This window comes from Trichosurus vulpecula, chromosome 4 (assembly GCF_011100635.1).
Source record: "Trichosurus vulpecula isolate mTriVul1 chromosome 4, mTriVul1.pri, whole genome shotgun sequence".
Taxonomy (NCBI): Eukaryota; Metazoa; Chordata; class Mammalia; order Diprotodontia; family Phalangeridae; genus Trichosurus; species Trichosurus vulpecula.
In genome coordinates, this window is record NC_050576.1 from 64,581,069 (window position 1) to 64,633,443 (window position 52,375).

Here is a 52,375-nt window from a genome sequence, read left to right on the forward strand (position 1 = left end):
GCTGCTTGGAACATAAAGAAAAAAGTAAATAGTCTCTGACTCTAGGAGCCAACATTTTCCTGGAGTCATACAACATGGAAATCAATAAAAATAATGAATGTATGATCATTGGAAAAAAAAGACCAACTGGGGAAGTGAACAGAGGTACATATTGTGCTTTTTGAAGACTATAACGGCATTTCTTTAACAACATACTATAGTGCAATGCTTACCTATGTCAAGCTAGTTGCTTCAATCCATCCTATTTGCTAGTGAGATCAAGACAATGCTCTCAGAATTCAATTCAACAAACATTTATTAAGCACCTATTATGTATTGCACTGTCAAGCACTAGAGATACAAACAAGAAAAAGACTTCCCCTGACTTTTAGAAGCTTACAATGTCAGGGGGTAGGGAGAGACAATACAAAAAAGGAAGCTGGAAAGGGCAATTGGACCAAGAGGAGGTAGCTGGCTAGAACCATGGTGTGACATGTTGTAATACCCAACAGAGCTGCTAATGGAAAAGAGTTGCCTCAAAGTTCAGAGACCTCTACAAAGGAAAGCTTTGGGAGGAGTTTAATACTCCACCTTCCAGCCCTTCAATCAGAGTGAAAAGGCAACTGAGGGAGGTTTCAGGAATAAAAAACTGAGTCAATTAGCATCATAAAATTCCAGTTTATCCTGAGCGAGGCTAGAAAGCAGAGAGCTACCTGGGTAATTACATATGATGGTGAGTGTTTGAAATTATGTCAAAAGGTATATAAGATAAGGGTCTTTATAACAGTTTTTTACAGGGGCTATGAAACTTAGAGAACAATGGTTATTTTCTCATTCATCTATTTTTGTAGCTCCCAGGATACTCTGAATATGAGTTCCAAATCCTAAAGCATAAAGTTACCATAAGACTTTTTTTTGGCATGAGCTGATTCATTGGATCACTAAGTAAAAAGAGATTTTTATTCTCTTTAAGAACAGTTCCTATTTTCGATTATTGCCTCTACAGGAAAGATTGTGCAAGCCCCTCCCTTTTACATAAATCCTCATGCCCTTTGGGGAACATTCAGAGACTCAGGAGACATGAAGAATAAGAGAAGTTAGCAAAGAGGAAAAAAGGTAGACACTTGAGGGACGGAAATGGAAGAGAGGATGGGGGTGGGGTAATAATAAAAATGCTGGTCAAATTCCTACTCATAATATTCTTGGAACTAAATGTAGTATGCTATAAGGATAGATCCAATTAACAAATTCTAATCAATCTGTTTTTTCTGGAAATTATTCCACAATTTGGGCTCAAAATTATTTTTAAAAATAGTGTGAATAAGTAATACTTCTCAAACTGAGGCTTGTTATATTTACAAGGGGAAATTTGGTGTCCTTTCCTCATCTCTGAAATGAGCAAATTGAACTAAACTATCTTTGAGGAGGTTCCTCCCTGTTCTAACATTCTATATGGTTTTGTATCTATATTACCAGACGCATGACATGGAGGTAAAATGCATGTCTCTGAGAGGGAGGTGAAAGTAAAGGCAAGACATAGGGAAGAAGTATTTCTGAGGTCAAGAAATCTAATAATTACATTTGGCTGGGACCTTCTTTTAATCATTAAACTAAAGTGAAATATACAAAACATAAATAACTATTAAAAAATGAAATATAAGACTATTTCCTTTCCTCATCTTTTAATTTCTCTTGATCACTCCATTAAAGGAGTTAGTAAGGAGTGAAAGTCCAAAGACCAGCAAAAAATGAAGAAGGGAAAAGATTATTAGTTTATAGATTTGGTTATTGATCTCTGAAAAATTGAGAATTAGTTATAATGTAAAAGTGAGGAAAATAAAGAAATATATCCCATGGGATTTAGAAGTAGAATATTTAATATAAGAACTGGAAGAGAACATGTAAACATAGTCAAATGACCAAAAGGACTCTTTGGAATTGGAGCGCATATGGCAAAGCAAATCTATGATTTCGTAGGTTACAGATGGTCCCAGTGTAGAACATTGATGAAGATCAGCGTCTCCTCTGGAACTTTTATCTTTAAAGAATACAAGGGACTTTGGAGACTAAGTGACTTGTCTATGATCGAAGAATTCATATGTGTAAGGAGTCAAATCTGAGTTGTCCTGATTCTAAATTCATCTCTCAATCCACAATGCCAAGTTGACTCCTGGGGACTCCTAAGCAGAAAGGGGGGGAGGGTAATGGGGACAAAAACCAATGTTTCTCATTAAATCAAACATAAATAATGTAAAATTTTGAGTTAAGTGATAAAACTATCTGAAGAAGCTTTGCTTGAGCATCTCTTCTTACAGGAGACCATGGGGAAGAAAGTGGCAATCATTGGAGCTGGAGTGAGTGGTCTGGCCTCCATCAGGGCCTGCTTGGAAGAAGGGCTTGAGCCTACCTGCTTTGAGAGGAGTGATGATGTTGGGGGCCTGTGGAAATTCTCGGTCAGTGAGCTTTTGTTATGCTACAAAGAAAGAAAATTGCTTCATGTGGTAGAACAGATTTTTTTGGCTTTGCTTAGACTTCAAAAATGCTCGGAGAGGTAGTGAACTATATATGCTGAAAGAGGCGTATATTGTCAGACATGGTGAAATTGTTTGCTCTATTTGAGTAGTTTATTGTTACAAGGGAGGGTTTCGATAATGGGAGAGAAAAACTGGAAAATGACAGGAACATAAAAAAAACATCAATAAGACATGTTTATTTATTTAATTATTTCCTCCACCTTCCACAACCTACTTCCAAGTCAGAAGCAAGTGTAGCAATGTGAAATTTCAGAGTTCCCTGAGATTGTCTTCTGATGTCAGCCTTGCTCAGTTGTTGTCCAGTTGTTTCAGTCATGTCTGATTCTTTGTAACCCCGTTTGGGGTTTTCTTGGCAGAGATACTAAAGATGTCTTTCTGACTTCAAGCCTGGCATTCTGTCCTTTGTACCACCTAGCTTGGGATTAATCATTAGCAAATGAGAAAACTTAATGTCCAAAGATCGTGTAACAGTTTGTATTTGGTCACTCACATTTTATTTATTTCAAGAGGAATGATTTAATATGGTCAAGAAAGATCATTGTTGTTGAGTAGTATTCTGGTGGTAAGACTTTATGAGTTTACTTATTTTATTCCTATAACAATTGACAATAAATTATTCACAATATTTGTATTCCACTTACATAGAACAGCCCAGAATTTGTACTCCTTTGTCATAGCCTTAGAGAATTCAGGGTCTCTTGTACACCCCACTGAGGCACTGGCATAGGACTTTAGTAAAGGGCTTCCATTTCCCTTTCCCTCCCTCCACTATGGTCCCATTTGCAGCTTGAATAAAGCCTCCATTCTTCATAGACTATTTGGAGGCAACATGGTTCTGTGGAAGGAGCACTAACTATTGAGTCAGAGGAGCTGGGTTAAAATCCCACCTTGGGCAACTTGCTTAATCTCCTTCCATGGGTGTGAGTTTCCTTATGTGTAAAATGAGGAGGGTGGACTACCTGGCTTCTGAGGCCACTTGATTCTCTAGCCCTATGATTCCTTGAATCATTCACAAAAATCTCATAGTCCAATTAGTGATTCTAGGAAGATATGACATACTTTCTAGTCTCTATTTATTATATTATAGCTTTAAAAAGAAAGGAATAATTTTTAAAGAATTATGGGAGTAAACTATATGTTGCATTGGAATTATTTTGGTTTGTTTGTATTTCCTTGGTTGGAGGGGGAGGAGAATTTTTAAAATTAATTAATTTTTAATATTTTTTAAAATATTGAGTTCCAAATTCCTTCCTCCCACTGCTCCTCCACTCATTGAGAAGGCTAGCAACATGATATCAATTAGACATGTAAAGTCATGCAAAACATATTTCTATATTAGTCATGTTTCAAGAAAAAGCAAGAAACATAAACAAAAATTTAAAAGTATGCTTTGATCTGCACTTGGTGTTCATCAAATCTCTCTCTGGAGGTGGATAATGTTTTTCATCATAGGTCCTTTGAATTATCTTGGATTGTATTGATCAGAATAGATAAGTCTTTCACATTTGATCCTTTTTACAATGTTGTTATCACTGTGTACAGTGTTACCATTCTGTTTACTTCACTTTGCATCAGTTCATATAAGTCTTCCCAGATTTTTCTGAAAACTTCCCCTCACCATTTCTAAGTACAATAGTACTCCATCACAATCATATGCAACAACTCATTTAGCCATTCTCCATTTCATTGGCATCCCCTCAATTTCCAATTCTTCGCCACTATAAAAAGAGCTGCTATAAATATTTTTGTACATATAGGTCCTTTTTCCTTTTCTTTGATCTCTTTGGGGTACAGACCTAGTAGTGGTATTGCCGGGTCAAAGTGTTTTATTTTTCTTTGGGGATATATTATTATCCAATTATTCTCCATAATGGCTGGACCAATTCAAAATTTCACCAACAATGCATTAGTGTACCTATTTTTCCACATCCCCTCCAGAATTTATCAGTTTCCTTTTCTGTCATGTTAGCCAATCCAATAAGTGTTAGGTGGTACCTCAGAGTTGTTTTAATTTGCATTTCTCTGATCAATAGTGATTTAGAGCATTTTTATGTGACTATTGATAGCTTTGATTTCTTCTTCTGAAAACTGCCTGTTCATATCTTTTGACCATTTATCAGTTGGGGAATGACTTTTATTTTTATAAATTTGGCTCACTTCCCTATATAGTTGAGAGGAAAAAAAGACCTTTATCAAAAGAGAAACTTGTTATAAAAAAAATTCCCCAGTTACTAGCTTAGAGAGAGGAGATTTAATTAACCAGTGACTAGATAGGAAGGTGGGTGAGATACCCAAAAGCCTACTAGCAAGCAATAAGTTTCTTAGTGTCGTTACAACACCTGTGTCTATCTTCTTAAGTCCTGAGCTACTTTCTCTATCTTCAAATTACCTCATTTTTACTTACTTTTATGTAACTAGGTGTAATTATGACACTAGGTGTCACTGTTTCACAAATAATAATAAGAAAAAACATGTTTACTATGTGTTAGACATTGTACTAAGAGCTTTGCAATTACTTTATCATTCGATAAGTATATATGCACAAATGTGTGGAAATAGTATTTTTGTAAGGCAGAGTTGAAATCACACAATCATATTTTGCCTTTGCAATCATAACTAAGTGAGAATATATCCCAATCAATCCATCCATACTTCATAAACCTTAGACTGTGTGAGAAGTTGTTTAAAGTGGAGTGATATGTGAAAATTGTGTTCAGATGAGCCAAAGAAACTTGGCCACGCCCCAAATGAGTAAGACATGCTAGCTTAAGTCCCTGAAGAAGAGCCATCTGGGAGGGGGAGCAAAGGAAACGGAGCCTGGGTTTCAGCCTTCAGCCTAGGTCTCCTCCTCCCACTTAGCCTTTGACTGTCAGAGGACCTGGGAGACTCTGAAGGGTCTGGACAATGCTGGACTTCTCATTCACCCATCATTGTCCTAGTTTCATCTCTGTAGCAGCAGATAGAAGTGCTTGTATTGGAAGCCAAAAAAAAAAAAAAAACCCAGACTAGACATAGATTCACAGCTTCATAAGGAACTCAGGGGAAAAAAAAACAGAAAACAAACCTACATCATGCCTAAGGGGAGCCCCTTGAGCACCTCATGAATGGCAGAGAAAGGACTCCCAACAATTAGGAGCTGTCAGCACATGAGTCGCATGTGCCCTTTAAACTTAAGTCCACTTCCCACAGGATTATGTATGTACTTATAATAGAGTGCGTCAGAGATTGGGGAACCCACTCTGGAGTCAGAAGGACTCGAGTTCAAATCTAACCTCATACACTAGGTGTGTGACCCTGGGCAAGTCACTTCACCCTGTTTGCCTCAGTTTTCTTATCTGTAAAACAAGCTGAAGAAGGAAATAATGGCAAACAACTCAAGTATCTTTGCCAAGAAAACCCTAAATGGGGTCCCAAAGAGTCAGACATGACAAATAGACTAAACAACAACAAAAACCACTTAACTGGCCAACTAAATGTATTCTCAACCGATAAACTTAGAGGGAGGCACACCAGTGGGAATTCATTCCAACAGCATTAGAGAAACACTTCCCACCCTTACCCACTCCCCCATCCCTGCAGAACCCTACCATTGCTCTTCACATATACTCCTAGAATCCTGAGAAGAAAGATGCAGCTTTGCCCCAGGACCCCGGGCTATGAGAGTGGAACTCGAGATAAAGATCATCGGGTCTTGGGTATGCTACATGTATCTATGATGTATGTATGTATGCAAACCTATGGAGAGGAGAGAGAGAGATCCCAAGGTCAGACTGATGGCGAAAAACTGGAAAGTAAGAAAGACCTCTTCTATACCTGTCTCGCTTTTTCCTCCTCTTTCTCCCCAGATGCCCTGAAGTCTGAACTATCCCAAATTCATGTGATATTTCTTTTCCTTTGGAAGATCAGGACATTCTACCATGCAGAAGGGGCAGTACCATTGTACATGTTTGAACTTCCCATAGAATATAAATTTCTTGAGGAAAGGGACTTTGCCTTCTTCCTAGTGAGTGCTCAATAAACTTAGAATCAATTGATTTGAAATTCCACAAGCATGCTTTGGTTTCATATATTTTCTGAATCTCACATTCTTGGTTCAACCAAAGCTTTTCAATAATGACTCCTATGAGTCATAGTCAAAGTCTTGTTTTAATCCATCAGTTCATCAGCGTTCATCAAGCACTTAGTATGTGCCAGACATTATGCTAGGTACTGAGGATACAAATACAAAAGTGAGACAGTCCCTGCCCTCAAGAAGCTTATGTTACCCTGGGAGGGCATTAGGGAGAGAGGGAATTTATGTTCATTGATAAGTAAATGCATCTTAAAGACAAAAGAAATAGGTAGATAGTGACATATTTTCTTTATGACCCTTCTAATCAGCTAAATGCCAAGAGATTCCAGTGTTTAATTGCAGCATTGTCACATTAACCTATAAGAAAGAGGTTGCCTCAAAATAGGAAAATGATAAATGTTGGAGAAGATGTGGGAAAGTTGGAACACTGTGAGCTGATCCAACCATTCTGGAGAGCAATTTGGAACTATGCCCAAAGAGCTATAAAAATGTGCATACCCTTTGACCCAGCAATTCCATTTCTAGGGCTGTATCCCAAAAAGATCATAAAAATGGGGAAAGGACCCACATGTATAAAAATATTTATAGCAGCAATTTTTGTGATGGCCAAGAACTGGAATTCAAGGGGATACCTGTCAATTGGGGAATGGCTAAACAAGTTGTGGCATATGAATATAATGGAATACTATTGTGCTCTAAGAAATGATGAACAGGCAGATTTCAGAAAAAACCTGAAAAGACTTATATGAACTGATGCTGAGTGAAGTGAGCAAAACCAGGAGAACATTGTACACAGTAACAGCCACAGTGTGCAAGGACTGATTTTGATAGACTTAGCCCTTCTCAGCAATACAATGACCTAAAACTTTTCCAAAGAACTCATGATGGAAAATGCCATCCACATCCAGAGAAAGAACTATGGGGTCTAAATGCAGTTCAAAGCAGACTCTTTTCTTTCTTGTTTTGTTTTGTTTTCCTTCTCATGGTTTCTCCTATTCATTATAATTCTTCTATGCCACATGACTAATGTGAAAATGTGTTTGATAGGAACATATATGTAGAGCCCACATCATATTGCATGCTGTCTTGGGGAAGGAGGTGGGAGAGAGGGGGAGAAAATTTAAAACTTATGGAAGTGAATACTGAAAACTGAAAATAAATAAATTAAATAATAAAAAAATAAAAAGGAGGTTACCTTAGATGTAGGGGTGGGGAACCTGCAGCCTTGAGGCCACATGTGGCACTCTATATCCTCAAGTGAGGCCCTTTGACTGAATCCAAACTTCTGAGGTTCCCACCCCTGCTAGAGGATAGAGAGGCAGCTATTATGATAAAGACCTGGGTTCAAATCCTACATGATGGTCCTGGTCCCCAATTGAAAGAGGTCATTTTTGTAAAGCACTTACCACAGTGCCTGGCACATAATAGGCACTATATAAATGCTTATTTATTCCCTTCCCCCCACTTGGACTCTCAGTAGCCTCCCACATTTCTCTAAGACTAAAAATTGTATTCTGTTTTATAACTCTCTAATGTATTTAACATACATAGGGAGAGGGATTGGCCCTGAGATTCACTGGGGTAGAGAATTCCTAGATGAGCAAACTTTCCCTACCAACACAGAATGGCACCTTCTTTACAACTTGTAGTCTTGAGATTTGCCTTAGAACAATAACACTTGTCTAGAGTCACAGATAATATATAATTCAATATCTATTAAGTATATTTTGGTTATCTGTACATGTGCCTTCTGACATTTTTAGATCATAAGTTCTATGAGATAGGGGGAAGTAGGGGAGGTATGTGCTATCTAAAATTTGTATCTTCCCCCAGTCTCTAGAGTAGTGTTCTGTGCACATGGGGTATCTAGAAATGTTTGTTAAATTAAATTGAATTCAAAAGGGTAAATCATTCCATTGCTGAAAAGTTTTAATTATTAGAAAATGTTCCTTTATATGGAACTCTGCCTCCCTTAAATTTCTACCTACTGCTTCTAGTTCTTCCCTCTGAAGCAAAAGTGAAGTCTGTTCCCATTTCTTCATGATAACATTGAATGTACTTGAAGACAGCTATCATGTTGGTCCTGTTGTCTCTCTATTCACTTGGATTATTTTAGTACAGTCTTAACCGGTCTCCCTTCTCTCAATCTCTCAATCTCTACACATTCTTTCTCACAGTTTTTTGAATTGACTTGAAGGCAAAGGTGCCCTTTATACTGGTGAATTAAATTTGAAATTTTTCTCAAGTTTCACAGGCTTGCTCAGTTATAGACACCCTGCATTGTTTTTTAATATCTATGCTTTGGGGTGGAGCCAAGATGGCGGCTGGAAAGCAGGGATGTGCCTAAAGCTCTCCCCCAGGACAAACTAAACACCTATAAAAAATGTCTCTGAACAAATTCTAGAACTACAGAACCCACGAAAAAGCAGAAGGAAGCAGGGCTCCAGCCCAGTACTGCCTGGGTGGTCGCTGGGTAAGGTCTATCCCAACGTAATTGGAGTGGAGCGGAGCAGAGCCCAGAATATGCTGTGTCTAGACCAGCCAGACCAGGAGCCAGGCGGAAAAGGCCCTAGAGCCCTGAATCAGTGAGCTGTGGCAGTCACCAGGCTTCTCAACCCACAAACACCAAAGACAACAGAGATGGCTAGTGGGAAAAAACTGCAGGGACAGAGTGAAAGGAGTGTGTGGTTGGCCACCACCCCAGGGGCACCAGAGGTGGTGCAGCTACAGTTGTTTCCAGCCCCAGGCCCACCTGGTGGGAGGAATTAAGTGGTGGATCTGAGTGGGAGTGCAGAGCCTGCTTAGATCTGAGTCATGGTCAGGGTTGGTGGTTCTTGGGGGAGGAGGAGCACTGGTATGGCAGAGCTTGCTGTGAAGAAAAAAGCTCTGAAAAAAAACAGCACAGCCCCTCAGGCTTGAGGCAAAGTACTCTATACCCTACAAGCAGCCATACCGTGAGGAAAAACTCAAGGGTCAAGTAGTTGACTGGGAACACGGCCAGGCAGTGAAAACAGACTCAGATTCAGACTCAGACTTTGGAATCTTTCTTTGGTGACAAAGAAGATCAAAACATACAGCCAGAAGAAGGAACAAAGTCAAAGGGCCTACACCAAAAGCCTCTAAGAAAACATGAAGTGGTCTCAGGCCATGGAAGAGCTCAAAAAGGATTTGGAAAAGCAAGTTGGAAAAGTAAAGGAAAAATTGGGAAGAGAAATGAGTGTGATGTGGGAAAACCATGAAAAACAAGTCAATGAATTGCTAAAGGAGACCTCAAAAATACTGAAGAAAATAACACCTTAAAATAGGCTAACTCAAATGGCAAATGAGCTCCAAAAAGCCAATGAGGAGAAGAATGCCTTGAAAGGCAGAATTAGCCAAATGGAAAAGGAGGTCCAAAAGACCACTGAAGAAAATACTACCTTATAAATTAGATTGGAGAAAGGGGAAGCTAGTGACTTTATGAGAAACCAAGATATTATAAAACAGAACCAAAGGAATGAAAAAATGGAAGGCAATGTGAAATATCTCATTGGAAAAACCACTGACCTGGAAAATAGATCCAGGAGGGATAATTTAAAAATTATTGGACTACCTAAAAGCCATGATCAAAACAAAGAGCCTAGATATCATCTTTCAAGAAATTATCAAGGAGAAGTACCCTGATATTCTAGAGCCAGAGGGTAAAATAGAAATTGAGAGAATTCATCAATCGCCTTCTGAAAAAGATCCCAAAAAGAAAACTCCTAGGAATATTGTCACCAAATTCCAGAGCTCCCAGATCAAGGAGAAAATACTGCAAGCAGCCAGAAAGAAACAATTTGAATATTGTGGAAACACAGTCAGGACAACACAAGATCTAGCAGCTTCTACAACAAGGGATTGAAGGGCTTGGAATATTATATTCCAGAGGTCAATGGAGCTAGGATTAAAACCAAGAATCTCCCACCCAGCAAAACTGAATATGGATTTTCAATAAAATAGAGGACTTTCAAGCTTTCTCAGTGAAAAGACCAGAGCTGAATAGAAAATTTGAGTTTCAAATACAAGAATCAAGAGAAGCATGAAAAGGTAAAGAAAAAAGAGAAATCAGAAGGGACTTACTAAAGTTGAACTGTTTTGTTTACATTCCTACATGGAAAGATGATGTGTATAATTCATGAGACCTCAGTATTAGGGTAGCTGAAGGGAGCATACATACATACATAATACACAGGGTGGGTTGAATATGAAGGGATGATATCTAAACAAACGAAATCAAATTAAAGGATAAGAGAGGAATATATTGAGAGAGGGAGAAAGGGAGAGATAGAATGGGGTAAATTATCGCACATAAAAGTGTCAAGAAAAAGCAGTTCTGTAGGAAGGGAAGAGGGGGCAGGTGAGGGGGAATGAGTGAATTTTGCTCTCATTGGATTTGACCTGAGGAGGCAATACCATACACACTGAACTGGGTATCTTACCCCACAGGAAAGAAGGAGGAAGGAGATAAAAAAGGGGGGACATAGAAGGGAGGGCAGATAGGGGGAGGAGGTAACAAAAGTAAACATTTTTGAAAAGGGACAGGGTCAAGGGAGAAAATTGAACAAAGAGGGATAGGATAGGAAGGAGCAAAATATAATTAGTCTTTCACAACATGAGTATTGTGGAAGGGTTTTTCATAATGATATACATGTGGCCTATATTGAATTGTTTGCCTTCTTAGGGAGGGTGGGTGGGGAGGGAAGAGGGGAGAGAATTTGGAACTCAAAGTTTTAAAAGCAGATGTTCAAAAAAAAGTTTTTGCATGCAACTAGGAAATAAGATATACAGGCAACGGGGCGTAGAAATCTACCTTGTCCTACAAGAAAGTAAGGGAAAAGGGAATGGGGGGGAGTGGGGTGACAGAGCGGAAGGTTGTCTGGTGAAGGGGGCAATCAGAATATATGCCATCTTGGAGTGGGGGGAGGGTAGAAATGGGGAGAAAATTTGTAATTCAAACTCTTGTGAAAATCAATGCTGAAAACTAAAAATATTATATAAATAAATTTTTAAAAATCAAAAAAAATCTATACTTTTTTCAGGACCATGCAGAAGAAGGCAGGGGGAGCATTTACCAATCTGTATTTACCAACTCTTCAAAAGAAATGATGTGTTTCCCAGATTTCCCTTACCCAGATAACTACCCCATTTTCATGCATAGGAGCAAGCTCCAGGAGTATATCACCACATTTGCCAAAGAGAAGAATCTCTTAAGATACATAAGGTTTAAGGTAAGCTATTACAAACAGAACTGGTCCTACACAGTGTCTTTGAAGGATCTCCCTTCTGGCCTCCTCCTACATCTTCACTTTCAGCACTATTCACTCACTTAATGGCAACTCCCAACATGGGAACCTCTCACACTAGAATGTCCCAACGAAGCCTTCCTAGAGGAGTTCAATGATCTACTTTTCTACTTCCCCCTATCAAAATGTATCTATCTATACTCTAAGGATATTAGCACTGGAAGGGAGCCTAGCAATTAAACACCACTAGTTTGCTATTGAGAAAACTGAGTCTCAGAGAGGTTACAAAACAAGTCAGTGGATAGGAGCAATGGTATGCTGGAAACAGCTCACACCAGTTCTCAGACAATTGTTAAATTTTCAGTGTGAATATTTTACACCTTAAAAATCAGCAAATTCTACAAATTAAGGCTTGATTTACTGTTTTATTTATTGTCAGGACTTAATAAAGTGATGGAGAAAATGTTACCAATGCAGGTTAAACTTAAAAGTACATTGTACATACAATTTGTCTCCAGAGGAACAGTCATTAGACATTTACCAACAAACCCCTGGATATGAGGACATATGACTGAAAGGCCAGGGCTCTTTAGGTTATAGATTTCCAACTGAGAGAGACCTTGGGGATCATTGCTTAGTCTGCCCCTCCTCCTCCTTTTACAGATGAGGTAAAGTGACTTGCCCAAAGTCACTAAAGTCATATAGGTGGTAAGGGGCAGAGCCAAGATTGAAAAACATGTCCTTTGACTCCATAACTAGAATTCTTTCCATTGTACCATTCTGGTTCTCCAAGGCTACTTCTCCTTCTTTCCACTACACTACAATGTATACGTAGGTCCCATCTGACCCTTCAGTTCAGTTGCAGAACTCTGAGAAATAATTAGCCAGTCATTGCTTAATGTTCCAAGTTATTCAAGAAGCCTGTCCTGTTTCCCCAATTGCTAACGTCCCCTTACGTCTCCATCTCAATCTATATCTAAATTTTGCGTGCATTTAGATGTGTTTACATATATATACATATGTGTGTGTGTGTGTGTGTATGTGTGTATATAATCTGTGTACCTATATATTGGCATGTGTATGGGTGTTGCATATACCACATCTACATGTGTTCCTGCATGTATAACTCTAGCTCTATTTCCTGTTTTTATTTATTTGGGGACATGTTGTAATTCTCTAATAGAATACAAGTTCCTACAGGGCAGGAACTATCTCACTTTTGACTTTGTATCCCCAGATCACAGTATGGCACCTGACCCTTAGTAGCAGGTACTGAATAAATGCTTACTGTTTCTTGATTTGATTGCAAAGTTAATGTGTTATATCTCCCCAAGGCACTTAAAAACTCTTGAATCTAAAGGCTGAACTTCCATTTATGAAATTTCATTTACCATGGTAGGATATAAGAGGACTGGATAGATGAGAGAAAGAGGAAAAGAAGGTCTTACTCATGTTCATTAAATCATATCTATGTGTAAGATCTGTTCTGTGTAGAAATGGGGTGAATTCTATCCATAAGAGTCACTCTAAGACCAGATTTTAATTCTCTAAGAGAGGTCACTATGATTCTGAAAATAATTCAATCAAGGCATAAATTACCACACCATAAATTGAAACCCTATTCACGAAAGAATTTCACAATAGCATCATATGTAATTGAAAATAAAACAGCTGGAAATAGCCTGTGTCCAAGAATAGGGTAATGATTAAATAAAATGTGCTTCATTATTGAAATGGAATACCCAAAGCCATTAAGACTAGTAAGTACGAGGAATACAAATAAGGAAAACCTGAAATAAGATAAGCAGAACCAAAAAATAGAGTGTGTGCACATTTACTATAGCCACATAAGAAGAAAAATGAATAGGATCATAGATTCAGAGCTGGAAGGTAAAAATAAGTGAGTGGATGAATAAAAATAAATTGTTTACTATATGTGAAGTTTTGTGCTAAGAGCTGAGCATACATATAGAAAAGCATGACAGTTCCTGCTCTCACGGAGATCACATTTTAATAGTGAGAGATGATGCATATAGAAGATTTCAGATGGAAATCAGAGGACCAGTGGTCCTTAGGATACGGAGGCATGGGAGATAGAATTGCATTTTCTTTAATGTAATTTTTAATCAATAAAACAAAATCATTTTCTGAAGTTGAACTGTGTGGAAAACAAAAAATTCTGATAGAGACTTAGAGACAGTAATTGATAAATTACTGATGCTTCATATAATGTGGTACAGTGAGGGGGTGGGGATGGGGGAGCCCTAAGAACTGGGTTCAAATCCCAGTTCTACTGTTCATTACCTGTGTGGTCAAGAGCAAATAGCTTTGTCCCTCTGGGAGTCAGTTTCCTGATCCATAAAATGAGGAGATTAGATAAGGTTTCTTTCAGCTCTAAATAAAGTCTATGATCCTATTATCTTAAAACTCACATGATTTAGGATGTACCGTGTGAACCGGGGCAATCTCATAACCTTTCTGGGGCTCAGATGAAAACTGAAATTGTAACTTGCTCAGGATCACACAGTTAGTAAAAGTCTGAAGCAGAGTAGAATTCAGATCTTTCTGACTCCAAGTCCAACACTCTACCCTCCCTACGTGTTGAAGACTAGATGATCTCTAACATCTCTTCCTACTCAAACTGATAGTCCTATGGGTTGAAATTAATTTAAATGTAAATAATTACTAAACAAGCTTAGTTCAATTTATTTTCAGTGTTCTATTTTAATAAAACACTTAATTACTTTTTAAGAAAGAGATCCTCTTTAGGAGAAGATTTTAGTTTTAGAGAATGTTGGGTCATTAAAGTTCTCAACATGTAATTAATGGTCACCTAGATATGACCACTAAAATCCCACATTCTGGAAGAAACCTTTTCCAAACCCTCTTAATATGAGTGCCTCCATTCTGTTGACTATTTTTTATTTATCCTGTATATGGCTTGTTTGTACATAGTTGTTTGCATATTGTCTCCCCAATTAGATGGTGAGGTATTTGGAATCAGAAAGTGTTTTTTGCCTTTCTTTGGATCCCCAGTCTTTAGCATAGCTCCTGGCACACAGTTGGTGCTTAATACATGCTTATTGACTGATTGATCCTTCTTCCTATTAAGCACATTACATCCTCTCTGCCTCCAGGTTGAGGTAAATTCCATGTCTTTACTTGTCTGCCCTGTTCACGCATGAATGCATACTACTACTGAGCAGAATGCTTTTGGTTTGTTTTCCCTAAGACATTGGTCTCCGAGGTAAAGAAGCGCCCTGATTTCTCTGTTACTGGCCAGTGGGACGTTGTGACTGAACAGGATGGGAAGCAGGAATCGGCTGTGTTTGATGGTGTTATGATATGTTCAGGACATCACGTGTACCCCAATCTGCCAAAAAGTGACTTTCCAGGTGAGTTAAATAGGCATACAGTGAAGCAGAGGCAAAAGTTTAATTGCTTGATGTTTTATCATGGTTATTATTTTACTGTTTTTCTAAATCACAGAATGTTAAAACACCTTCTCCCACCCTATTTTGAACTAAACCTATGAGTTCATCAACTCCTTGTGTGGAAACTCCCTCCACTAATGCAGATTGATAACTTGGCTTTACTCTTAGAGAGTCACCAGGGAGGTGCTGAGAGACTAATTTACCCATGGTCACAAGCCAGCGTATATCAGAGTCAGGACTTGAACACTGGCCCTTCTGATTCTAAAGTCAGCCTTCCATCCACTGCCCCTTAGTGCCTCTCTTTCTGAGTAGCTCTTTTATAAAGTTGTCCATGGGCTTGACAGTAAAAAAAAATGAGGTGCTTCTCTGAGGGCATGGAACCTACAAAATCATTTCTGCAGTTTATCATAACAAATAGAGATAAAAAACAAGTCCAGACTTAAAGGAAAAATCTTTCCTGATTTTCTTGAACAAACTCATTTATTCTCCACTTTCCCCCTCAGGGCTGAAAGAGTTTAAAGGCAAGTCCTACCACAGTCGGGAGTACAAGGGACCAGAAGGATTCAAAGGGAAGAGAGTGCTTGTGGTTGGTCTGGGGAATTCAGGGTGTGATATTGCTACGGAGCTGAGTTACACAGCAGCACAGGTATGATTTCCCAGGATGCCTTGTGATTTATCCTTGCCCTAAGTATTATTCCTATATTAGAAAAGTACTATAACAAGGAGCTTGTGATGGCATAGTTGACTTGGCACTCAAGTATTTAGGGACAGGTCAGCCTCCCTCTAGAAGTATTGGCATCCATTGATTGGTGAAGTAAGAATATGTCTAAGGAAGTACCATTAGAGGAAATGTTTCAAGACATCAGTGTCTTCCTTTCTAAACGTTCTTAACCTGCCTTGGTTTTAGGATGTTCTGGATTTTAGGTAAAATCTATCAAAAATTCCTTAGGTATGCCCCAATGAAAATGGCACAAATAATGTGGAGGTTGTCTCTAGAAGTCAGGTCTAATGCTCCTGGACTGAGAGTCTCCCAGCATGCTTCTAATCACAGAATCACCAAGCCTCATAGCTGGCATACCTGGGTCAATCTTGCATCTGAACAGAATCCTCTCTCCAAAATTCTCAGTAAATCAGAAGTGAAGTTAACCCAACACTATTAAGAATTCATAGTCTAAACCCACTGTCAGGTGATGGGAACAAGAGAGTTTAAGTCATAGAATCAAAGAAATTTGGTGGCTATCTAGTCTAATCCGTACCCTAAAAAATTCACTGAGGATCGTAGCTGGAAGGGAGCCAGAAACCTTCTAACTCGAACCGCCTCATTTTGTATACAAGGAAAACCTGGTTCAGGGAAGGCACATGACTCTCCCAAAGTCATATAGGCAGAGTAAGAAGTGGGAATTGACCCCAGGTCTTCTGTGGCAGGAGCTAGTGGTCTTTCCATTTTACCCTTGAGAATTATGGGACACTTACTACCTGCGAGGCAGCCCATTCCACTTTGAAAAGGTCTAATTGTTAGGAAATGTTTTCCTTGTATTAAACCACAGTAACTCACAAAAAACATTTTTCAAAGCACAGAGGTGGTGTGACCCACATTTATCAAGCCATGCTTCTTTTCATCTATTGACAATGTAAGAAAGCAGGTGGCCATACCAGACCAATTAACATTAATAAGTGAATATTTATAAAAACTTACTACAACCAAGGCACCATGAGGGAGTCAAAGAGATACAACCAAGCATTCTCCCTGTCAAGAAAGTTGAAAACTAGCTGAAGAGACAGCAGATAGGTATTTGAAAATCAAAATAACAACCCAAAGATTTAAGAAGGCAACAAATTATTAAGCACCCAAAAGGAAGGGTTTAGTATTATGAATTAAAAGGAGTATAGAAATCAGTGAGAGCCGAAAGAGTAAATTCTCACAGAAGAGGAGGGTCTGGAGCCCTTGAAAAAAATGGAAAGAAATTACATAGGTAAAGAGCATTTAGGAAGGAAGGGCATTCCAGGCAGGAAGTAAAGACATGGAGGCAGGAGGGTGCTTTGTATATCTGGGAAACTGACTGGTTTGATTGGGTCAAAATATTTGTTATCAGAGAGCAGTCAGAGATGAACTTGGAAATGTAGATTGTGTCTAGATTAGGGAAAGCCTTAAATATCTATATTTGCCTAAAAGTGTGAACTTTACTCTCTAAGTAATGAGGAGTCACTGACAAATGTTGATCAGGGGAATGACAGCAATCCAGGAAGTTAAGAAGATTATTCTGCAAGATGGACCAGAGAGAGAAGATAGATTTGGGTAAATAGGTCAATCGATGTTTTTATGAACCTAGGGAACTATTTTGGGAAATATTTTAAGTCAGTTTACCCAGTAACATTTTAGAGAAATATTTATATTATAGTTGACAAGCAAAAAAAAGAGTAGGATTCCTTTGTGTATATAAATGCTGAAATTTACTTACTACTTTCCTTCTATATTCAGAATTTGATTAATATGAAAGTATGCTTAGAAATATGATGATAGCATTTATATAGCACTTTAAGGTTTGCAAAGCACTTTACAAATATTATCTCATTTGAGCCTCACAATAGCCCTAGGAGGTAGGTGCTATTAATATGCCCATTTTACAGGTGACAAAATCGAGGCAGAGCTACGTGACTTGCATCTAGTAAGGTGTCCAAGGAAGAATTGGTACCCAGGTTTTCCTGACTCCAGGTCCAGCACCACTGTGCCCCCTAGCAGTCTGATTTTGCTCATTATCACCAAATAGGAATTCAATCTACCTTCTTGGTACTTTTTTTCCAGGTTGTCATTAGTTCTAGAAGTGGTTCCTGGGTAATGAGTCGCGTCTGGGATGATGGCTACCCTTGGGACATGGTATACATAAATCGCTTTGATTGCTTCCTCAGAACAAGCCTCCCTACATTCATCACTGATTGGTGGTATATGAAGAAGATGAATATGAAATTTAAGCATGAGAACTATGGACTGATGCCTTTAGATGGGTACATTATATTAAAATTCTTATACAGCTGAATATTTTCGTATTAGTGCAAGCATTTCATAGGATGGTTCTTATTTGATCTTCCCCCACCCCTCCATACACAAACAATAAGCAAAAAATATTTGGGCTAAAAGCAAGAAGACCAGGGGAAAGAAGGAAGTAAGCAAGAAAGTAAAAATTTCTGGGTTATTGCAGTGTGGCCCATGATTAACTTTGAGGCCAGCAGAAATGCCAAAGTCCAGATGGGTCTAATGAAAACAAGGTTGATTGTGGTTACCAAGTATCAGTCAGTAAATAAACACTTAAGTGTTTACTATGTTCTAGGCACTGTGCCAAGCCCTGAGGATACAAAAACAAAGCAAAAGACAGTCACAGTCCCTGCCCAGCTAAGCCATGCTGCTTAAGTGGTTCAGTGTTAGAATATCTTCTTGCCAGGCAAGAGTCCTGGATCTAAGTCCCAGCCCATCCATGCTCATTCCACAGGACTTCCCAAGTCCCTTCATGATATTTTGATGCACTTACCTCTGAGAGGCAGTTATGTGGCTTAGTGGATAAAGCACTGGACTTAAGAATCAGGAATGTCTAAGTTGAAAACCCTACCTCAGATGCCTACAGGTAATTAGATCCTGGGGATATTAATCAATCTCTCTGCACCCCCATCTGTAAAATGATGGGGTTGAAAATGATGACCTTTAAGGTCTCTGTTCTAAATCCATGATCCTGGGCTGTGATAATAAGCTGTTTCATTTGCTACTGGTGCAATGCTAAATAAGCTGAACCTGAGTTTCCTCATCAGTAACATGAGAGGTTCATCCTGAATGACCTCTAAAATCCTTTCCTATCCTTCCAGGGCATGAGGAACAGTTGCAAGAATAAGGAAGAATTTCCTTTTCAGTGTTTTTCCTTTTGCCAAAACAATAACAATAAATCAGAAATAGGTCCCTAGTAAAGAAAAGAGATTTTTTTATGTTTGAAATGACCAGCCTCTCTTCTGGAGGTCCCCAGCCCCACTGCTACCACTCAAGCTTTAAAACAGCACACAGGCTCAGGACCATGGTCCTTACCCCTTTTGCCTCATCTATATACCTTCCTCAATATATACCTTGTAACTTGGAATCAGCCAGGTAATGAGAGTATGAGGATACTGTTTTAATGAAATAAGAATTTTATGACAAAAATTAGGCAGGTTATTTACAAGTATACTGTGAAGCTAGAGAGGCCAGTCTCTTCCTCATGAGGGTCTTTCTCTTTAGATCCCTACAAAGTCTGGTTTTTCCTCTTAGCTTCATCTTCCTTCTACTCCTAGATCAAACTGGAGCTCTCCCTCATGAATATTATAGGTACAAGGTCTTTTGGGTTGGCTTTTCTAGTTTTGACTGCTCGGTTCACAGCGAGTTTCATTCCACTGACATCACCCCTGCACTCCTCAAAACACACACACACACACACACACACACACACACACATTAATAAACTCCTGGAACATGACTTAAGCCTTGCAGCTTAAATCTTCAGCTCCCCTGCTTCCTAGAATATCTATCTCAGTTCCTGATTTCTCTCCCTCTTTCTAAACAATATGTTCATTTCTATTTTTTTCTAATGCTTTTCCCATCCCCAGTAGTGGAATTCAATCTTTCTCTCACCATTTTTTCAAAGATTCAGAGAATATTAGAACTGGAAACTTAGAGGTTTCCACCCTCATGGAGCTTGATATTGAATAAGCCACAAATCCAAATAATTATGATGTACAATATTGCTGTATTAGGAGAAGATCATTAATGAGCTGAGTTGGGGACAGAAAGCTTCTTGAAAAAGTTATCAGGGGCAGCTAGGTAGCACAGTGGATAAAGCACTGGCCCTGGAGTCAGGAGGACCTGAGTTCAACTTCATCCTCAGACACTTGACACTTATTAGCTGTGTGATCCCTGGGCAGGTCAAGTAACTGAACTTCCTTACCAAAAAAAAAGGTTAGCATTTAAACTGGACTCTGAAGGCTAATTAAGAATGTAATAGGCAGAGAGGAGGCTGGTGCTCAAGGTAATATACAGACATGTATTCACTCCCAAGTTAAAGAGTTGGTAATGATCATTTCCTGAAATAAGGTTTAAATATGTGTGTTAGGTGTGGGGGTGGTGGGTAAGGAGCTGGTTAGGTCACTGGGTTACCTAAACTGGGGAAGATGTGGTAATTTCTCTAGAAGAAGTAAAGGAATACAAACACGCAAGCTGTGTGAGAGGATTGGGGTAAAGACATACACTCATCACCTGCTGTACGATCTGCCCAGGATTACTGTGCATTGTAAACCAAGAAAAGCATAGTGGCATTTCCTACACATTTACCATACTTTGGGCACAAATTATATTATATTATTTATTATATATTATTTCCTTTTGTTTTATGTAATGTCTGATAAAAAAAACAAATCAAAACGTCATGTACTGAGCTATTGGCTTTTTCTTCTGTTCAGAACACTGAGAAAAGAACCTGTGTTCAATGATGAGCTTCCAGCCCGCATCATCTGTGGCACAGTAACCATCAAGCCAAATGTAAAGGAATTTACAGAGACATCTGCAGTGTTTCAGGATGGGACAGTGTTTGAAGCCATTGACACTGTCATTTTTGCAACTGGTTACGGTTATGCCTACCCTTTCCTTGATGACTCAGTCATCAAAAGCAGAAACAATGAAGTGACCCTTTTTAAAGGCGTCTTCCCTCCTCCCCTTGAGAAACCGACAATGGCTGTGATTGGCCTCATCCAGTCCCTTGGTGCTGCCATACCTACTGTTGACCTGCAGGCCCGATGGGCTGTAAGAGTAATAAAGGGTAGGTAGAGGGAGAGATAATTGATAAAGATGGGACCTATCCTCAAAAGATCCAAAGTGAATCAAAGATCTAGGTATCTATACAAGCATGAATATGGCAGACAAACAAACGGAGCCCTAATAGCAGAGTTCAGTTCAAGAAAGTCAATATCAGAGGGGTCCAGATATAGATATTTGGAACCAAATCTCAGGAAGATAAGTTCAGAGACAGATAAAATAGGATAAATGGGATACTAGGCAAGAACTAGAGACTGTCATGGGAGCCAGGAAACAAGACAGGATTCCAATTGTTTGATAACTATGATACAAAGTGTAGACTTAATCATATGGAAGGAGAGGTACAAAGCAGGGACCCAGTTCCTAAGGAACCAAAATACCAAAGTCAGAATATAACTAACTAACTAAACCAGTTATCTATTGGCAGTTTGTTATTTATGTTACACCAACTTCAGACAAATTTGATCTCAGGGTCTGAAGCTAGATTGAACTTTGGGTGAAATGCCCCAAATGTCAAAGGCTTTAAGATCAGGGATCCAAACAGGGGTTGAAATGGTGGATTTGGTCAATGTGTAGTTATGTGGTTTTTCTAGACCATTTTCCAGATCTGAAAGACTTCAAGGAGTCCCAAACTATCCTTCACTCATTCTAAGGCAGTTCTGAACCATTAAAGCAATCAACACTTAAATTTGTCTTCTCCAGAATCCTCCACATCGGAAATGAGAATTGGGATGATCCTCTACTTAACCTATCCCAAGAATTAAGTGACATCTGAAAGAAGAATTGGGTCTCCTCAAATAGAATTTCTGTTCTGTTCCCAATTCCTTAACAAGCTAGGATAACTTCTCATGAAACTATCTTCAAATGTTTGTCCAATCTCTCTCTTTAAGTCTTGAACAAAGGATGTCTGCCCTACCTTTGAAGTAGATAAATCACAAAGAATCACAGAAATTAAAAGAAAAAAATTATAGATAGCATTTATATAATACTTTAAGGTCTGCAAAGAGATTACTTTTTATCTCATTTGATCTTCACAACAATCCTTTAAGATAAGAACTATTATTTTTCTCACTTTGCAAATGAGGGAACTTAGGCTGAGAGAAGGTATATGACAAGTGCCCAGGGTCACGAGGCTATTAAGTGTCCAAGGCAAAATTTGAGCTCAGATCTTTCTGACTCTAAATCCAGTCATATCAGCTACATTAACCCAGTCTCTTCTTGATTACAGGTTAGAAAGGACTTTAGTACCATCTTACGAAAGTGATACTATTCCTAAAAATGGGAAACTCATACCTAAAATTCCTAAATCAGTAACAGACAAGTTATGGATCTGCATTGGTAGGGGAAGTTTCCATATTAGGCATTCCTTTTATTGATGTAATTGCAAATGAAAACCAAAATGAATACAAATAACAGCAGCAGCAGTCGCATTTCCATAATGCTTTAAGGTTGGCAAAGTGCTTTACAAATATCATCTCATTTCATTGTCACAGCAATCTTGGAAGGTTTTTTACATGTTACAGATGAAGAAATGAGGTTCAGTGACTTGCCCAGGGTCAGGTAGCTAGTAAATGTCAGAGATCAGATGTGACCTTGGGTCTTCCTGGTTCCAGATTCAGCACTCTATCCACTGTGCTACCTAGCTAACTTGATTATCACCTTCATTTTGTAATTATTTTAATCGCTGTGGCTAGTATACTATTTTAGAAGGATGAACAAAATCTTTTGGGTAGATCAAAATAATTACTTTTTTGTTACTTCCTAGTATTATTTGAGATAGTATTTTATTAGTTATTCAAAGCTAAAGTTGTCACTGGACTTCATAAGGACATGCCACTTTGGGTTCAAACCAGACTCTCTTAACTATTTCTGACTAGTTTCCAACTCTGTCTATCCATCGGGTGAGATGGCATTTTGCCAGCCAAAATATGATTATGATTTTCTTTTCTAGGGACATGTTCTTTGCCCTCTGTGAGTGATATGATGCATGACATTGATGAGAAAATGAGGAAAAACCTCAAATGGTAAGAATACTTCCTTCCTTCTTTCCTTTCTTCCTTCCTTATTGAAACCATTCTTCTTGCAGATCAGGTTAACTGTTGTTAACATCCACCCTTAAGTAATACAGTTTGCTAAAAACTCTTTCATTAAAAAAAGTTATTGTATTTTGTTCAGTTTTCAAAATCTAGCCAAATGATATTATTGCTTATTTCTATTCAATATTACGACATTTCATTGCGACCATAAATGTAAATACCACAAAATGAGCAGATCTAAAGGGTAACCAAGATGATGAGAAGAATGGGGACTATAGCCTTTATGGATTGATTAAGGGAATTGGGAACATTTTATCTGCAGAATAGAATGCTCTAGAGGGACATGATAGCTCTCTTTAACTATTTGAAGGAATGTCATGTTGAAAAAAGGATTATATTTGACTTACTTACAAAGACAATAGAATGAGTAGCAATGGGTATGTTATAGAGGCAAATTTCAGCTGGAGATCAAGGAAAAACCTCTTACAATTAGAGGTGATCAATGAGATGCCCAAGAAGGTAATATGTTTCTCATTACTGGATAACTTCCTGACCACTTATCAGGAATATTGTATTGGACTAGATTGCCTCTAAGGTTCCCTTCAACTCAGAGGAGGGGTATGGGATACAACATCATTGAAACATGACAAACTGGTTCAAATGTATTTGTAGAAATTCAGTGAGGAATTTATACCTATGATACACAAATTATTAACAAAAATTAAGAAAGAAGATATTCTAACAAACCTCTTTTTTATGAAACAAATATAGTCCTAATACCCACACCAATGAAGGATAAAGCAAAATAAAGAAAACTACAGGCTAACATTAATGACAAATAGTGATGCAAAAATTTTAAATAAAACCTAGCAAAAAGACTTCAGGAATGTATACAAAAATAACTCACTACAAGTTGGAGCTATGTCAGGGATGTAAGGACTGCAAGCAACATAAAGAAAACTTCAAAAGAGCTTGCATTATACATGAAACTCAGCAATTTCTGACCATTTAAATCAATAGAAATCCCCCAAACTATATTGTGGCAATTGTAGAAAATATGATTTCTTGGGAAAGTCTAGAATTTTTTATCATGCCTCAAAGATTTCACAGTACAGTGTCTATAACAAAGTTTATTTCATCATTAGGAATAGGCAATTGAGATGGAGAAAGGAGGTGCTATCATTCACTGAGACTTAAGTAAAGGAAGGAAAATCAAAATACAAGCACCCATATGTACACAGTAACAACTTTAATTTTTCCCATTAAGGGGTGAAAAGACATTGATGTTAAACCAGTCATTTGTCATGGAGGCTCATAAATCTATTTTAAGAATGTTGTCTATATTCTTGGATAACGTACACTTTAAACAGTATGGTACTTTCACATCTTATTTCTTTGCTGAATCTGGACACTCATGGCAGTATGTCTTTTTTTCTCTCAAGGTTTGGCAACAGTCAGACAATACAGATAGATTATATCACCTACATGGATGAAATTGCCTCCTTCATTGGTGTCAAGCCCAACATGCTTTGGCTGTTTCTCACAGACCCCAAGTTGGCTGTGGAGGTTTACTTTGGTCCCTGCAGCCCATACCAGTTTCGACTGACAGGACCAGGAAAGTGGAAGGGAGCCAGAAATGCCATCCTGACCCAATGGGACCGCACCTTGAAACCCATGCGGACTCGGGTTGTTGGTAGTCCACAGAAACCTTACCCCCTCTATGAATGGCTCAAACTACTCGCTATTCCTATCATACTTATTGCTGTTTTTCTCACTTTGAACTAATAATAAATGTCTGCAGGATGTCTAATTCAGAATCATATCTATGCCTGGGATTGGAGCATTGCTATTTTAAAAAGAAAGAATTTCGTATTTTCTTCTTTCTTATTTAGCACTCCACAAATGTGCTAAATTGGCATAGATCAGCACTGCTGGTAAAATAAAATAAAATAATCCATTTCCATGCCTTTAAATAAATACTCATCAAACAAAAAGGAGTCACCAGGGGTCTTTCTCCTGTCTCAGAAGGATTGTGTCTCAGACATCCCAGACAGTTGAGTTATAAATTTAAATCTCATTTAAATAACCTCAAGGGAAGGAAATTGTACCATTCACACCTGTTCCTATACTCATCCTTCCTCTGTCAGGACATTTTTCTATGATGCAATGTGATATTCTTTCCTATAAGTAATCATTTGGGTTACTGCAGTTGAAAGCTACAGCAAGATTCTAAGATGGAACATTGTACAGAAAAGTATCTAAAGTAATAAAGCTTAACTATGCTGAAATGCATCCCTTTGCCTCTTGCTGATATGGACACAAAACCAATTCTTTAACAAGGATCCTATTAAATGTAGATAATTGTAATCAATGTAACTCCACTCTCAAGACTCCAGTAAACTGGATAATGTCTCAACCCACAGACCTTTGCAGACTATACTTAGGTTCAACATAAGGAGTTTATGTCAGTGAGCCTCCTTCCTGGGATTCTTACAAAGAAAGACTATGCTTGTCTAGAAGTTAATAAGATAAAGAGCTCTGACAAAAGTGTGTTATTAAACAAAAAGTATTTATTGAGCACATATGCTTTAATTTAATCTATAGAATTCAAATATTTTTCACAATAACATTCTTCACTGCCACAGCCAGTCATTCGGGGACATGGGGCAAATTCGGTTATCAGCAGGGCAGAGCAATGGGGGAATAGAGGGTCAGGGAATGCTCGTAGCTATAAAAGAACACAGAAGTCAGGGAAGCTGAAGCTAATGGAAAAGTCAGTGTGTTTGAAAGGGACAGGGCTTGGGTAGGGAAATTTATATAGCTCCTACTATTGATCCTCACAACAACCCTATAAGGTAGGCACTATTATAATCCTCATTTTACTGTTGAAGAAACTAAGGTTAAGTAACTTGGCCAGGGTCACACGGTCAGTTAAGTGTCTGAGGATGGATTTGAACTCAAGACTTCTGGACTCCAGGCTTCGTGTTCTATCCACTGGGCTACCACCTGCCACCGAGAAGGGGGCAGAGAAGAAGACTATTCAAGGTATTAGGGAAGTCCATAGATAATAGCAATAACAGTCTGGACAGGATTGATTAAACTTTACTGTTAGTAAGACAGTCAATAAGTAAGACAGTCAATTTAAGTGCTCAGCAAACTTTTTCCCTCAGTTTCTTTCTTTCCTCAGTTTTACCCATCTCCTCAACAGTCTAAACATAAAATTACTCCTCCTTTTCACCATTTTTATTGCTGTATCACATATCGCCTTAAATTAAAGTTAATTACACAGCCACAGGAATAGGTTGCTAAGAAAACCTGTAGAGTTTCTTTCCCTGGACATCTTTGAATCTAAGACAGACCTTTCTGAATGGGGCAGTTTAAATTCATCAGTGCTGAAGGAAAGGAAGGAAAATAAATTTAATTAATTCGAGAGGTCCTATACAACCCAAGGATTCTAGAAGTTTAAATCAAATATCCTTTTTTATTTATCCCAAGGTCTGTACCTGAATCTTTGAACACAATAAAATCGTTCGTATTGTGTTTGGTAGAAACTACCAGAACATTAACTTTGTCAGCAAAGCTTTCAAGAGCCCAGAGCAACCTGCATACTTGAAAGGAACATCAGCCTAGAACTTTTCTAGAGTGACAAGGAATGCAAAGCACTTTGCAAATCTTAAAAAAGATATGTGTATATTAGCTATTTATTATTATTATGATGGTGATGATGATGATGATGACGATGCCTGTATACATGTTGTTTAAAAACTAGTCTGGCAGCTCTCTTTGTGGTGGCTAAGAATCGGAAACCAAAGGGATGCCCATCAATTGAGGAATGACTGAAGAAGCTGTGGTATATGAATGTGACGAAATATTATTGGGCTATAAGAATGACAAGCAGGATGCTTACATTGGGTTGTCCCATTGTATTTTGTCTTGATCAGACCAATTTGAGAGTTTGGTATTCAGTTCTAGATGCCATAGCTAAGGGAGAGTCTCCTGCAGAGGGCAGCCAAAGAACGGAAGGCCCTGGAGTCCATGTCAAATGAATATCAGATGGGTGAACTGATCAGAGAAGTAGAAAGTGGGGGAAGACATGATAGTTCTCTTCAAGTATATGAGGGGCTGTCCTATGGAAGAGGGATTAGATTTGTTCTTTTTTGGTCCAAGAGGGAAGAACCAAGTCTCAGCTCAAATTCTACCTTCTGAAGCAGCCATTTGCCAATCCCTGAGCGCTAACACTTTCCCCTCTGAAATGACCTACAATCTACTCTGTATGAATTTGTATGTCAGAGGTGTCAAAAACGTGGCCACGTGTGGCCCACAGCACTCTCAAATGTGGCAAAGCCATTTTAAAACGTAATTGGGAAATATTTAATAAAAATACAATAAGATATAAATAATGCTAATTTATAGTTTTCTAAGTCAATATACAACCCATAGATATCAGTTTCATGGCATCCATTTCTATGAGTTTTTTTTTTTACCACTATTACATATAACTAATTCTTTACATGTCTCCTCCATTAGAATTTGATATCTATGCAGCCAGAGACTGTTTTTTTTTCTTTATCTCTCTAGTGCTTCGTACAATGTCTGGCACATTTTAAGCCCTTAATAATTTTTTTGATTGATTAATTGAATCAGGACTAATGGGTAGAAGTTGCTAAGAGATAAATTCACACTTGATTTCTGGAAAACCTTCTCAACAATTTAGAGGTGCCCTAAAGCAGAATAAGCTGCCTTGAGAGGTGGTAGGTTCCCCATCATTGGATGAGAAAATGAATGATTACTTGCCAGGTATTTTATACTGGAGATTCCTTTTAAGAATGTATAAGACATTAATTCCAATTGCCTCAAAAAAGGGAGAACAGCTAGGTGGTGTGGTGGGTAGAGCACCAGCTCTGGAGTGAGGGGGACCTCAGTTCAAATCCCACCTCAGACACTTACTAGCTGTGTGACTCAGGGCAAGTCATTTAAACCCAATTGCCTCAAAAAAAGAGTGGATAAGACTAGGTCTCCTTCTAACCCTCAGGTTCTATGATTCAGAGGTGAACAACAAATAACCTTTAATAACTTGTACCATGTGATGAGTGACCACATGCTTCTTCCCAAAAGAAGTGAGTACTCAGAAACTCGCTACCTCTGAAAACTTTTCGAAATTACCAAGGGAGTTTGCCATTGGAGTTTCATCTTCCTTATTTTCCACATGACATTTTCAAATAAACACATCCCCAAACCTTGGCTTCTGCACATAGATTGTAAGCTAGATAAGTATTACATAATTGTATAAAACTAAACTTTATCAGCCAGAAGTAGAGAGAGCCAAGAAGGGACCTAAGCAGTTAACAACCAATTGAAAATAAACAAGATAAAACTCGTTTTTTAATGCACTGCAAGGAGAGGAACACTCCCCAAACAGTAGCAAATCCAAAGAGGTAGAAATGGGCCACTCTCCAAAATCAGTGAATTGAATGCTTAACCTAACCCTCTGGGACATTGGCTCAGATTTGATCTCCTACGTATTTAAAATCTTTAGAATTAGTAATAATATTCTCGCAGTTTCTACTATTAAATCAATGTTTTTCTTCATTTCTTTTTTCTCTCTATTTCCTTCATCTCTCTGATGTTTCTGTCTTGTTTCTCTTTTTCTGTCTCTATCTCTCTCTGTCTCTTCTCTTTCTTTTTGTCTCTCTCTCTCAAATATACATTGGTAAAAATAAGCCTGTGGCATATGGTAAGAAATCATTTTTGAAAATACAATGAAGAAAAGACCTATTCAGACCTCCTGGAGTGTATATTGTTAATCTGGACCCATCTTATCTTTGACATCGCTTTAAAAATTTTATCTTTACTGATTTTCTTAAATCACACTAATTTTGGAATTCATCCCTCCTCCTTCCCCTACTCAGCAAGCTGTAATAAAGATTTTATTATAGTTTATATAATAAGATTTTAAGAGAGAAGGAAGGCAATTTTTTTATCTTTTTTTATTTAGTATTTTATTTTTCCCCAGTTACATGTAAAAACAATTTTTAACATTCATTTTTAAAACTTTGAGTTCAAATTCTCTCCCTTCCTCCCTCCCCACCCCTCCTCATTGACAAGGCAAGCAATCTGATATAGGTTATACATGTGTAGTCATGCAAACATTTCCATAATAGTCACATTGTGATAGAAAACATAAACAAAAAAACTCAAGAAAAATAAAGTAAAAAAGAATATGCTTCAATCTGTATTCAGACACCATCAATTCTTTCTCTGGGGATGGACAAGGAAGGCAACTTTTGATAATTGTTTGTTTATAACCTTTGACCACTTAGCAGTGGAAAAATGAATCTTGGTCTTTTTCAATTTTGCTAATTCCCAAATATCTTGGACATCAGATCTTAGAGATATTTGATGCAAATTTCTTTTTTTTTTCCATATCCACCATTTGTTTTATTTTTGTTACATTGATTTTGTTCCTGGCAAACATTATCTTTAGTGATCTCTATTTACTAAAAGAATCCTATTTACTAAAGAATTTTCAACCTAGCTAAAATTGTGAAAGGCATTTGGTCTCATTTGTTTTATTGTTTTCATGACGTGACCTTTTATATTCAGATTGGCATTGAACCTTGAAGTGAGTAGTTACTTTGGGAAGAATCTGCCCCCTTGTGAAGAAAGCACCATTTTCATTAGTTTCCTGGAGCAAGATTTCACTTGATCCTATGGTAGTTAGAACTCAGCACACCACGAACCCCTGGGCCCATTCTCAAAACCTTCTCAGAAAATCCAAAGTCACCCCTTTACCATCCAGCAGACTTTATTGGAGAATCATTAGGAAACTTCATTTCCTCAAAGTGATTGTCTTTATGGTCTCATTTTTATCTTCAGAAAAGTCTGCATGAAATTTCTAGGGAAGTCTATACCCCCATTGTATAGGGTCCCCAAGAGGTTAAGTAATCTTCCCAAGATTACACAACCAAGTTCATGGCTAAATGAAGACTAAAATCAAGGTCCCACAATTCCAGGCAAGTGTTCTTCCTAATCTTATAACTGATTATAACTGATTATAAGACATATTAGAATTGATGCTACGATGATTAACATAGCTGATGAAATGATAGAGAGTGGGAAAGGATCTCAGGCTATCTAGCCCAACCCTCCCCCCCCCCATTTATAAATGAGGAAACTGAGGCCCAAGGAGCTTAAGAACTTGCCCAAGGTCATGAGTTTGTTGTTATTGTTGAGTCATTTCAGTTGTGTTTGACTGTTCATGACCCCATTTGGGGTTTTCTTGACAGAGATATAGGACTAGTTTGCCATATTCTTCTCCAGCTCATTTTACAGATGAAGAAACTGCAGCAAACAGGATTAAGTGACTTGCCAAGGATCGCACAGGAGTATCTGAGGCCTGATTTGAACTCAGGTCTTCCTTACTCTAGGCCTGGTGCTCTATTCACTGAGCCACCTCACTGCCCTGCAAGGTTACTGCATTAAAAGGCAGAATTTGGACCCAAGTCCACTGACTCAAAAGCCAATTGTCTTTCTCCCCAGTGCTACACTGCTTCTTATCATATCAAACAATCTAGTTACTTCCCAGGTTGATAATTATTCCTCAGTTCAAGTTCCTCATTTGATGGAGTGATGGCTATTCCTGTAATAGGGTGGTGATATGTGAATTGCAGAGGTGCTGAAATACTCTCTATACACCCTCTTTTCTTACTTTCCTAGTCTTTGCCTCCACTGTATGTATAAAGCCTTTCAGGAGATCATTCACCAGATTTAATGGTGGCTGATACCTTGACAATGAAGGGCTTAAGGTGAACTCCTAAGATGGACAATATAATTGCATATCTCACATTACCAAGAAGATTAAATTATCACATGATACCCCACGTGAAAATGCATGGTATCTTTTATTGTTCAATTGTACTGTGAGTTTCTGATGACTATGAAGACTTGCCCTCTGAGATCAGATAACCTGACAGTAGACAGCTTAAAGTTGTTCCTTGCTCTAGGCAAATTCAATGAAGTGGGTTTTGGGGGCCCTTAAAATCCCTTTCTATCCCTTCCTCATTAGGAATCCTCTCCATGGGATGTGGGAAAATTGGGACATTAATGTACTGTTTATGGAGTTATGAACAGATCCAACCATTCTGGAGAACAATTTGATACTATGCCCAAAGGGCTATAACACTGTTATAGCCCTTTGATCCAACAACACCACTACTAGATCTGTAATTCCAAAGAGATTTTTAAAAAAGGGGTGGAGGACTCATTTGTATTAAAATACTTATAGCAGTTCTTTTTGTAGTGGCAAAGAATTAGAAATTCGGGGAATGCCCATTGATTGGGGGATGGCTGAACAAGTTGTGGTGTGTGATTCTAATGGAATACTATTGTATTGTAAGAAATTATGAGCAAGTGGATTTCAGGAAAAAACCTGGAAAGACTTAGACATAGTGAGCAGAACCACAGTAACAGTAACTGCACCCAGTAATAGCAATATTGTGCGATGGTCAGCTGTGAATGACTTAGCTATTCTCAGCAATCCAAACAATTCCAAAGGACTTATGCCGAAAAATGCTATCCACATTCCAAAAAATGAACTGATAGTCCGAATGAAGATTGAAGCATACTTTTTTCATTTTATTTTTTCATGTTTTTTTTTTCTTTTGGTCTGTGTCTTCTTTCACAATGTGACTAATACGAAAATATGGTTTGCATGATTGCACAAGTATAACATATCAAATTGCTTACTGCCTCAGGGAAAGGAGAGGTAAAGGAGGAAGAGGGAAAATTTGGAACTCAAACTTTAAAAAAAAAACAAAACAAATGAATGCTAAAAGATTTGCCTGCACTGGAGGTCTTAAAATAGGAGTTCTTAACCTTTTTCATTAAAAAGACCTGTGGTAGAAGCTAGACTTCTAAGAATTGTGTTTTTAAATGCATAAAACACACAGGAGCATAAAGAAAACAAATTATATTGACATACAGCTATCAAGTGTAAAAAAAAAAGAGAGAATCTTCTCTGCCTCAAATATCTGCCAAGTATCCCTCATATTCTTAGGAAATAACCTGAAATTGATTTACGCTAAGGTATAATAGTGACAACTTTTAACTATAACTTCTTATGGGGGTAAGCATCTTAATTTTTTTATAATATTTTATTTTTCCCCAATTGCATGTAAGAACAATTTTTTAACAGAGGGAAGGCATTTTTAAAGAGGTAACAAAGTTAAGCAAAAGGAATGAGGCTCTAACATTGCAAACTTCAGAAAGTGGATGAGGTAGGCAATAGCCCTTGCTGTATTCTTGGCAATATAATCATTGCTGATATTTATATAGTGCCTATTACATGCCAAGAACCATGGTAAGTACTTAACATCTCATTTATTTTTACAACTGTGGGTCCTTGTTGTTCAGTTGTTTCAATCATGCCTGACTCTTTGTGACCCTATTTGGGGTTTTCTTGGCAAAGATACTGGGGGGGTTTGCCATTTTCTTCTCCAGCTCATTTTATAGATGAGAAAACTAAGGCAAACATGGTTAAGTGACTTGCCCAGGGTCACATGGCTAGTAAGCATCTGAAACTGGATTTGAATTCAGGAAGATGAGTCTTCCTGACTCCAAGCCCAGTAGTCTATCCACTGGGCTCATTATCTCCATTTTCAAATATTACTGGACTGTACGAAATGATAAGGGATATTGTTTCAGAGAAACCTAGAAAGGCTTGTATGAACTGATGCAAAGTGAAGTGAACAGAAGTAGGAGAACAATTTTCAAAATTATGACAATATTATAAAAACAAACTACTTTTAAAAACTCAGAAGCTCTGATCAACATAATAATAAGCCATAATTTCACATAACTCTTGATGAAAGGTGCCCCTCCTGCAGAGGTGATGGACTCAAGTACTGACCAAAACATTTACTTTGGACCACGGCCAATGTGAGAAGTTGTTTTGCTTGACTACATGTGTTTATAAAAGAGGGTTTTATTTTTTCTTTCTCGGTGGGAGCCAGAAGAGAAAGCAAATTTCCATGGATTGGGAAAAAAGTTAATAAATAAATTGCAATTCATTTGAAATTGTACTAAAATCAAAATATTTTAAGCAGGCGTCCTTTGGAACCTGAAGAAGTTACACTACCCTCTCTCCTTGCAAACCTCTTTTTCCTTTTGTAATGACAGACACAGTTTAAGCAGGTCCAAACAAGCTTCCTTAAAGTTAGCCCTTGGAGGTGTCCCATGTTTACTTCTTAGTTGTCAGCTTTGTTGATAGAGGTCCTGCTAAATTGTAGCTACAATGAAAGATCCATGGGAAATGTTAAAGTCAGATAAATTCCCATCTGATAAACCCTTTGGCCTGGAAAAGCTTTGTCTGTAGTCGTGAGGCATATTCTCTTCCACCAATTCAATTCGGTCGTGGCTGGGTTATGTAAGCCACTGAGGGAATGCAGATGAAAAAAGCATCAGCCCTGCTGATAATAAGCTTGAAGAGTCTGGCGATGAGGACAAGGCCAAGGGCACAGATAGCATTTACAGGGCAAGACAAAATGTTATAACTTCCATAGAAGAGATAACAAGTCATGCACAACAATGACGTGGCTGGTAAACGATGGCTAATAAACTGAAAGATAAGAGATATTTCATTTTCCTCCACTAAAGGCCTCCTTGATCTTTCAGTCTGGCACAAAGGTGATTCTGGGTTCTCACAAAATCTGAGCTGGAAGGGACTTCAGAGGCCATCTAGAAACAAGCTGTACCCAGGGAAGAATCTCCTCTACAATCTACTCCAAAAGAGCCAGAGCAGCCTTTGCTTAAAGGACTGTAACAGGTGACATCTACAAGGTCCACTTTGGGGTAGATCTTGTGGTTTAGAAATTTCATTTTTTTCCCCTTTCAATGAAGCAGAAATAAAAGCCATGAACAAAAATTACAGTGAGAAAGATTTCTGCTTGATTGGTAGAGTGAACTAAAAATGGTAAATCTGAGGAAGAGAAACCTGGGGTACCAATGTGGGGATGAGGCTAGAATATGTTATCTGTCTTTAAGTATTTAAAGGACAGTGGCATGAAAGACAAATTAAATTTGTTCTGCTTGTTGTCACTACCCCACCTGATCTTCTTGTGGCATAACTTCAGGATCATTTACCATCCTGGTCTTTTTTTCTCTGGATACTCTTTCATCTATTTATATCCTTTTTTAGTGCCCAGACACAAATAAAATTTGCCAAATGTGGTCTTTTCAAAGCAGAAATTACCGTCTCCCTAGTCTTATATACCCAAATGGCTTTGTGGTCCCACCACTTTCGATGTTCTCTTCTATGATACACATTGCAACTCATCCATAGTTGCCCATCTTTTGTATCTCTTGTCCATTGCACCCATAAGTTTGTCATGAGGGGTCCAGCAGACATGGTGGAAGCTTTCCTCACTTTCTGCTGACATCACCAGGATACCAGCAGATCATTTGGACTATCTTCCTATTATCCCTTGAAAAGGCATAATAAACAACATTGTCATGTATTTTGGTGAAATCTGAGCAACTCTATCTACAGCTTTTCCTTGATCTACAATCCTAGTTACCCTATTTAGAAAAGAAAATAACAGGAAGAAGAAGAAGAAGAAGAAGAAGAAGAAGAAGAAGAAGAAGAAGAAGAAGAAGAAGAAGAAGAAGAAGAAGAAGGAGAAGGAGAAGGAGAAGGAGAAGGAGAAGGAGAAGGAGAAGGAGAAGGAGAAGGAGAAGGAGAAGGAGAAGGAGAAGAAGAAGAAGAAGAAGAAGAAGAAGAAGAAGAAGAAGAAGAAGAAGAAGAAGAAGAAAGAAGAAGAAGAAGAAAGAAGGAGGAGGAGGAGGAGGAGGAGGAGGAGGAGGAGGAGGAGAAGGAGGAGGAAGAGGAGGAGGAGGAGGAGGAGGAGGAGGAGGGGGAGGAGGAGGAGGGAGGAGGAGGAAAAAGAGATGAAGGAGAAGAAGAACAAGGAGTAGAAGAAGAAGGTGGAGGAAGAGGATAAACTTCCCAGGATAAACATATGACTAGATAAACTCATCAGCCAGGAAACTCATCCTCACTGAAGGAAGACAGAAATCTACCTCAGATAGAGGTTATCTTATTTGATCCTTGCCACTCAGCACTATATGTGACAAAGTAGGTGCTTAATAAGTGTTTGTTGTATCCTATCATAAGATTAGACTATACCTCTCCGCATAATCTATAATGCAGCCCTGGCCTCCTTGCTCTTCCTCCCACACTTAGCTCTAGTTCCAAACTGTGTGTTTTCTCACTGCCTTCCATACCTGCAATGCTCTCCTTCCTCATCTCTCCCTCCTGGCTTCCCTAGCTTCCTTCATGACCTCGTTCAAATTCTACCTTTGGCAAGAGGCCTTTCCTGTGTCTACCATCATCATCACCACCCAACCCCTACTCCTAGTCCCTTCCCTCTGATATTACCTCTAATTTACTCTGTCTGCATCTTGTATGTACATAGGTGTTTACAAGTTGTGTCCCCAACATGAAGGCAGGGGTTGTTTCTTATCCTTCTTTATATCCTCAGTGGGCAGCTAGGTGATGCAATGGATAGAGCCTAGAGTTAGGAAGACTCATCTTCATGAGTTCAAATCTGGACTCAGACATTTACTAGTTGTATGACCCTGGGCAAATCACTTAACCTCTGATTGGTTCTTCCCATACTCACGGAACCTTCTTTCTTGTTTATGTTTTTGTTCTATGCTGTGCTACCTGTGGCTCTGTGTATGTTTTCAACTTAAAAGAGGCCATATTCTTCATGTCTGCAAAAGGTTCCAATTATAGTGCTACTCCCTGGACAAGTCACTTAATCCTGTTTGCCTCAATTCCTCATCTGTAAAATGAGCTAGAGAAGGAAATGGTAAACTACTCCAGTATCTTTGCCAAGAAAACCCCAAGTGGGGTCACAAAGAATCTGACAAGACTGAAATGACTGAACAGCAAAACCTAAGCATGTATAATCATAGGATAACAGGGCAATTGAATAGAAGGGATTTTAAGAGACCTTTTGGCCCAGCCCCCTACAGTTTAGCAGGTTTATGACCAGGCTTTTCAGGGTAGACAGATGCCTATACCCTTTAACTCCCAATATATGTTTAACAGTTGGATTAACTGTTTCATTAGCCCAAACCTTTTTTGATTAGTTTCCCAGACCATGTATTAGTAATCTGGGGGTCATTCGTTCTCTGTCCATAAACATGAACTTGATCCTAGCGTATAAATATTTGGATTCAGCATAACATGTCCACATCAAGTGTCCTCCAGATCTCACCGAGCAAATTTCTTTGTTCAGGCCCAGTAAATTGAACCTGGCAATGGTTATGTATGAAAATAATGCTAATGATCTCTTAGTAATAAGATATGGTTTTTTTAGTTACTTTTCCAATAATATTCGTATATTTCAATTCAATAAACCCTGCTGAAGCACCTACCATGGGCAAGACTCTATATTAGAGGCTGAAAATAGGAAGATATTGGAACATAGTTCCAGACCTTGCTTTCAAGGAGTCTGCATTTTAAAGGGGAAAGAGAACTCAAACATTCAATGATTTTCAATCCCATCAATGTGATTGTTTCCTTTCAGAGATGAAGATAACTGCTCATCCCTGCTTGTTCACCTGTGAGACTATTGTCTTTGCATTGTGATAAGTTCACCACCTGGAGGCTATCCAACATGCAGGGAGCAATGCTCACTTCCTCTTGACATGGTAGTGGAGTACACAATGCATTCTAGAAGCTACATTACTCACTCCTGCCACATAGCTAGCCTATCACGGCCTGGAGGTGATCAACACAAACTCTGGTAGATTACAGTGTTGGAAAGCCTTTGAGTTCAATACCAGTAACACAATGAGTTTGCTTTCCCAGGACCAAACTAGCTAAGTACTGACTGGCTCATCATCTTCCAGACACGTCATTGGTGGTGGATTCTTTGGCCATGGAAATTTATGAAACAAAGAAAAATAGCTAGCAGCCTTCAGTCCTATGGAGCCATGGTGGCAATGTGGTAGAAAAATTTAAATTCTGTTTGACAGGAGCCCTCTTTACATTCAATTAGTAAGAGACAGAAACAGGTGGTACGCAAAAGGACTGCAAACTCAGTCCTATTTCACAGAATTTGTGAAGAGGTTTGTGTTTGTGTGTATTACAACACAATAAGCTATGTACCAAGTAGGAGGTGACAAGGTAAAGGCAATTATTTAGGAAAATTAATCTTTCAGAAGACTCCTGAGACCCACGGTCCCAGCATCAGGAGAAGGACATTTGAGGAAAGGTGCCAATTTTAATATCTTTAAAAATAATCAACTTTCTTCTCACCAGGAAAATAATTACTGAACATAATTTCTAAAAATTATTGTCTATTATTCTACACTTACTATTTCATTTATTCTTTTGATTTCATTTATCATTTATGTATATTTTGGCCAAATTGCCTTAGATGCATATGCATTCATTGTCCCTGCAATTTTGTCACTCCAAATATTTTAGAAAGCAATATGGCAATATTCAGTGAGTCACAAAACTGATTATACCTATCAATCTAGTCATTCCATTCTTTGGACTTTATCTTAAAAAGGTCATAAAATAGGGAAAAACAACCAATCTATACATATACCTTCATAGGTGATCTACATGTAATAGTAAAAAATTGAAAACAACCTCATGTCTCCAATAATTGGAGAATAAGTAATAGTCAGAAATGGAACAAAAGAAAGAATAAAAGAAAGAATGGAGGAAGGTAGGAAGGAATGAAGGAAGGAAGGAATGAAGGAAGGAAGTAAGGAAGGCAGGAAGGAAGGAAGGAAGGTATGGATGGAAGGAAGGAAGGAAGAAAGTAAGGAAGGAAGGAAGTAAGGAAGGAAGGAAGGAAGGAAAGAAGGAAGGAAGGAAGGAAGGAAGGAAGGAAGGAAGGAAGGAAGGAAGGAAGGAAGAAAGAAAGGAAGGAAGGAAGAGCGGGAAGGAGGGAGGGAGGAAGGGAACAAGGAAAGTAAGCAAGAGAGAAAAAAATTTCAAATAGACCTCAAATCATATTTTTATTTGTTTGCTGTTTGTTAATTCCTTGGGTTCTACTTCAGCTTACTTTCAGAAGCTGCCCAAGTTCTATTTCCTTCAAAAGATTTTTCCTAGTTCTCCTATTTGTTAATTCCTTTCTCTCACACACACAAAAAATCACAATATACATACAATGTAATATACAATAATATATCTCCTATATCTACTTATCTATAAATATGCTATATCCCCCCCCAGTAAAAAGGCAGGAACGCACTTACTTTTGTATTTTTATCTCCAGTGCTTAACCCAGTGCCAAGCATATGGTAGGCTTTTAATAAGTGCATGTTGATTAATTAACTGATTAAAAGCTAATGGTTTCAGGGCAGCTAGGTGGCGCAGTCAGTAGAGCACTGGCTCTGGAGTCAGGAGGACCTGAGTTCAAATCCGGCCTGAGACACTTGACACATGTACTAGCTGTGTGACCTTGGGCAAGTCACTTAACCCCAATTGCCCTGCCAAAAAAAAAAAAAAGCTAACCCACATATTGTTCAGACAAAGTCAAAAGCCATTTTGAGGAATGAAGATTCCAAAATGACAAGACCTAGGCCAAGATTATTTTTAAAAATAAAAAAATAATAATTTTAGTTGTACCTAGAATAAACATCATGTGCAATTAGTTGCTTAATATTATGAAAGCTTTTTGTTGCTAATGTTGATGATGAGACAGGCAACATGATGTAGTAGGCAGAATGCTCAACTTGGCTTCAAGAAAACCTAAGTTCAAAGCCTCTCAGTAGAACTTTCTAGTTATGTGAGTCTGGGCAAAGCACATGACATCTCTATGCCTCAGTCTTCCCATCTATAAAAAAGAGGTGATACCCATATCACCATTCCTTATTGTGAGTTTCAAATGAAATAATGTATGTAAAATTCTCTAAAAGGTAAACGTCAGTGATGATCATTGAAATATTCTTCTGAGAGAAATCAGATTACATTTTAGGCCAAAATTTTTCTCTCTCCTTAGACTGACTCAACCTATCCAATCACTCTTATTTTGTATTACTCTTTGGGCTATGGTTACGTCACTAATACCTTACCTACCTGAAGGAAGGGGGATATACCAGAAGATCTATTTCCTCTCTACGTTGTATGATCCTGTGCTCTTTGAAAGGTGATGCTTAACAAGGGACTAAAGCACTTCTTAAAAGCTTGGGGTTAAGACCCCCAAAATGTAGATATGGGACAAACAAAATAGGTAACTGAAGAAAATGAGAAAAGAAAGGAAAAGAGTACATCCTTCTTGATGTGTCAGCTTTCCAGTGTCTCTGTACAACTAGCAGCTGCCTTCTGCCTTACTTACTGCCCTCAGAGATTACAAGACTATGGTAATATAGAAGTATATCCTGTTTTTGATAGATTCTTCTAGGAAGGAAATTAGAGGGTTTCCCCTCCCAGAAAGAGAAGTGAGCCAACTCTGCATTGACCAACATATGGAAATAAGCAAATGGTGGGTAGTAGAGTCCAGGAAGGACATGGGGCATTTGAACAAATATCCAGGTCTAAAAATGTCAGGAAATGGGTCATGCTAAGTCCTCTTGCCTCCAGCAGAATGATATAAAGCTTATTAGGTATGTGCTCATTTCAGCCTCAAGACCATCAACTGTCCTAGAAAACAACCACTGGAGAATTGTGCCTCAACACAAGCACTCCCGACTCTAGGACAGGGTGGAGCAGCCTGTCTGCTACCAGTGCTCTAGGAGAGGCTCTACATCTTCTCTCCAAATGGTGATAAATAACCTGAATGATGTCATGATCAGTTTATTTGCATCCTAGTCTGCTGACCACCATGTGCTGACACATTATCCACACAATGTTCCAAAAAGTTTGTAAGATCATAGGATTTACAACTGGAAAGAACCTTAGAGTTCGTCTCTCCTTTTTACAGAAGAGGCAGTTTCTCTGGGGGCTTTGCTTAAAATCACTTAGGTCCTCTGACTCTCAATCTAGAGGATGAATCAGAATACATCCTTTTATCATTCTAACCTAAGCAGTGGACTGGGAGTCATAAAGTTTAATTCTATTTCTGTCTCTGTTCTCTCACTGCATGTCCTTGGACAAAACCCCTAACCTACCTGATCCTCAGTTTCTTCACTTAAAAAACAAAGTAGTTAGATAATCTTTTATGGTCAAAGTTCCATGATTTCATGATTCTATTTAGCCCATGATACACCCAGTTCTTAGTTATCTGTGCCAATAGGGCAGTAGTTAAGTGAAACCCACAAAATACACAAGACATACATTAGGCACTTCCTGTCCCTTCTTCCTCCATCAAACTTTGTATTAAAACTGCCAATAGCTCAGCCAGATGCAATGAAGCTCAGGTGTGGTGGTGGCGGTCGTGGCGTCCGCCCTTTGCCCTGGGCTGAAGGCTTGCGGGCTGCGTGGACGCCCGGCCTGCGGGCTCCACTGGCAGAGCCAGACCCAGGAGCCATCTGCCTACCCTGGAATTGTGGAGTCCACTGAAGAATACAAATTTGTGGAACGCCTCATCCCCCCTGCTGGCATTCTGGAACCCCCCAGACACCAGAGTTACCCCACACCGAGTAGCTGGCAGCCTCCAAAAGACCCCCCACCACTTCTCCCCTACTTCATTCGCCGTTCCCGGATGCACAATGTCCCTGTCTACACCGAGCTCACACATGGCAACCGTCAAATGACTGTGATCCCTAACGTGGAGAGGGACATTTGGGCCCTGCAGAAAGATGTGGAAGAATTCCTGACTCCGCTGACACCCGTGACACAGGTCAACGAGGTGACTGGAACCCTGTGTATCAAGGGTTACTTTGATCAGCAACTCAAAGCCTGGCTTCTGGAGAAGGGCTTCTGAGGGTCAGAGGGCAAACCAGGCCCCAGAGGGGTGCTGACACCGACCTATAGAGGCCCAGCGGCACCCCTGCTGCTCCCCATTTGTGGCTGGGAGTCTCCAAGGGGACTCCGAACAGAAGGGGCTTATCAGAATTATTCTAAGAACTGACTCTTCACCCCCAGTTGGGAATCTTTCAGGGAACTTTCCTGGAAATGAAAAATTTGTCATGTGGCCAATGTTAAGAGATGGCAGAGGCCCTAGGCAAGGGGGTGGCCATCTGCCTGGCCTGTGGACTAGGAACAAGTGAGAAAACGAATCCAGACCCCGCAGCATCATTAGGAAGACATGCTCGTCATAAAGAAGACAAAACACCACCAATGCCCAGGGGAAGGGGTACCACGTCACAACCTGGCACCAACTTTAATGCAAGTTTTTATTTCGGCTGTATATACAATTGAAGCTATTAAAATTTGTACAATATTTACAAATTAAAAAAAAAACTGCCAATAAGGAACCAGGTTAGTAGATTGAGGTTTCAAGTCTCCTCTGGCTTCCTCTCCCTTCTTTTCTGGTAGACATGCTAGTAATTGTTAAAAAGTCCTCAAAAGACTAGGAAGAGAAATAAAGGGTCCTAAATGACCTAAAAAAATAATGGTCCTAATAAACGAGATATTCAATCCTTGAATTCTCAAAAGTATAATTGTCACAGTGCTCCATTTCCTCATCTGTAAAATTAGGGAACCAGAAGTCTCTGAGCTCCCTCATTTTACGGATGAGGAAATAAAACTGTGTGTCAAGTGTGCTCAGGAACTCGGGGATTGATTGTCTACTTTTCAACCCTTTAATCCAATTAAAGATTTATATGGAATAAAAGATCTAGAATTATAATTAGAATATAGAACTAAGATCTGTGATTTTATCCTGGGCTCTGGAGAATACGGGTCAGATTGTCCAAGGAAAGCTCTAATGCATTTTAAATATGTTCTATGCCTCATTCCATTGGGAAAATAGTTTTGCTCTTCTTAGATTCAGAAATAAATGGAATTGTTTATCCCTCCCCACTGACAGTCGCGATGTCTACCTATCAAAATCCTATTCAACCTTCAAGTCAAGTCAACCTTCAAGTCAACACTTTCTCCATAAAGCTTTCCTTGATTCTCCCAAATGGAAAGTATTTCTCCCTTTTCTCATTTCATAACACTACACTCATGAGTACCTCTCATGCATTTCTTAAAAGGATGACCATTACCTTATTGATGGGATTTCAAACACTAGGACTGGTTCCTGATATTTAACTAACTTGGATAGAAAAGGCCAGACTCTCCTTGGAAGAATCTCTCCTCTTTCATGGTATATAGGAAGCTCAGCTTTTTCATGTGTTCTCTCTCCCTAGGACTTCTAGATTAGAGTGCAGCAAGTGGGGAGAGGGGATTTTTCTCTCTTACCTCCTCCATAAGAGCAGTTAATGGTGGCTTGTGGTACATGCACTTGGCTGGCTACATGTGCTTGACTAGGTCACCTGCTAGGATCTCAACTTCCTGGTTACCTTCTGCTTTCTCTTTCCTTTTCTATTCACAGACCGGGGGTTAGAATAGACTTTCCATGTGCAAGATGTGTCAATAACCAGGATATTTATGGGGTTTATGCAGTCATATAGCAATAGTGGACACAAGTTTTACATGTGGTCTAAAAAGAAAGTCTCAGATCGACTTCCCTAGTCTTGGCAGTTGGCTCACGGGTGATCCCTGGTATAAAAGATCACAAGTTCAAGAGTTTGGATGCTGGGCTACCAGAGGTCACATAGACAACAAGAATTTATTAACCAACTGTGTTGGTTAGGCACTGTGCTAAGTGCTGGGGATATCAAGAAATGCAAAAACCCTGGCCCTGACCTCAAGGAATTTGCATTCTAATTGAGTGAGCTATATCTAGAAACTTACAAAATAGCTCCAAAGGAGGATGAAAGCATTCTGAGAGGTGAAGGCATTATCTGATTGGAAAAGGCTCCTGCAGTAGATGGGATTTGCCCTTAATCTTGAAGAAAGTTAGGGAAACAAAGAGGCAGAAATAAGGAGGTACATCCTAGGCCATGGTACAACCAATGCAAAGGAATAGAGATTGGAGGTGGACTATTGTGTTCAAGGAAATGCAAGTAAGTCTGTGTAGCTGGATGTCCTGAATCAAGTATAAGATGACTGGAAAGATTAGGGCAGGTAATGAAGAGCTTGAAATGCCCCCACCCCCATAAAATGAATTTATGGAATTGGAGTTGGCATTTTCTCAGCAGTGTGTTTTTTTGGATAAGGAAGAAGATTTTTAAGAGCGGATCACTCCACAGATGAAAGCCATGCCATATGGGAACAAGGCATTTGGAGCTGACCAACCCTATATTGACATGATTTAGACAGTAAAGATTCATGAGTCAGTCAATCAGTCAACAAGCATTTATTAAACACTTCCTAATCCTGGGCACTGTAATAAGCAATCAGACTACAAAGGGAAAAAAGTAACAGTTCTTGTTCTCAAGGAGCTCATAGTCTAATGTGGGGAAAACATATGAAAATGTGAAATGAATCATTAATTGAAGATCTTTGACTTCGGCCATCCAAGCAATTCCAAACCCTGCAATCTTGCCATATTTTCCTCAAGAATAATATACTTTATTGAACACTTTACTAAAAATCTAAGTTAAACTGTATCTGCATCTTTCCCCTGGTCCACTACTTTAATAACCCTGTTAAAGAAAGAAATAAGGTTAGTCTGGCATGATACCTGTTCTCTGCAATATTATGTTATCTGCTGGGTGTCACAACATAGGAAAGACATTGGTAAACTGGAAAAGGTACAGAAGAGGCCAAACAAAATAGCAAAGGGACTTAAATCCAATAGGGGTCAGCTGAATGGAGATGTTTAGCCTGAAGAAGAGAAGGGTTGGGAGCAAACATAGTAACCATATTCAGATATCCTAGAGGATCCCATGTGGAAAGGGAATTAGACTTCTTCTGTTTGATCCCAGTGGGCAGAGCCAGAAGCAATGAGTGGATGTTATAAAGAGAAAAATTTAGTCTCCATGTCAGAAAAAAAAAACCTTCTTAATGATCAGATCAATCCATAAATGGAAAGGGCTACTGAGTAGTTCATGGGCTCAATCTTGTTAGAGTTCTTTAGGCAAAGGATGGGAAAAATGAGAAACAAAAGGGTCTGAATAAGCCACAAGCTGGAGGATCAATCCTTGGATTCTCAAGAATGTACTTGACACTCTATTCCCTTTCCTCATCTGCAAAATGAAATTAGACTACATGATGATCTCTGAGAACATTTCCAGCTTTAAACCCTATGATTCTATGTTAAGATCTAGGTTTTCACCTAGGGTTACCTAGGGTTCTAGGGAATATGGGTCAGGTTGTCCAAGAAAAAAATGGGAGGGAGAGAGAGGAAATGGATTTTTATTCAGTTTTTAAAAAAATATAATTAAAAAAAGAAAAGTCAAAATGTTATTTTCTCTGCCTTGTTCCACTAGGAAGAATGGCTTATTACTTCCATTCTTGGATTCAGCCAAAGGATGACCTGTGTGTGTGTGTGTGTGTGTGTGTGTTTGTGTGTGTGTTGTACGAGAATACTTTTTAGGGTATGAGTTAGAGTAGACAGCTGCTGGGGTCCCTTCCAACACTGAATTTGATTCTGTCATTCTGAGTCAGTCCCAGCAGCCTAATGAAGTGTAGAAACTTAATACATATTTGCTTGATGAATGAATGATTGAATGTACTGTTCTATAGTATTTATAAAATCCCTAATATTTAAATGCTAACTCAGTTGCTCAGTTCATCATCAAGTATGGAGAGCCTGTTATGTGCCTGACCATATACAAGGTGCTATGGAAGAGTGACAGGGATCGAATCTTTGATCTTTGAAGTCAAGGAGTTTACAGTATGGTTGAGGAAACATGAACAATTAAGAATTGTGTTTTAGGCATTTTCCCTGGTGCCAACCCAGCTCCTGCTCTGAGCTTGCCCTCTCCCAGAGAGGCCCTAGCCCTGCCCAGCTGCCCTCTGGGCTCTCCTGCTGAAAGTAGGTGAGCATAGGAGAATGGTGGGGTTAGACTGGAGGTCCCCCGGGGCTGTGGACATTGTGGGATCTGGGGAGGCTTGGGCATGAGCCCAGGCTGAGGGCGAGGGCAAGGTGGCCCTAAGAGCCTCCTTGAGAATGCCAGACCAGCCCCAGCTGCCAACTATCAATGACCTTCAAAGATGTCATTGTAGACTTCACCAGGGCAGAATGAGAACACATGAATTCTGCTCAGAGATATCTCTATGGAGACATAATACTAGAGAACTATAAGAACCTCGTCTCCCTGGGATTTCCAATTTCCGAACCAAAGGTGATCTCCAAGTTAGAAAGAGGAGGTGCACGACGGATGCTTGAGAAAAAAGTTCCAAAAAAGTCCTTTCCAGGTTATCTTTGTCAGAGGAATAGAGGTAAAAACAAGGATTCTACTCCAAGGCAGTGTGATTATAATTCATCAAAAACTTAGAGTGAATAGTAATGAATGTGTCAAAGCCATAAGACAGAATAAATACTTTCATGGACATCAGAAAAATCACATTGGAAAGAAACTCAACAAATATAATGGATGTGAAAAAGCCTTCGACTCCAACTCAAGCCTTACTGTATATCGACAAATTCATAATAGATTAAAACCATATATGTATATTGAATGTGGGAAAGCCTTCATCCAGAAAGAAAACCTTACCAAATATTCAAATATTTAAAAAATATCATATAGGAGAGAAATCCCATGAATGTAATGAATGTGGAAAAGCCTTCAGCCACAGAGGAAACCTTAATAAACATTACAAAATTCATACTAGAGAGAAATACTATAAATGTTAAGAATGTGGGACAGCCTTCAGAAAGACTGGACACCTTGCTGTACATCAGAAAGTTCGTATTAGATAAAATTGTTTTAGTACAATGAATACTGAAAGACTTCAGCCACAAGACATTTTTTTATTTATGGTGACAGTTCATGCAAGAGAGAAACTTTCCATGTAATGAGCATGGCAGAGTTTTCACCTACAGTGGAAAAATTACTGAATGCTTAATCAGGTTTAGAGTTGGAAGTGACTTTTTAAATCATGTATTCTAGTCCCTTGATTTGGGTTTCAGGCATTAAGTAGCAGATCTCGATTTGGAAATGAGATCTGAGACAAATACAGTTTTCTTTCCATTGCACCATGTTAACCTCAGAATTCATATTGGAGAGAAAACATTTAATTGCAGAGTACAGGTTTGACTTCAGTAGCGATTCACATTTAGTCAACATCAATGAATTTCAGAATTACAAATGGCCTCAGCAGCCATTTAACCTAACCTATACTTTAAAAGGAATCTGACTACTGCACACCCCCATGAATTGATCATTCATATTTTGCTCAAAGATATTTCATAAGGGCTAAACTGTTCCTTCCTGAGGGAGCCTATTCCTCTTTGGAGTAGCTCAGGTTTGGGAGTGGGGAGGCATCAAAATGAGATATTCTGGGGGGAAAAAACAAGTTTTATATGTAATATATATGTAACATGTTTATATATTATTTCTTTAAAAAGTGGTACTTAGAACTAACACAATACTCTAGATGTAGTCTCAGTACTTCAGAATTCAATGGAATTATCACCTCCTTCTTCATGGAAGCCATGTCTGTGTCACTGCAGCACACAACAGAATTAGCTGTTTCAGTTGTCATATCAAACAGTTGGTATAAAGTTAATGGGGAATAAGATCTTCCCCACCCATCAATAGACCTCATGTGGAGCCCATAAAGGGAAGCTTGCTTGGTTGTAGGAAGGCTTAGACACCTTTTGTTAATTTCTAATTAGGTACTGAGCCTATTAGCTGAAAGAGCATACATTCTAAGAGGTGAGCTTTTGCTTTGGGAGCTCACTTATGAGAAAGATGTTATGATTCAGTGGTCAAGACTCTGAGTGGGCATATGTTCAGAGCTCCCTGACTTCTCAGAGGTAAAGGCTCTCTTGATTCACTAGTGGATGTAAAGCTTTGAGTCCGTTGGTCTTTATTTCTCTCCTCTGTATTTTTTCTTTTTAATTAAAGAAGATCGTTGACCCCTTTTAAGTTGCTTTCTTAGTAAAGCAGATAAAAGAACCTGCACTAGTAGCCATCCTGGGTATGCCAATGAGGTTGCTGTTACAGTTGACCAATTAAGCTTGCAAATCATTAAGACACCTAGATCCTTTATTAACAAACCTGGTGGAGATTTTTATTTGTTTGTTTTGTTTGGAGGCAATGGGATTAAGTGACTTGCCCAGGGTCACACAGCTAGTAAATGCCTGAGATCAAATTTGAGTTCAGGTCCTCCTGACTCAAGGGCCAGTGCTCTATCTCCTGTGCTACCTAGTTGTCCCCCTTTTTTTCCCCCAAACCTAATCTTAAACATGCTTCCCTGATCTTTTAATTGTGAAGTTGATTTTTTTACTCCTAAGTATAAAATGCTTATGTGTGTATGTTCAGTTGTAATTCTTTGTTTTTGTTGTTGTTCAGTTATTTTAGCCATGTTCAGCAACCCCATTTGGGGTTTTCTTGGCAAAGGTACTGAAATGCATATGACTGATATGGCATAGAAGAGGAGAATCACTCGGAGCCCATCTTTCCTTCTCTCTCACTTAAGTGATCACACTAACTCAGTCACTCATACACAAACACACACAGGAATTCAAGTCAAATCTGGACTTTGTTCAAGGTCAGAAGGCAAAGTTGGATAAAGTCTACTAAGAAAATCTATTGGTTTAATTTAGAGAAACATTTTCTTTGGCAGATCCTCAATTCCTTCTGTTTTCCAACTATGTAGAATTATTCTTGGAACCACAAAAGAATTTTTAAAAAAAGTTTAACTAGCTATCTTTCATTTGATAGCAGAATTGCTCCAGACTGACTTAAGAGTCACTTTCCCTAAGAAACATTCCTTTAGCTCTCCATCATCTCACTCTCCCATTATATGGCCTGCTCAAGTGGCCAATGTACTGGGTATGGGCAATCTTGGGGAGAGAGAGAGTGGATATCCTAATCTCTAATCAAGCATTACCTCAACTTCAAAACCTTTCAAGACAGAGAGGCAGACTCTCTGGATACTCTAAACTCTCTGGATCTAAGATGACTAGACATAGGAGATTCCAATAGAGATGAACACTTCTCCCCCCAAACTCCCCCTCACCCCTGAATAAATTTCCCACATATGTAGGCCTCTTTGGAATTTGGAAAAAAAGTGGAAAATTGGAATTTGTAAAAAATAGAAGAATAAATATCACATCTTAAATATTTTTGGAATATATTAGCCGAATATAAAACCAAATCTACCAAAATGGCCTATATCAGAGGTGGGACACATCTGGCCTTATGGGTCCTCAGGTGTGACCTTTCTACTAGTTCAAGTTTTATAGAACAAGTCCTTTTATTAAAGGGATTTGTTCTGTGATGTTTGGATTCAGTCAAAGGGCCAGACTTGAGGACCTAGAGGGCCACATGAGGCCTCAAGGCCACATGTTCCCCACCCTGGTATGGAGGGGGAATCTACTTTTTAATATTAAATGCTAAAAATCCATCCAAGAAAAATGGGAATGAATTTAAAAATAGAAAAAATGGAGATGAATTAGGTGAATACAAGGCCCAGCGACTTAGTATCTCTGAGACCTCAAACCATAAAACTTAAAAGAAAATAAAAAGAAAGGAAAAACTAAGAAATTGAAAAATTGATACAAAATAATAGATCATAGATAGAGGAAAGGCATAAGAAACTTGAGAAAGAGAAAGAATGAGGAATAAATCAAATGGAAAGAGAAGGATCAGAAATATTTGTACTTCTAACTTGAATGATGGTATGGTGGGTATAATTTTGGATGAAATTAGAAAAACATGAGTCCAAATTCCCCCTCAGACACTTACTCTCTCTGTGACATATACGACACACTTAACTTTCATCTGCCTCTACTTCCTCATCTGTAAAATGGAAGCAATAATAGCCCCTACCTCTCAAGGTTGTCACAAGGATAATACATGTAAAACACTTTGCAAATATCAAAAGTCTATATAAATGTCAGCTGTTGTTGCTGTTTGTTTGTTGTTGTCGTTGCTCTTAAACCTTCCTGTTTTATTTTTTCTACCACTTTCCATTTGGCTACCACTCTCATATAAGGGATTCTAACAAAACCCACTTTTCCTATTACCAATTTCTGTCTTAGTATGTCTTAGAAGGAACACGTTTCAAGAAATAAACTTAATCATTTTCTAACTTGTATTATAGTTGTACATGTACATTTCAAGTCCTCTTGATATCAGGGACTATAATTTAAATTTATTTCTTTAAATTCCTGGGACCTAGTATAGTGCTTTCCTTATAGTAGTGACTTAAAAAATCTTTGTTGATGATTGCACATAATATACCCCATATCAAATTGCATACCATCTTGGGAGGGAGGAGGAAGGTGAGGGAGAGAGGAAGAAAATCTGGAACTCAATTTCTTTTAAAAAACAAATTTTTAAAATTGTATTTAGACTTATGATGAAAAATGCTATCCATCCCCAGAGAGAGAACTGATGGTGTCTGAATACAGATTGAAGCATACTTTTTTTACATTATTTTTCTTGAGGTTTTGTTTTGGTTTTGGGTTTGGGTTTTTTTGTCTGTTTTCTTTCACAGTGTGACTTATGAAAATGTTTTGCATTACTATACATATATAACCTATATCAAATTGTTGCCTTCTCAATGAGGGGGGTCAGGAGTGAGGAAGGAAGAGAATTTGGAACACAAAGTTTTGAAAACAAATGCTAAATTATTTTTTACATGTAACTGGGGAAAAATAAAATACCAAATAAATTTTTAAAAGGTAAAAAATTTAAAAATAAATGACTGTGAATTGAGGGTAAAAAATTGTCTTTACATGTAATTGGACAAAAATAAAATACTTAAAAAAATAAAACACCTCCTATTTTAAAAAAAAATTGTTGAATTGAACAGAATGATTACTCTCTGTGACCTCATCCCCAAAGACTTCTCATGGTCAGGTTGGAAAACCATGCCCTTTGAATTCTGAGTTCTGTACCAAATCATTAGTTGGACCGTGGCTATATAAAGGCCAGAAAACTCTCATTTCCTTCCAATCATCCTCTCAGTGATGTCACATGGTCAAGCCTTTTTGCTCTGGTAGAGACTCATGGGTGAGGAGACAGGCGAGTGACATCTTCCCTTCATGACCCTGATCTCCTTTCCAATCAACTAAACATAAAGTGGTGCCAATGGTTAATTATACTATTGCCACATTTACCTATAAGTGAGGATCAGATGCCTTAGAGGACAAAGAGCCAGGCACCAGTAAAGAACACCTGGTTTCAAGTCCCACTCCTAGTATATACTGACTATGTGTTCCTGCGTAAATCATGTCATCTTTCAGTGCCTCAGACAACTCTTCTAAGGCTATGAGTTGCAGAGTTGATGCTAATCTCCCTTGCTAGAAGGAATTTATCATTAACTCATCAGGAATTCCTTATTCTGAACAAATCCCAGGTTGTATCCAATAGAACACATAGGTAGGTAGCCTTCCAAGGGCTCAGCCAATAATGATATCTCCCCCACTTAGAAATTTCCTAGCACTTTTTCTAGTCTCTCTTATCTGATTCTAATTTTCAATTATCAATCAATAAGCAAGCATTTACTCAGTATCTGCTACTATACTTGCCAGGTACTATATATAAAGCAGAAGCAAGATAACTCCTGCCCTCAACTAGCTTTCATTCTACTGATAGGACGTAGCACGTTTCTATAAGAATATAGGATATATACAAAATACAAAGTCATTGAAAAGTGGCATTAGCAACTTGGGGGAATCAAGAAAGGTCTCTAGAAGGAGGTGGCATTTGAGCTGACCTTTAAAGAAAGCTATCTAGGAGCTGGAGGTGAGGAAGGAAGACCTTCTATGCATTATGGGGCAGAAGCCAGAAAGTCATGTATGAGGAATAGCAAATAGGTCATTTTTGCTGATATATAGGTCCTATCTCCCCTATAATACTTTAAACTTTGAGAGAGTAGTTGAAGGACACATCTTATTTGTCTTTGTAGCTTTCTCAAAGCTTTGCATTTAGTAGGTATTCAAAAAATATTTCAGCTGAAGAGCATTGGATCTAGAGTTGGGAGTACTTGGATTCAAATATTGACTCTGCCACCAACTGACTGGGACCAGGTAAGTCATGTTACATTTCTAGGCCTCTCAAAGTTGTTGGAATATATGATTTCTAAGCCCCTTCACTTCTGTGTATGTGATTCTATGAGGCAGTACCATAGAACTAGTCCATGAAAACCAAGCTGCTCTTAGGCCAAAAGCAAGCCCATGTAGCCTGAATTTCATGGTACTGGGAAACACTCCCTCCCCAAGACACACATGCATGCTGCATTTCAAATACATCAAGAACCTTCAGTGTGCATACTCCTTCCACTGATTCAATTCTGTAATCACTATCTAAGCTCTAATAAATGTTCTTCATAAGTTTCAATGACCAAAAAAGTCTTTTCCTAGGTAGTTAACCTTCTGGAGATGAGGTTTTCCAAACTTACCTACACTGGACATTGGACAAAAGCCACAGTGTATCATTACTTCAGAAGAACCAGTGCTTGTATTTCACTGGCAGCCTTCATAGCATGATGAGGCATCAGGGAAACACTTTGGTGAGGTTCTATTCATCGAATACACTCAAATAGAATTTTTCTCTGCTTCTAACCTGATTTACTGATGTCTGAAATTCTGTCATTTCCTATTAATTGTCCTGGTTTGACATTGCTACTTTTAGAAGTTCAGATTCCCCTGTGAGAGAAAATAACATTAAGATATTATTGCTCAAATATGTATATCAACACTTTTTTGTGGTAGTGAAAAAATGGAAACGAAGTAGAGTCCTATCAACTGGGGAATGGCTAAACAAATTATGGGATGTGAACATAATATTACTGGGCTGTAAGAAACTAAACATTGGGGCAGCTAAGTGGCACAGTGAGTAGAGCACCAGCCCTGGAGTCAGAAGACCTGAGTTCAAACACTCAGACACTTGACACACTTACTAGCTGTGCGACCTTGGGCAAGTCACTTAGCCCCAATTGCCCTGCCTTCCCCCCTGCAAAAAAAAAAAAAAGAAAGAATATTATGAATACAGAGAAGCATAGGAAGACATAAACTGATGCAAAATGAAGAAAGCAGAACTGGTAGGAAAATCTATATAATGACTCCAACAATATAAATGCAGAGATGAAAACAATCAAATAAAATTATTGAAACTGAATGCTGCCAAATTATACCAATCATGATCTCAAAA

General features: G+C 38.6%; 2 protein-coding genes across 4 annotated transcripts; both read left to right on the forward strand.

Moving 5' to 3' along the window:
* Positions 1–587: 587 nt before the first annotated feature.
* On the forward strand, positions 588–33,982 carry LOC118846098 (dimethylaniline monooxygenase [N-oxide-forming] 3-like). 3 transcript variants are annotated; one of them, XM_036754286.1, is made up of 9 exons: positions 588–712; positions 2,295–2,432; positions 11,646–11,834; positions 15,082–15,244; positions 15,787–15,929; positions 18,087–18,286; positions 20,753–21,108; positions 23,056–23,128; positions 33,812–33,982. In XM_036754286.1, the coding sequence occupies exons 1-9, from the start codon at positions 707–709 to the stop codon at positions 33,825–33,827; spliced, it is 1,284 nt and encodes a 427-aa protein (XP_036610181.1). In that variant the 5' UTR covers positions 588–706; the 3' UTR covers positions 33,828–33,982. The 3 variants fall into 3 exon arrangements, with proteins under 3 accessions (XP_036610181.1, XP_036610179.1, XP_036610180.1); XM_036754284.1 differs by lacking the exon at positions 33,812–33,982 and adding an exon at positions 24,583–25,432 and having other exon boundaries at positions 591–712; XM_036754285.1 differs by lacking the exons at positions 588–712; positions 33,812–33,982 and adding exons at positions 1,031–1,095; positions 24,583–25,432.
* A 3,663-nt stretch (positions 33,983–37,645) lies between these two features.
* LOC118846748 (39S ribosomal protein L49, mitochondrial-like) lies at positions 37,646–41,508 on the forward strand. The gene is made up of 2 exons (XM_036755491.1): positions 37,646–37,658; positions 40,526–41,508. The coding sequence occupies exons 1-2, from the start codon at positions 37,646–37,648 to the stop codon at positions 41,029–41,031; spliced, it is 519 nt and encodes a 172-aa protein (XP_036611386.1). The 3' UTR covers positions 41,032–41,508.
* Positions 41,509–52,375: the final 10,867 nt, after the last annotated feature.

Excerpts from the sequence above, each read along its gene's own strand:
- LOC118846098 (XM_036754284.1), top strand. Across the intron at positions 15,930-18,086 it reads TGAGTTACACAGCAGCACAG|GTTGTCATTAGTTCTAGAAG; the intron begins GTATGATTTCCC and ends CTTTTTTTCCAG. Across the intron at positions 18,287-20,752 it reads GGACTGATGCCTTTAGATGG|AACACTGAGAAAAGAACCTG; the intron begins GTACATTATATT and ends TCTTCTGTTCAG.